Here is a 72,089-nt window from a genome sequence, read left to right on the forward strand (position 1 = left end):
CTTTAATATGTGAATAACTGGAAAAGGAATGGGATCTACTGGAGATACAGACAGGGTGTGTAAAGAAGGGAGATTTATCAAAGCATGTTTGAAGACAATGGTGAAAGGGGGAAGAAACATTTTCTATTCTAACCCTTACCAATTAAACCTGGTTTACCAAACTAGTTCCTTACAGACATATATATTAAGACCTAGAACAACTAATGCATCCTAAATAATACTATGTGTCTGGTCTTTTTGAAGCATTTTTATGTACTTTTTTCTTTTTCCCTAATCAGGTTAGTTACTACTGTTATTCCTAATTTACAAATGAGAAAACTAAGAAGGAGAAATTAAATAATTTACCCAAGGTCACAGAGCTAGTAAGTCACATTCTCTACGTAAATACCTCTAGTTTGTGCCTGTCTTAATCAGCTCAAGCTGCAGTAATAAAATAAATTACATGGGTTCTGAGACTAATTTTGGTGGCAGAAAGGGGGTTCCACACCAACAAGCAATTCAACGGACAACAGGGTGTCCAAGAACTCAATTCTACTTAATTGTGTCCAATTCCACAAGTTATAGGCGCAGTCCTCTAAGAGTGCTCCCCCAAACCCCCACTTCAGACACCAGTCATAAGCCCAAGTTGTTACGTGTACTTCTGCCCAAACGGCTACAGAAAGGAGGCTCCCAAAGCCTCCTCCTTGGTTTCAATTAATTTGTTAGAGCAGCTCACAGAACTCAGAGAAATATTTTACTTACTGGATGACCATCTTATTATAAAAGGATATAACTCAGGAACAGCCAAACAGAAGAGCTACATAGGGCAAGGAACAGGGAAAGGGCAGTCCGGAAATTCCCTGCCCTCTCCAGGGATGCCAGTTTCCCCACATTTTTACAGGCTCACCAGCCTGGAAGCTCTCCAAACCCAGTCCTTTGCGGACTATATGGAGGTTTCATTATGTAGGCCTGACTGATAAAATTATTGGTATTGTCATTTGATCCAACCTCCAGCTCCTCTCTGGAGGTCAAGTGTAGAACTGAAAAATTCCAACCTTCTAATTGCCAGGTTGGTTCCCTTGGCAAACAGACCCCATCCATAAGGTTACCAAATGGCCTTCCAAACATCACTTCATTATCATAACAAAATACACCGTTTTTTCTCTCATCAAATGAAATGCAAGGGTTTTGAGAGCTGTGAACCAGGAACTGTGGACGAAGACCAAATATATAAGAAATATATATATATGGTCATCTGAATGTCTGGATACATATTTTTTATAAATCACAATATTGCAACCATAGACAGGGTGGCTTATAAACAAAAGAAGTTTATTTCTCAGAGCTATGGAGGCTGGGAAGTTCAAGATCAAGGCACAGGCAAAGTCAGTGTCTAGTGAGAACCGGATTTCTGGTACATAGATGGCTGTCTTCTAGCTCTAACCTCACAAGGCAGGAGGGGACAGGGGAGAGGGGAGTTCTCTGGAGTCTCTTTTAGAAGAGCACTAATCCCCTCATAAAGGTTTCACCCATGTGACCTAAACATCCCCCCCTCAAAGGCTCCACTTCCAAATACCATCACACTGCGGATTAGGTTTCAACATTCGAATTTTGAAGGTAGTACAAACTTCCATTCTACAGCAATGCCCCAGTACATTTCATTTGGTTCAAACAGCATCTTTTATGTTTGTTTTAATGTGAATGACTTTAAAACTTGGTGCAACTCTTCAGGTCAGTCCCACCACTCCCTACATTTCCACCCACTTCATTAATTTACATCATCCACCTACCTCAGAGATATTTGAGTTTGCAACTTCTGCCAATCAACCTAATCTCATTCCTGTCCCTTACTGTTGTCCTTTACCCATCAGCTTATACTTATCCTTTTATTTTATTTTTTTTATTTTTTATTTTTTATTTTTTTTATTTTTTTAAAGATTGTTTTAATAAAGATTTATTATTTATTTATTTGACAGAGAGTGACAGCGAGAGAGGGAACACAAGCAGGGGGAATGGAAGAGGGAGAAGCAGGCTTCCCACCAAGTGGGAAGCCCAATCTGGAGCTTGATCCCAGGACCCTGAGCCAAAGGCAGATGCTCAACAACTAAGCCACCCAGGGGCCCCTATCCTTCTTTAAATTAAAAAAAAAAAAAAAATGCTATTTATTTGAGTGAGAGCCAGAAAGAGAGCACAAGCCAGGGGAGAAGCAGAAGCAGGCCCCCCAAGGAGTAGGGAGCCTGATGTGGGGCTCAATCCCACGACCCAGGGATCAAGACCTAGCTTGAAGGATTCCCAGATTAATTTCAGTAAACAATAAGCTTTCAAATTCTCCTAATTCCAACAGCACTTGTAGCTGTGAATTATCCTCTTGGTCAGTTGCCTCATCAATATGTAACTTATCTACCCTCACATCGAAGTTTAAAAGTACTGTGATTACTTTTTTAATGTGTCAACTTTATTAGGCTGCAGTCCCCAGTTATCCAAATGCTAATCTGAGTTGCTGTAAAGGGATTCTGCCAATGAATTTGGAGTCCCTAATCACTTCAGTTTAAGTAAAAGAAGGTGTCCTGGATGACAGAGATGAGCTGGAGTTAAATCAGCTGGAAGGCCTTAAAAGAGGAACTAAAGATTGAGAGAAAGACTGAGAGAGACTGGGCCTGTGGACATCGGCTCTGGCCTGTGCCCAGAAAAGGGAGTTCTATCCTGCCGTCCTGACTGCCTGCCCTGCAGATTTTGAACTTGCTTAAGCCAAACCTCACAATTATGTCAGCCAATTCCTTGTTTACACACATACAAACTTATGAACACACATATATCCATCCTACTGATTGTACTTCCCTGGTTGAACCTGACCAATTCACACATGAAATAGAAGGAACTATCTCTTCTTCCTGAAACTAGATCACATAGAACATATACACACATACATATAAACTCATGTTTGGAATATATAAGGCACATTTGGGTGCCTAGCAAATATCAGTGAATAAACAGAATAGATTAAAATTGTGACAAACTATTATATGCACAGAATATGCAGGACTAAAAAAAGAAAAATATGCAGGATAAGCAGGAAAAATAAATGCTTAAGAATGGAAAAAAAATTGTAAAAGTAAGCCAGTATAAGTCATGAACCTTGTGGAAAGCAAAAGAATTGCTTGAAATGAAGTCACTAGGTAAGTTTTATATGAAGACTGACACTGATAGCAATGCAAAATAAAATGAGAAAAATACTTCTGAAACAATGACAGGACAAGTAAATAGTGAAATATATGTATATCCACATATCTCTGAACAGAGTTCCAAATAATTAAAATGCTACAAAACATGTATTTTATTTGTCTAGGTTCCCAATTTTTTAGTTCACTCTTGCAAGCTGTCATAGTGATAGCAATAATTGATGTTTACCATTTTAATATTAAAGTTTCCTCACTAATGGTATTAGATATAAATGACTTTGATTTGTGATTTTCCCCCAACACTATGCTTTTAGAATGCATGACATGATTATGTATGAAATGGGAATTGAAAATTCCCTTAATATCCATGAGCATGTATTTATGCAGTCTTTAAAATTTAGAATTATGTAGGTTTCCTAAGCACTAGATTCAAACATTAAAATATAAACGATTACATATATATGGTAATCATCCTATATGAAAGAACTGCAAGGAGCAGGGAAGAAAACAGTTGAGTACAGAAGTTCAAGGTTATAACTCTCTGGACATTCCACTATCTACAGAGCATGTACATTTTTAAAAATATTCTAAAGCTTCTGATTAGCTATGCAATGACTCAGAATTGGCACACAACATTACTAAAACCAAAGGATATGCTTTTGGTTTGAAAATTGGTTTCTTGTGTCAGTTAAAATTCAGAAACACATTTTCTACTCCATGCCAACGTCCTTCTACCCCCCCATACACTATTATGTAAAATTATTTTAATCAAATGAAACTATGTGGATCAAGTTTAACTTTTCACCAAATTATAAATCCTGAATTATGGAATGGAAATATTGATATTCCACCAGGGAAAGTGGAAGAAGGAGTTTTTTTTTATTATATTATTTTAACGAGATAGAAAGAACTCATGCCCCCAAAATATTAAATTTAGTTCAAATTCAATTTAGCAAACATACATGAAGTACCTACTACTTACCAGGTGCTGAGTTGACAAATGTGAATAAAACACAGTTATTGCCCTCAAGATGATCACTATGTAATGGAAACAACAGCTATGAAACAACGTGGTAAGTACCAGTAATAGAGTTCTATATAGAACATTATAGGACCAGAAGAAAGGGTTTCCTAAGCTTCTAGAAAGGACAGGAGTGTCAGGGGTTATTTCCTAAAATGGTTATTCTTCAGCTAAGTCTCTCTCTCTCTCTCTCTCTCTTTTTTTTTTTTTTTAAGATTTATTTATTTACTGGGGGTTGGGGGGGCAGAGGAAGAGGACCAGGAGAATCCCAACAAATTCTCCGCTGAATGCAGAGCCAACACAGGGCTTGATCCCAGGACCCTAAGATCATGACTTGAGCCAAAATCAAGAGTCAGTCAACCAACTGTGCCACCCAGGCAACCCCCCCCCACCCCGGTGAGCTAAGTCTCAAAGGTTGAGCAGAAAACAACCAAGCAAAGAAGAGGGAAGACAGGCTTAAAAAAGGGGCCTTGTGAGTAAAGCAAAAAGCAGAGCCACCATCCTGTATTTAGGCTACTGTAGAGAACTCGGGATTGTTGGAGAGTGAGGAGACAAAGGCAATGAAGAGTAGCACCAATACACTGATTTAAGTCCATACTGAACTATACATATGATGGATAACAAAACCTTTCTTGATAGGATAGATGAACTTGGCATCTCAGAGTATGGAGAAAGGAAAAACCAGTACCCAAAAAGAAGCTGAAGACATTAAGGAGAAACATTGCTCCTTTGTAATTTTGGTTAGGCAGGGTCCTAAACAGTTGTAGAGACAGATAAACAACTTCCCCACTAACATCAAAAAATACCATCCGTAGATGATTAAGCTTGCCTACAACATAAACAACGAAGCCACAAACACATGCAGGCAAACTCAAAAATATCAGCAACATTATGATTAATCAAAATACTATTTTGACAACTTTATTTGTTCTAATTACCAAAAAAACACAAAGGTGAGTAATATCAAATACTCTTAAATTTTTATAATGACACATATAATACCTAAGCATTAGATTCCCTAGTTGTTTTCAAAAGTAAGCAAACAAAAACAATGACAATGTGCTTAACAAGTAATGCCTTCTTTCAAGAGACTTTCACTGTCAAATCTGATGTCTACTAGTCTAGGAGTGACCAGTGGCAGGAAAATCCATTTTTTATCACCTTAAATTCTGGTAACAGTCTAATGAGGGACAGAACTGAAGGGACAGTGATATAACAATCTTTACAAAAAGTTCCACTGGAGATCAAACCTATGTCTGATAACCAAGAACGGGTGATAATTTTGCTTTCACCCATCTTCTTCTGTTTCTAGATTGGTAGTTCTGAATAGGCACGATAGTATCACCAGACAAATATGCAAATCAGGCAGGCATTATATCCTGGTAGTTAAGTAGAAGGCCTTGGGAATCACACAGCCCTGGATTGAAATCCATATTTTGCCATTTATTTACACTTCTTACCTAAGGAGATGTACGTAACTTTCCTAAGCCTAAGGAACAATGAAGCAGACATATTTCACACATTTCAAAAGATCCTCAAAAGACCCAGCAGGACTCTGGAAAACAGCATGGAGGTTCCTCAAAAAGTTGAAAATAGAGCCACCTTACGACCCAGCAATTGCACTACTGGGTATTTACCTTAAAGATACAAACGTAGTGATCTGAAGGGGCACGTGCGCCCGAATGTTTATAGCAGCAATGTCCACAATAGCCAAACTATGGAAAGAACCTAGATGTCCATCAACAGATGAATGGATCAAGAAGATGTGGTATATATACACAATGGAATACTATGCAGCCATCAGAAGAAATTAAATCTTGCCATTTGCGACTACGTGGATGGAACTAGAGGGTATTACGCTTAGCGAAATAAGTCAATCGGAGAAAGACAACTATCATATGACCTCCCTGATATGAGGAAGTGGGGATACAATGTGGGGGGTTTGGGAGTAGAAAAAAAATAACTGAAACAAGATGGGACCGGGAGGAGAAAAACCATAAGAGACTCTTAATGTCACAAAACAAAGTGAGGGTTGCCGGAGGGAAGGGGTGGGAGAAGGTGGTTGGGTTATGGACATTGGGGAGGGTATGTGCTATGGTGAGTGCTGTGAAGTGTGTAAACCTGGTGATTCACAGACCTGTACCCCTGGAGCTAATAATACATTATATGTTTCTAAAAAAAATTTTTTTTAATTATTTAAAAAAAAAAAAAAAGACCTGGAAGGATCAATCCAAACACACACTCCCACCCCCACCTAATGTGACCAAACATTACTGCATCCTATTGCATCTTTTGAATTGGCTCTCCGGTTCCCTGTATCCCGTTCGTTCCCTTCTCTTGAATTCCAGCTCGCAGAGATGAAAACCTCAAACTAACTCTCCAAACTGTCACAGGCTCTTCTTTCAACGGACCCCAGCGAAGACGGTGCCCGAAAGTAGCTGAAGCCTGTGGACGCCAACTACAGAGTGAGGTAAAAAGTTTCCGGTTTCTCACCAAAGCAACAGGTCCCCAAGGAACCGAGGTCCTTCTTCAATAGAATGGAAGGGAAAGTGCGCTTCTGGATTTGATACTGCTCATAACTTCTGGGACATTTTGTGTCCTCCCGAGGCGCCCCCAGGGAGGCAGCAGCACGTGCCCTATTCCCTTTCGGTGGCAGATCCAGGTCCTGCGTGCCCCGGAAGCACGCAGCCGCGCGGACGCATGCGCACAGCGCGAGGGGCAAGGCGATGGCGCAACTCGGGACCGGTGGGGGGGGGGGGGGGGGGGTCGGGGGTCCGGAGCTGGAGGATGCACACTTCCCTTATCTCTCCATGGTGCGTACTTAGTGATCATTCTGTAACAAACTTCCTGATTGCCTTCCCTCTTTCCTCGTTTGGCACCAGCCAGTCACTCCTTTCTCTCGGGTTCGCTTCCCAAGTTATATGACCCATACCAAGCCGTTTTCTCAGCCTCTTTCAGGGGGGTCTAGGCTAAGAAAACGCCTGTCAGTAGATGAGACTACAACAAACACCCTGCGAGAAGATCGTGGCCTCGGACTGTCCCAGAGAGTTGGCCTGTTAGACAACTGGATGGAGCCCTAAAAGGGCCAAGCCCATCAAGCGTCACAGTTACTGTTAAAAATACAGTAAAATGCCAAACACAGCAAAAATCACACATAACATTTCAAGCACGGCATTAGTGACATACTCAAACGCTTTCTTTTTAAAATCGAGTTACATAAGCCAGATTTATCCTAAAGGCCTCCGGCAAATCTGTGGACCAAAGTGAAAAGTCTCATGGTAAGTGGCATTATTTTGGATGATCCCCAGCCTCAGTGAGATGTCATCCTCCCCACCTATTATCAACTCACATCCCTACCCGGGGACCCATGTTTAAATGGAGTAAACAAGATATACAACTAAAAAAAAAATTTGATTCCAATATGATTCTATAGATTTTATAGTTTTTGTACAGTTATAGTTAGTATCAAAATTGTATAAGACTAATAAAATGTTAAATGAGTTAGACAACGGGGTGAAATAGTAACGTTGAAATTTACATACAGAAAAAGTACAAAAAAGGAAATGGTTTAGCAGGTAGTGGGTTCTATGTTACCTCTGAACCACCAATGGAAAGCCCCTCCAAAAAAGTAGTCCATGTTTATTTACAAGCCATAAACAACAGAGTTGAATGAGTTTACACTCCTCAGTCAGAGATCAGTGGTCCTTTGGGAGGAAGGAAGCCACCTTTGGAAGCGACCAAATCTTGGTTTCAGCTCAGGTTGTGATCTCAGGGTAGTGAGTTTGAACCCTATGTTGGGGCTCCCAACTCAGTGTGGGGTCTGCTTGAGATTCTATTTTCCTCTCCCTCTAACCCTCCCACTTATGCTCACACTCTCTTCCCTCTCACCATCTCTCCAATAAATAAATAAATCTTTAAAAAAAAAAAAAAAAAAGAATAGAAAAAGGTGGAAGCTGTTAGAAGTTCTGCCTACCAACATGGAAAATGTACTTGACACATACATTTAGAAAAGTAGCTGTGTGTCTGAATTGAATTGAATTACATAGAGACTGACTGGAAGAGGCCTGACTTACCAATTTTTGAATATATAGAATTTGGAATTAAAGAATTAAAACTTTTAATTTTATAAATTGAAGAAATTCTTTGAAGAGGATATAATAGACAGGGTTGATATGTATCCTTAAAAAAAGAAAAAGCAAACACAAAAAGAAAGGCACCATTTCCAGAGACTGAGCAGGGAATTAAATTTAAGCTCAAGGTCTTCAGTGATTCTAACTGTAAGACCACTCTCCAGAGAATGATCTGGAGGGCTCTCCACTCTGAGCAAATCCTTTGGAGACAGCTCTGCATCTTCCTGCTCAGCTTCTTCCCTTTCTAAAAATGTCTCAGCTTGTCTTTGAAATATCTGTGACATTAAAATGTAATTCTATCTTTCCTCTTTCCTTTTCTCTGAACAGTAGTCCATAATTACTCCCTCCACCACCACCCAGAAACCCCTAGAATGTCTGCATGTATAATGAATCATGCATGTGCTCAACAGAATATGTTTTTTCTGTATAGAGAAAGCCTTGAAAATCTGACAGTCTTCAAGTTTCTATAACAGAATTTTAAGCACAGAATCTTTTTTTCTGCATTTAATATTGACCCCAGGCATCTTCTGTGGCTTTAATGTCTACAAAATTATTATTCAATTTACATTCTTAGGGTTACATGAATGCCAGTTCTTCTCAGGCATTGTGGTTGGCTTGTGCTGGGATACTTGAGTTGCCTTATGCCCATTCCTCTTGCAAAGTTAGTCAAGACTTTTGTGATTTTTATTAACCTCTTGGATGTTATGTTTCACAGTGTACCTCATCCCTGCCCTAGAGCTCTAGAGTTACATAGTCACCTGCATCATTGGCAGAAGAAACTTTGCTTAGGATGTTATGCCACTTGGGAAAACTCCAGATAGAGAAGAATTTATCACAATAATAATAGCTGTGAAGTTATTTGCAAAGAAATATATTACCAGATAAATACCCAGCATGGATATCAGGGTGGATTAATCCTGCATGCCATTTAAAGAAAGAAAACTACTTTGTAATAAGAAAATTATTTTTATATCTCTGATCTCACCTCCTGCATTTCCCTTCCATTCTGCTGATAATTTCATACACTTTTATGAAGAGCAATTCCAGACTCCATTATTGTTCCAAGCTCTGACATTCTCATAGAAAATGAAAAACTGCCATAACCTTCCCTCCTGCTCATAAAGTCCTAGAAAAGGTGGATCAGACCAGAGAATCTTCTGACTTAGGGTAATTTTTTTATTCTTTTACATAAATCCCCCAGGCAGGAATAAGGAAGAAGTATTTCAAACCCAATTCCAAATATTTCCCTTGGAATCGCTCCCTGAGAAGAATGGAGCAGCTGCCAATTAGCATATCTGTAGATCTCCTGAACAAACTCAGTAATATTTTCATTAATAAGTTGACTGAACAGAGCCCCAGCTGTCACCTGGGTACATACCCCAATAGGAGAATTTAAAAAATAAAAAGAAATAAAGAGGGGGAAAGGCTGAATGATTATTATTTCTTAAAATGCCTTTGTAAGGCATGGAGTCACTGAGCTGAAAAGGCCTATAAAGTCCAGTTGGTCTACCTATGTTTTCTCCTTTTACAGGTAAAGAAACTAAGGCCCAAGGACCTTAGGAGAGATGTACAAGGTCATGTGGCTACACAGTGACAGAACACAGCACTAGCGTTCACGTATCTTGACCACCGATCAAGGGTTGTTCTCACACCAAAAACAGTAATCTCTAATATGCTATTACATTATTTTCATAGTTTATAGATTTAACATAGTTGAATTCTTTTTTTTTCTTAAGAGCTTAGTTATGCCTGTTGATCAGATATCATTCTTTCAGATAGCCACTGAAAAACTGTAATGTCACTAAAATAGAAAGGCCGTGTCGCATTTCCTTTTTTATCTAAAATGTCTTTGTCAGGATGGTTTCCCACTCATCTCGCTACAGGTGCCTCTTAGTGCTGCTTCTGTATGAAGGAGTATCTTCCTCTAAGCTTTGCTTTTCCTTCTGTAGGCTGGCAGAGGATGGTGGGGCAGTCCACACACAAAAGTGCTAGTGGGCATGGCTCCTCACATCCACCCAGTAGGAACTGGTGTACTACACTAAGCACTTCTTCTCATGTTACCTCTTCTCCTGTTCTGGAGTGGGAGGAGTGTAGGAGATCCTCTGTGAGAGGGATATTCTCTCAAGGAAGTCATGACTGCCAGAAAGAGAGGAGTCTCCTTTCCTTGATGAGGAAGTGCTGACATCACAGTCGTAAGGCTTCGTCTGTACTCTCTCCCAAATTCACCCATGAAGGAAATGAAATGACATGTTGGACATAACAGCACTAGTGTTCATTGCTTTTTATTGCTCTCTGGTTATCTCACGGAAGCAGCATGTTTCCTCTTTTATCATGTCTTCATTTTTGCGCATTATCCTTGACCTGTAACAGGCATTCTTTTCCTATTAAAATAAATTAAATTCTTATACAAGACTTCCTTGCTGAGCAACAAAAAAAAGTAAAGGCTCGTATTCAAGAATGTTTGAACATCTCTTGAATGTATGAACATCAGAATAGATAGGAAGGGACAGACACAGTGCCACGAAAGTCTTCAGAATCACCACGAAACTTCAGCAGCCTCTCCAGCAAATCTTACAGCAGCCCAATTTGGGGAGCCCATTTCAGATGAACCAGGAAAAAAACAAAATGAAGATGGCTCAATGAAAGAAAAGCTAGTAATTGAGACAAGTTTCATTGCTTTGCACTACCACTAAAAGCCTTTGCAAGGAAAAGGAAAAGGCTGGCAGCAAAAATGTATGATGCACCCCAACGTAAGTCAAAAAGAACATTTTATCCTAGGTGTGTTCCCTACCCAGGGTTGTCCAGGGCACGCTTAGTGGCCACTGCTCCCTACCTGCAGAGAGCCTGTGAGAAGAGGGAAAAGCCGACTAACCGCGGTACTCTCCTGACTCTGTCAAGTGCCCTCCAAAATAGTAGCTTTAAATTCCGGTATTCTGGGGCACCTGGGTGGCTCATTTGATTAAACGACTGCCTTTGACTAGGGTCATGATCCTAGAGTCCCAGGATCAAGTGCTACATCAGGCTCCCTGCTCAGCCTGCTTTTCCCTCTGACCCTTGGCCATCTCACTCTCTCTCTCTCTCTCTCTTTCATTCTATATCTCTTAAATAAATAAATATTTAAAATTAATTAATTAGTTAATTAATTAATTCCAGTATTCCTAGAACATCTGAAACTAGATTGGGATCAAAATAGGCCACTACCAGAGGTGGCTTTGTTGGAGGAGCATACAACTCTTGATCTCAGGGGTGTAAGTTCAAGACCCATGTTGGGCGTAGAAATCATTTAAAAATAAAAATCTTAAAATTGGGAGAAGGGGGGTGGGGCTATGGACATTGGGGAGGGTATGTGCTATGATGAGTGCTGTGAAGCGTGTAAACCTGGCGATTCACAGACCTGTACCCCTGGGGATAAAAAGATATTATATGTTTATAAAAAATGAAAAAAAAAATCTTAAAAGAAAAAACAACCCCCAAAACTCTTTAAATAAACAAATATGCTCATATTATAGGAAACCATTAATTTGGTCTCCAGATTTAAAAATAAAGGAGGTTGGGGCACCTGGGCATCTCAGTTGTTTGAACGTCCAACTCTTAGCTCAGTCTAGTAGTTATGCCTTGCATGGGGGGGCATGGGTGCAGGATCATAGGGTCAGACCCTGTGTGGGGCTCTGCACTTAGCAGAGCCTGGTGGAGATTATTTTCCCCTCCTTCTCCCACCACTCCTCTCCCACCTATCCCGCTTTTGTGGGCTTACCCTCTCTCTCTAAAATAAATGATTAAATAAAATCTTATTTAAAAAAGTAAAGGAAGTTATCTCAGGGAGTATCTTAGCTCAGCCTGCTATAACAAAAATAGCTCGGACTGTGGGGAAACAACAGAAATTCGTTTCTCGAAGTCCTGGAACCTAGAAGTCCAAGATCATGATGCCAGCATGGGTCGGGTTCCGATGAAATTCTTCCAGGATACAGACAGCTAACTTATCCTTATATCCCCACATAGCCGAGAGCAGAAAGGGGAAGCAATGACTCTTGTAAGGGTGCTAATCCCTGTTCATAAGGGCCCCACTCTTGTGACCTCCTTGAATCCTAATTATCTCCCAAATTCTCTACCTCCTGATACTATCATATAGGGAGGGGGGTACTCTTTCAACATTTGAATTTAGAGGGAGTGTTCACTCAATTATGCCTATGTAATATGAAGTTCAAATACTTCAAATGAACTTAACCTTCTTAGTCACTTGAGTTCTTTGGGTAAGAGGGAAATCTCAAGAGATAAATTATAACTCTTTGGGAAGAAAATATACCATTTAATACTTCTTTGGATTTCATTATGTTTCTGTCCATGCTGTTTACTTCAGTTTTAAAGCATGGCCAGATACATCTTTATTAGCCACTTCAATCTTGTGAGACTTCAAATGTTGCCGATCATCGGCTCTAATTTGAAATGCCCTTACTAGTACTTGTCAGTATATCAATAAAAGTCTATCAATATAAGTTATTCATTCTTTTTTTTAATGCATTTGCCCCTCTAGGATAGAAACTCTATTCTATGAGTACCACAGAAAAATAATAAAATTAAAATATGATATGGCTAATATCATATTACCAAAACCTAGAAGAAGGAAATATGTTGTACCACATGTCAACCATTTTACCATGATCTGTATTTAAATTTAAAAAATGATATCTGTGAATTCTAATAGTTTCCAAATTACCCTTTGATGACAGACTTCAGAGACTGAATCAATTGGGAGATTTTAGTAGCGGTAGGGAGTGCGACGCTGTGTTAATAGGAACAGTAAAGTGGTCCCTTCCTTTAACAACATCCTCTCCTTTTAACTTAGTGCCAAATAAACACAACTCCTGGAATGAAGATTTAATAGGAAAAAAAGGGAAAATTTCCCAACAAATAATAACAGCAGCACTTAAAGCACATGAGGACTTAAGATACATCTCTGCCACCAGATTAATAATGAATAAATAGGGCCCAGTAATTTTTACTGTGCTTGCAGTAAAACAGACCACACAGGACTTCTCCTGTGGAATCTGGAAGTAGTACTTTAAAATCCTTACATGGCTTTAGCACCTGTAATGACTTAGGATGTTCAGGGATGTCTAAAGGAAAAGGTACTCGGCATTTTCTTATACCTATAGTTAAAAATAATTTCTTGAATATTAGCTGCTGTGACCCAGAGGACAGCTTCAGGCCCAAACACCAGGGGTATTATTCTCTACTCACTTATTATCTACATTAGCTTTTTTTTTTAATGTGACTCATCAATTACCCCTATATAAATTCATCCTCCAGCCCTGATGATTGATATAAATGTTCCCCATTCATGATAACCTAATTTACAGTACTAACTTCCTTTCATCTACAATTCTGCATAGGTTTTTTGACTCATACTAAGATCCCACATCACTTTAATTTTTCATATTGAATTCATTTCAAGAGCTGCACCCCGGGATCCCCTCTCATGACATCTCATTTTCAGGACAATCTGTAAACACTATGGCAATCTGTAAGCCAACCTGATAGGAGGTTACATTTCCGGAGACCCCAAGGAACAGCCAGTGCTGAAGGGAGAATCTTAGCATGTTACTGCCCCCACATTTGTGACAGCTCCTGCTAATAGCTGTGTTCTGATGGATGCTGGTAGAGAGCTAACTCAGATTCACAGAAATCACTCTTGGGTAGAGGACTGGATAGTTGTAGACAGGGATCAGGGTGGTTATACAGAAGTAGAAACACCCCCGTTTCTCCCTCCCCAACCCCCAGATCCCCAGTGGCATTGTACTAGACTGTGTCCTGTGCTATGATGGAAATTTGACAGCAAAGAATTTATGGTGAGAGACCCACAGATTCTGTGCATTTGCCCCTTCCTTTTTTCTAGAGTTTCACTCAAAACCTGCTAGTTTTAAAAACAGCCATGTCTTTACAGATTGTAATCTGGATCCAGAACCTATGGCGTGGGAAACCCTACTGAAATCGCTGGGAAGCATGTATATGTGACATATTTAAGTGGCCATGAAACAGTTAAACAGCAAAAGCCTGTCAAGGCAGCCAGTGAACAGCTTTTAACCAAAGGCTGCTGATGTCATGGGGGTGTCGTTGATGGCAAAACACAGGAAGCAACAATAAAGTAAATGACTTCTTAGTAGTGGGGGAGACCATCTTTTAACTAGTGCTCAGCCTGAAGTTTGCTCTATTTCCCACCCCTAAAAGCCAATAGAATCTTCAAAACTTCTTCATCGCTACTACAAAGGAGAGATATTTTTATCTAGGCAGCTATGGAAGGACTATACAATTACCGAATGGGAAGTTCATCACATTTTCAGCATTTACATGAACCCACATAGTAAAAGATAGGAAGTAAATAGCTAAAGCCATGAAAATCAGCATATAAGTTTGCACTTCAAATACTAAAAAAAAAAAATACTAATACAACACTTGGTTGTGGCAGATTGAGAGACTAAGAATTCTCCAGAATTGATACATCACCCTGACATAAGTAGATTGTGCATACACTGGCCACTGTAAAATGGAATGCGTCCACATGGGCATGCATGGATCAATGGGACACCAGGTGATAACAAACAAACAAACGAAAAAAAAAACTAATGGCTGGACCTGCCCCAGGGCAGAAATGTTTTCCTACCCCTATCTGCTGCTTCTCCTGGATTTGGTGAGAAGAAACAGAGAGATAACATAAAACTATAATATCATTATTTCCAAATATAACTTAGAATTTGTTTCATCTATAGCTGTGCTTACATTCACATCTAATTCACATCTAATTCATTCCATCATGAGCATTTAATTGTCCTTAATTATTGTGATCTTTCTAAAGAATCTTTATAAAGACTTTAAGTAACTGCATTTGATCATTTTTAAGGAGAGTAAACTCTACTAAAATGTCCCAAATTGGGTTTTCAATCAAGATCTTTATCTCCAGAGAAGCATGTTAAACAAAATGATGTCTGTTCTAGGTCTAGCCCTGTGGGAATATATCTTCTATTATATCTTTAGGTGGAGGACATAACTATTATTTAACATATCGCAAATGGAGGAGCTATGTTATCTGACCAATGGGCATCTTCAAAATGGACTGTTTGAACCTAAAGAAATATGACATAATCTAAACCTGTTGCTCTTTCTCACCAATGAGAGCTGCTAAGTTACCAGTTGCAGAAACACAGCCCAAATGCATAATTCGATTTCCTCTCCAACAGAAGGAAATCTTCTTTGAAAAGAAAATGCTTTCTCTACTTTTTTTTTTTTATCATGAAAAAACTGTATTTATATTTAGCCAGCTGGACTCAGTTTAGATGATCCCAATTTTGTTGGCAACATCCAAAGCATCATAGTCAGGGGCCAGCCGAACGTATGCCTTCTTCTCTCCATCAGGCCTGATTAAGGTGTTGACCTTGGCTACATCAATGTCATAAAGCTTCTTCACAGCCTGTTTGATCTGGTGCTTGTTGGCCTTGACATCCACAATGAACACAAGTGTGTTGTTGTCTTCTATTTTCTTCCTGGCTGACTCAGTAGTCAGGGGGAACTTGATGATGGCATAGTGATCAAGCTTGTTTCTCCTGGGGGCGCTCTTTCGAGGGTATTTGGGCTGCCTTGGGAAACGCCGAGTCTTGGGTCGTCGGAATGTAGGTGATGTGCGGATCTTCTTTTTTTTGTGCCTGTGGACGTCTTTTAGCACCGCTTTCTTGGCTTTCAAAGCCTTTGCTTTGGCTTCGGCTTTGGGAGGGGCAGGGACTTCCTTCTTAGCTTTCAGCGCCATCTTCGTAAAAGGGTGCTTTCTCTACTTTTTAAAAACTTTTTATGTAGAAAGATTATCAAACTTACGCAAGTATTACAAAAATAGAACCAGGAACTTCTGTATTCACCTAGATTCAGTTCTACTACATTTGTTACCTTCCTCCCTCTCTCCTTCTCTCTTTCTGTCCTGAACTATTTGACAAGGAGTTGCCCATACCACACCCTTATATCACAGTATAATTGCAAAATCACAAAACCTAACATTGATGCAATACTATTTTCTAACATGGTATTCATATTTAAATTTCATCAATTTCCTCAATAAATCCTTATAGCAATTTTTTCTTTGGTCCACATCCTATTATGGGATCCTAATTTGCATTTGGTTGCATGTCTCTTTAGTCTTCTCTAATCTGAAAGAGTTCCTTGGCCATTCTTCATCTTCCCTAACACAAACTGATACTTTTGAAGACCACATACCAGTTGCTGCATATATGGTCCCTACATTCAGATCTATAGGATGTGTCCTTGTGATCAAATTCAGATGATGCCCTCCCCCCTTTTTTTTTTTTTTTTTTTGCAAGAAATCAAAGTGCATAGTGACAACACAAGTGACATTTTCTTCTCAGTATATTACGTCAGGAGGCGCACAGCACTGGTTAAGACGCTGCTAACCAGATTTCTCCACTGATAAGTTAAAAGTCTCCCCTGATGTCCTCCATTCATATTCAGTTCAATAACAACTCCATTCCATTCTCCAAGGCTCAAAGAACACATTAGTAGAAATACTTCTCCTATATCCAAACAGTAAATAAGTTGAAATCATTCTTTATACTTTGATAAAAAAAAAATCATTCATGCTATGGACTATTTTACCAGTGTATTTGTTTTAAAATCTTAAATTTACAATAGAGAATTGAAAGCTTTACCTGGTGTTAAGAAAATTTCTGGCATCAAAAAGCAAGTAGAAGAGTTATTTAGGAGGGAGGAAGCCTTCTCTTGCCTCAGTCTTATTAAATGTCTGCCTAACTGTAATGTAAACATAATACTTTAGGGTCCTAAATATCAGGCTTTAGGTGAGAAAGAAAAATGCCATTACTTGCCATTTTATTTGCTCATTCCTTAATTCATTCTTTATTTCTTCTTTCTGTCTTTCTATCTTACTTTCCTTTCTATTCTTGTATTCCCATCACTCATTCCTTCCTTAGATAATCATTCAACTTACTTTTTGTCTTCCTGTGCTCCAAACTCCTCATGGTTAGATGCCAACAAGCAGAAATATTTCTCAGAAATCAGTGCCCTCCTTTCCTCTCTTGCTTCTACCTTTGACCTGACACATAACCCCTCCTTAGGAACAAGGTAATTGGACACACACACACACATACACTTACAAGTCATCTAATTCATTATTTCACTATTGAGCTAAATTTTTATAGTCAAATTGATAAGTGTGTATTTTCTGTTACAATTTTGAGAACTCTAGCATAGTAGGATGTCTGCTGGCCTCTAGAAGATTTCCAGAGAATCAGCTGAGAATCTCTTCATTCCTTGTTACGGGGCAAGCCTATTAACTTTCAAATCTCCCTTTATTTAACCAACCCTATGAGGTCCATAATTTTCCAGAGAACTTGGAAGAGATTGAATGAAACAGAATATGTGAAGGCACACTATACAATGTAAAAAACTAGAAGCTATTGTTTTCATGATCCTTTTCAACAAAAGAATTTACTTGGAATTGGCTTAAAGCTCCAATCTAATACTCATGTTTATGCACTGGTTCTGGAGATATTAATTAAAGGAGAAAAGGTATCTCAGTTGGAATGATAAAATTTCAAGATACTAAAAGGACATTGGATTTCCTCTATGTATATCCTGGGAGCCCTACAACCGAAAATGAAGATTTGGTTAGCTCAGTGATTTATTTAACAGAGGAGAAGAGGAAGAAGGAAATGGAGAAGAGCAATTTATATATCTGTGTGTTTATCTATCTTCATTTATATCTATACCTATATCTACCCTGCTCTTTATGTGTATATATAATATATGTGTATATACATATATAAACATATACATGTATATATATGTATGAAGTGGGGGAGCAAGGGAGAGAGAGAGAGCAACTTGGTTTTATTTACTAAATCCCTCTCAAAGAAGGAGGAGGAGGAGAGGGAAAAAAGAGAAGAAAGAGAAAGAATAAGAAAAACTTTAAGAATATCCCTCTGTCACACAGTTCTGACTAAAAGCTCTGAGGAGTTGTCATATAATGGACTCAACTCTACCACTACTTCAATAGTATATGTGATGGCCCAGTGTCTTTTGATGAATGTTAAGCATTAAGTTGTTTGTTTTTCTTCCCTAAAGAAAGAACCAAATGCATTGCTGGTGCTTTGCTTTCCTTAATGCCACTATTGTGCAGGGATTCGCTCAGCAAGCTAGGGGAATAGCATGTGGATATTGAATACAAAGAGGCAGCAGGTTCCAAACACAGCCTCGAAAAGAGGAGGTTGTCCCTGTACCCTGCATGGGATAGAATGAAACTGTGTTTTGTCCAAAGTTAAAAAGCCTGACCTGCGGGTCCTTCGAGGAGAAAAAGATTTCCTACGAAGGTGACATCTGGATTCTCTCCCTGCTTCTGCTACTGCTACTGTTTTTACCACCATTTTCTATATTCCTATTTTCTCACTGCAACTGTCAAAATTTAAGTTTGAAAATATTTTATCCAGCCCTCTTGTACTAAATAGTTGGGATGAGGGAGAAGTTTATGATTTCCCAAGCAGATATATTTTAAAACGGCTAAAAGGCCCCACTACTTCTTCCAGAAATTTTAATAAGCATATAGAAATAGCCAGCTGGCTAATCCTGGGAATGTCCCCCCTCCCTGCTCATTTTATAGAAAGATCCTGTGGTCAGGAAATATAAAGCTTTCAACACATTGACCACAGCTAGGATTATAGCCTCATATGGTAGAGCTTTTTCCCACTGTCTTTTTCTGGGTGTTGGCAACCTCCTGCCATCCTCTCACGGGTGTCCAAGTCACCTTCACCCTTCACTCACCGGGGAGAACTTCAGGATTGACTGCACTAATGAGGGAGTCTGGAATTGAGACAGTACATGGAAATCCATCAGTGTGATTAAACTTAGCATGCACACTGTGTGTGTTGGTACTTTCAAAGAGCCTGGCTATTAAATGGCTTCATATTTTTATACCTTTTGGCACCCTCATAAAAGGACTTAAGGAAACAGAATTTTTCCTCCACTGCTACAGATGGACTAAGGCAAATCTATACTAAGAAGCTATAAAATAATTTGAAACCTCTCAGGTTCATTGATAAATCAAGTCATTAGCTCTGCAGAGTATTTTTAAATGTATGAAAACATATATTAATAAGGTTATATGTGCATGTAAAGGCAGACATGTGGTGGGAAACCTATTACATTGCAAATAAAGTAAAACCTCATTAATTCAGAGTCACTTAAATCAGAATTTCTGATCTAACAAAGATCTGGCTGAGCGAAGTTTGCCTTTACCATATCAATGGAGAAAAGACTTGCTGAACAAATTGCTAGTGTAAATAAAGATTACAGGGAGAGTATATAAACTGTTTAAGAGAAGACACTGTTTTCAGTATCCTCCAGCACTTGGGGAGCACCCATTTACATACAAATAATTGAGAGTATAATTACAAGGCAATCTTATGTATTAATCAAAGTTAGTACTCTAAGGGTTTCTAAAAGGAAGATTTAATTATTGCAGGTCCACTTCTATATACTCAAAAGAGGTGATACTGCATCCTTTTAAAATACTCTATGGTTCAGACTTCTCACAAACGTATCACACCTTAGTTCAGTTGATGCACATTAGTACACTATTAAAATATATATCATGCTATTATACATTCATATTCTAGCTTTATTATTTTGCATTTTAAGGACTATAAAAAAGTATGTGTGCATTTCTGTGGCATGGATGGATACATACTTGGATTAAGTATGGCTATGGAATGATCTAGATAAGAGCATCAAACTTATGTGTTCTGCCACTTTCCTGCAAGAGGAACTTGGTTTCTCAACCTGAGCCTAGGTTTCCTACCCGCAAAACCAAGAAAGGTGTTTTAATACCTATCTTACATCTCAGATAGATGTCTGAGGATCATATGCAAGGATCAAATTAAATGTTGTTACTTAAGTTGATGAAAATACTTCAAAAAGTGAAATGCAAACATTTTATCTACATGACAGATACTTATCTTTGATTTAGAAGGAAATGTTGATGAGGCACAGCATATTAAAATGCCCGGAAACAAATTTCAAATTCATTATTACCTGAAAAAAATACTATGTCCTGGCTTGGGGTGAAACTATAGTAGAGAAAATTGAACCAAACACCTACTCATTCTTTTTGCCACCTACAGTGCAGTATTAGGGATCAAAATCATAGGTATTTTAGCAATTTGTAGAAATCTTTTAGGTTTTAAAAATCTGAGATTCCTTACATGGGTAAGTGAAAATCTCACAAGTGGACAGAGTTTGGGACACACAGGATGGGTCAATTCAAAGAGCAGATAAAACAGTATGCCCTAACCGATAGCCTTTGCAGCCCAGTTCATCTACTGTAATGTAGCCAAGACTAGCGTAATAACTAGGACATAGGAAGCCCTCAACAATAACCTGTTGTACAATGATGTCTCTTGGCCAGCTATCAGCTAATCCTAGAGAGATTCGCAAATACTTGCCTTCAAGAACAAAATACTGCGAATTTTACAAGGTAAAAGACCAGATCAATCTTGTTACTGATGTATCACCAAATCCTCCAACTTAATAACTGCTTAATAAGAATCTACTGGATGAATTAGCAACTACTATATGCCATATTTTATGTAAGTTGATTGAAACATTCCGTTTACCCTTAAAGTTTATGATATAAGATGGCCAGAAAGAGATTTTTATAATGAGACAATGAGGCAAGTGCCATATTTTGAAGAAAGTACTCTGAGAGCATAAAGCACTGATTTGTTATCTTGTGCACATTAGGATCGTCTGGGGATCTTGTGAAGCCGTACCACTGTCTCAGAGTAAATACATCAGAGGATGGAGCTTGGACATCAGTATCTTTAAAAACTGTCTCTAGGTCACTTTAATGTGCAGCCAGGGTTGAGAACCATGGGAAGAGAAGTTAAAGAGTATAACAGTAGGTAAAGGAGTCAGGAAAGTAATTTTTCTCAGATGAGGTCATGTTTATACCAGGCCTATTCGTCCCTATGACCCATCAAGATCAGAAAAATGCTAAGATAGCTTCTGCTTCCAAATTTCCAGCAGTGTCTCCTCTCCAGAGAGACCCTGTGAAGTTCTAAATCCCAAGGACTTAAAGGGATAACAGAGGATCTTAAGAGTCCTAAATAGAGTTCACAAGAGAGTAAGATTCAGTATCTCAATCTGCAACAAGCCTGAAAGAAAAGAGAGGACAAGGAACTTGTGATTCTCAAATAGATGAATTGCCTGATGTTGCCTAATTTCTTCATTTGGGGAGTTCTTTATATGTGGTCATATGCAAGGAAATGTGTTTTATGATTTATTGAGGACTGGTATGATCTGAGAAGTCAAGGTATTAACTTTGTCATAAGTTTCAGTCATGTTCAAACTTAATGTTAACTTACATTTGCTTTTATTTAAAAGTGAACAAACTGGTCCACCACATTAGGAAGGAAAACAATGGAGTCCTTTATCTTACTATCTTGACCCTCCAATCCCAATTAAGTTGGAGGAACGATTTTGACCCTCTTCTTATAATTAATGCCCAAAATTTCAATGCCAAAAGAACAACCATTATAAGAGATGTGTTTTTCAAAATACTGTACTTTAGTCATAGGAGATCTGTATTTTTGTTTTAAAGCCTCTTCTTCAAAACTACTAAAGTATATGTAGGAAAAAAAAATCCAACAATCTTATCAAGAATAAAAACCAAAGCCCAGGGTGCCTAGGTGGCTCAGTCCTTAAGCATCTGCCTTCGGCTCAGGTCATGATCCCAGGGTTCTGGAATCAAACCCCTCATCAGGCTCTCTGCTCGGCAGGAAGCCTGCTTCTCTCTCTCCTACTCTTGTGTTCCCTCTCTTGCTGTGTCTCTTTCTGTCAAATAAATAAATAATCTCTTATAAATACATACACACATACATATATACATGTATACATACCAAAGCCCTAAGACCTTCTATAGAGGAAAAAGCATTCGGAACTAATTGTGGTTCTACCAGGAGCTACACGCATAAGGTTGGATAAGTCATTCTCTAAGTATCTGTAAAATAAAGCGTTGAGGTTGGTGATGATAGGAGAATCGTTTCCATGCTACCCTCCTGTTCTACTTTAAATTTAACATATTAACAACAATTCCCAAATGCATCCAAGGCAGGCAAGAGAATATCCAGAGGAAAGAAAAGGACAAGTCTCCCTCTAGTGTTTTCAACCTTTGTTTATTGATTTGAACATATAAAAAAAAAAAAAATCACTCCAAGTTTGACCCACCAAAACATCTTTGGATGACACATCTTTCATGTGTCATTCTAAGTATCTTAGCACCAAGGCAATGCTGTCCTGACCTGGTCATGGAAAATTTTGGAAGATTATAACTTTTGATGAGTATAGACAGCCCAAATGGACTTTATTGGTTGCAAGAAATTTATTTCTACATAGCTATTATTCATCTAAATGAAGAGTCACAGCCCCTGAGCCCTATTTCTCTGCATAAGTCCGGTTGGGTATGGATAAAGTGAAGGGGCTGTTAGGTAAGTAAAAAGCAACATACAAAAGGTACTGTTATTATTACTGTTTTAGGTTTCATCATGCTTATTCAAAGACTGTAAATCAATGAGTAAAATGGTTACATGAGTGGAATGACAGGACAGGTCGTCTGAAAGGCAGTCACACTTTCAAGCCCACCACCACCAATGGATCCAACAAGTGTGTTCAACTCATCTGTACATTTACAGACCTAACAAAGCCTGAAAGAACTCATGACCACTATTGCTTCTGTAAACTCAAAAAAGGTGTTTCAGGAACATAAACCCCTCCCTTCATCACTATATATTTCATAGGTCCTTCCCCCATGTTAATGAGATTTTAGATATTACCTACAGGATCCCAAAAGCCCTAGCTATGTGAGCTTTGTAGCCAGGGGCTCATGGACCCAAAGTCTTATCCAGGAACCAGTTGGACAGAAAAGGAATTTAACATGTGTTTGATCAGCATCGTGAATTATATTATTAAACTAACCCAGGGTATGAATCATGGCAGGTCCAAAGGAGAATTAAAATCACCCAAATCTTCCCCATAGCTGGGTAGGGCCACAAAGGACCTAACTGATTATAAGGTTAGAAATGACATTTTCAAGTTCCCATCTGGAGGCATGTTTGTTTCTTGCTGTGTCAGTTTGCTCCTGAGTTCTTCAATGGTCTGTTTTGAAATGGTGAGACTGACTGAAGCAAATGCCTCTGTCTTAAGGACTTAAAAAAAAAAAAAAATCACTGAAAACAATGTAGGGATATAAACGTCTGTGCCCACAGCCAAGATAAAAAATGCAAAGTCTGGGCCACCTTGCCTTTAATTTTCTAACTGCTGTTTTGTAAGGCTGTGTCATGCTTCTCAGTTCAAACACGCTTTGGCTCTTTATTATTCATGGACCTTTTTCTCAGTCAGTGGTGTTGAATAATAAAACAGCCCAGGATCAAATGGGCCAATTCTCCACGCCTGACACCAACTGCTACTGTTCGCTGGGCTCTGCCAAGCGTTGCCTCTGATAATGAGTGGGATTTGGTTAAACAGTAAATTAATGAATAATGAAATATCCAGGTTGATCAGTTAGAGAGCACGCTTGCTTTGCCCTGGGCTAAATGCTTGGGGCAGAAATTACTCTCAACCGGCACTTGCCTGGCTGCTGGTCTGGATAACTATTTTATAGCCTATTGCTTGACAGAATGCTGGGGAGGGGTGAAACCAGTGGGGGAGAGAAAAGGAAGAAGGGCAGAGTTATTAACAACAAAAAAAAAAAGAGAGAGAGAGAGAGAGAGAGAGAGAGAGAGAGAGGAAGAATAACCTAGTTATCACCTTGTAGGTTTCTAAACTGCATGTGTAAGAACAAAGTCACAAATATGATCTGGAAAAGTCAGTTTCCAAAATTCCCAACACGTGTTTAACATCAAGGAGAAATGGTGAATGAAAACAGTCTTCTGTGTGTGCCTATGCACATATGCGATTAAATGTAGAACAATTCCACTACAAATTCATGTTTCCGTGTGTACATTAGAGTGATGACACGCACAGAAGCCATCCAGTGTCCAGTGGACGGGAAAACTCTAGCCTCATTTTAAAGTTTCATGCTCTAGTTCTTAAACACACACCCTTCTACAAATTTGAGAACATTAAAAATGTTTCTAAATGACCTCCATTTAAAAAAGTGTCACTGCAGAGGTGCCTGGGTAGCTAAGTTGGTTAAGTGTTTGCCTTTGGCTCAGGTCATGATCCCAGGGTTCTGGGATCCCAGAGTTCTGGGATCAAGCCCCTCATCGGGCTTCTTACTTGTTGGGGTCCTACTACTCCTTCTCCCCCTGCCCACTTGTGCTCTCTCTCTGGCTCTGCTCTCTCTCTCTCTCAAATAAATAAAATCTTAAAAGAAGAATAAAAAAAATTTCACTGCAACTGAGATTCCAGGACACACATATATTACATACAATATATAATAGTCTATATGTAATATAGTCTATCACACAGTCATTCACCGAAGAGTTTTAAACTGTTATGTAGCAGGGCACCTGGATGGCTCAGTCGGTTGAGCATCTGACTATTGGTTTCACTTTAGGTCATGATCTCATGGATTGTGGGATCAAGTCCCACATTGAGCTCCTCGCTCAATAAGTAGTCTGCTTGAAAGATCCTCTCCCTCTGCCCCCTTTCTTCAACCCCCCTCCCTGCTCACACTGTCTCTTTCAAAATAAATAAATAGCTATGTAGTTTCATGCATGGATATATATATATATATATATATATATATATATATATATATCCTATTTGCTCATTCATACGAGGAAATTCATATGTCCTTTACAAGAAACCACTTTGCATCATCAAAAACCCACAGCAGTGTCAAGAGGACAATACATACTAAGAAAACATCTTCTTTCACCCCGACATCTGTTTGGGAAATAAATTTCTCTAATTGATTATCCCTAGAATATCTTATTCTTTCAAAACTTTGACCCTTTCAAATGGTCTCAAGATTGGTGGGTTTCACAGTTTTACACACCAAAAGCTAAAATACTTTTCAGTCAAATAACATGTCAAGTTGTTTGGCTTTGGCTTGGTGATGGTTTGTTCTCAGGTGGAAGAGAGAGAAGAACCTTCACAAAAGTGGTGGGAGAAGGAGTATGTCTTCAGGAACCTAATTTAACAGTCTTTACAATTGGAAGAAAACTCAGAACAAGACTGGAGGGAGGTGAACATTATTTTCTTTTTGTGGTAGAGTTGACAAATTATAAGATTGTTTTAAAAAATTTTACACAGGCTAACAACCAGAGGGGCAATATGAATTACCTATAACTTCAATGTTCATATTACTATGCTCAATTTCTTAGGTAGGTCCTATGAAACAACAGGCCTAGTGGCTAATATTCCCCTAGTTTCATCCTGTAAAACAGTGTCATAGCCAAAATTTTTACCTCTCCACACCAGCAACCAAACCTCTCTCCCCCAAGAAAAAAATAAAATGCTCTAATTGTCTTTATTACTTTCAGACACTGGCCACCAAACACAGATGTTCACTATTGAGAATTAAAGGAAGGGTAAAAGGTCAGAGGGACCCGGATCAGCTAGATCATTCTTTGGATTATTTGGCCCCATTGTCTTGAATGGCTCTCATTTTTTTGAAGAAGAAAAGAATATTTAGATTGAACATAAAAGTGAATGAATCACTCATGTGGGCCCATTTTGTTGGTAGGGCTCTTGCCTGTGCTCCCTGCTTCTTAAAGACAGCAGAAGGGAAAGTGTGTGAATTCATTAAAAAGAGTAAAGAGTGCTTCTGCTTCAACTCTTAGAAGCTTCCTATCTATAGGAATCTCTGGTCAAAAGAATTTGGTCCTAAAAAGAAGATCCCTAGAACAAACTTTCCAACACATGGGGCTTTCATGGCAAAGAAAATTCACACTGGTAACTGTTTCACTGTCGCTGTTTTTTGTTTAGTCCAATTCTTGGGGACTTCTCACACTGTGAAATGTGTGGGGGGGGTGTGGGTGTGGGCGTGCACACGTAAATAGCCCTAACGATAATGCCCCCCCCCAAAAAAGGTGTCTCATCTAGTTTCCTGGTAGAATGATTTATAAAGTAGGATAACATATACACAAAATTCATCCTGGTCCAGGATTAATACATTGCTCTCAAAGTTAGTGCTGGCACCTTTTCTCCCCCTCCTTTTTTTTTTTTTTTCTTTTGTGAGGGCTGAGGGGGACACTGAGGTTTGATTTGGTTTTATATTGTTTTATTTGTCTTGACTGTGATTTTCCCAGGCATTTTGTACAATCCCTCACTGCCTCTTTCCAAACCTAGAACTGTCGACATTTCAACAGTAAAAAAAAAGATTTCTGTGTAGAAGCTGTCTAAAATCCTATTTCTTTAGAAACTCAGATTATGGTCGCACTCACTTTTGCCACTTGAACAGCCACGGGCCCTTCTGTACTCAGGTGTTTCCTAGCTGCCCAGCTTCTAATTGCGCATCCAGATGCCAGGTTCTATCCGCTCAGGACCCAGTGGTTCACCCTGTGAGCAATAAAACTCACTGGGTTCACTCGATCCTCCTTCCCTTCCATCTGCCGCAGTATGGGTCTGACCTGGGTCAGGTTTCCACTCCAGAAAAGACTCACACCACCAGTATCAGTCCCAAGGAAGCTCCCCTTCCCACAATATCCCACTGTTCTTGTGCTAGCTTCTTTTCTCTGGTCACTTGATAAATGTCCGTACAGGAAGGGACATTTGTTACAGAGGGCGGACTCTGGCCTCCCCCAAATATTCGCATATATGCCCTGCCCATGCCCGCCCTTCAGTGAAGTGTGTTGGCTAATGACATTCGACAGCCACATCCTAGAAACGTTGGCTAATATCCCCACTAACAGGCACGTCCAGGACGTTAACTGGTGGGCGAGTTACAGATGACTGCCAGAGTTGCCCTTCTTGCGGTCTGGGCAAGTCACGCTTTGCTAAGTCCATTGGCTATTGTACTGCTTTTTAAATTTTTTTTTAAAGCATTTTTATGCAGAGGCCTCTCCCGGCAGCAGGTGTGACCTCTACTTGGGTCTGGACGCCTCCCTGCTTGAGTCAGTTCCAGAAGGCCGCAGACCTTCGGAGGGAAGAGAGAAAGCCAGAAGAAGCAGGGTGGGCAGAACGAATAAGGTTTCGAACAAGTGGGCAAAAACCACCGCCTGACCTGGCTAGCTTGTGACCTGTGTGGCACGTATTGAACTTGTGTGACAAAACTGCTCCCTCAGTCTGAACACACACACACTCACACACACACAGCCCACACTACAGCCGTTTTTTTTTGTTTTTTTGTTTTTTGTTTTTTTTTTGCAAACTCGGAGCCTCAGTCCCGAAGACGCACAGCAAAAACCCCTGCAAGCGTGTGCGCGTCCCGGGCAGTAGCCGGGGCTGGAGTCGCGCCCCCGAAGCGCGGTGGCGCGTGTGTCCGCGCGTGCGTGATTCTTGACACCCGACCCTGCGTCGGGGAGAGGGTGCCTACACCCGGGCAGCGGCGCGGGATGCGTGGGCTCGGCGGAGGCAGGGGCGGCGCACGCGTGCTACGTGCGTGCGCACGCAGACACCTTGCCTGGGTGTCAGTGTCACCCGCTTGGTGCCCCGGCTGAGCGCTGCTGCTCCAGACTGCGTTCTGGAAACATGCGGGAAGGGCGGTGCCAACTAGTGACCTGAGGGAGGGCAGGGAATCGGGATCCAAGCAAGAAAGTGGACCCCAGGAGACGTTTGAGCGACCTCATCCAAAAGAAGCGACGGGGTTATTTATGAGCCCTGATTTAAAACTAGTGGCTGCTAGGGAAGTGAAAAAGGAGCTCACCCCAAGCTATGAGAGAAGCCATAGTCTCACGAATGCTGTTTATGACGATATAAATCAACGTGGAGCTTGTGATGGAAAATACGGAGAGAGTGAGTTTGGGGTAGAAACGAGGGAACAAAGTCAAAAAGGAAAAATGAGTTTTCGCCCTCTTTTTCCACCCCACCTCCTCTCCCTCTGCCTCTGTGCCTTTCCTTCCTTCCCCAGGAGCTTAGGATTCCAACCAGGAAGCTAGGGAGGGTGAGCACACCCCATCCCGGGTGGAGTCGGCTCGAATCTTCCCCAAGTTTAAAGGAGGCTCGTTACAGGACGAGGGAATACATGTAAATAAACAACTTGGAAGATTTATGGGAAGGAGTTCAATTTTATAGGACTGTATTTATAGAGCCAGCGCTGGCTCACTTATAAATAGATTAATGGAGAGCTAAAATTAATGGACTTGTGAGCTGCGCGTTTAATTTCTGTGGCTTCTACGTAACAGACAACCGCCCTTTCGAAGTTCAAGCATGGAAGGCAGCTTGCTGTCAGGGAGCCCCGATCTCCCTCAGGAAGGGACACATCCCTTTAGGCCAGCACCCCTCTAGGGGCTCTAGGCTCTGGTTGCCCTAGGTTTTATTTGCAAATGAAGGAAAAGAATGTGGCCTCATTAAAAAAAAAAAAAAAAAAAAAAAAAACAAGTCTTCCTCCTAGCATTATTTTTAATCAGGGCCCTTAAGCCGCTAATACCGGTGGGCAGGCGGGCTTAAGGGGGCACTGTAAGGCTCTCAATGTGGCTGGCTGCCTCCTGGCAGAGGGCAGGCAGGGACACTTCCTCCAACATTACCTAGGGTCCCTGTGCAGGCCTTGTGGCCAGGGACCCTGGCCCTGCGGTTCCAGCTGTGGCTTTCCTTACTCCCTCCACAGCCTGGTAAAACAGTAACAAAGGGATTGGGGAACTGTGAGAAGGCCATTTTGTTAGGCAAGTCTGTCTCAGGCTCCCTAACCCCTTTCCTTCTCTTTCTAGTTCTTCCTTCCACGTCTTTCACAGTTCTTTTCTCACATTTGGGCCCCTCAGGATTCTGGCTTTTACCTAGGAAAGATGATTGTCTCAGATACTCTCCTTGTCAAATAGTGGTGGCAAGGGCGGGGTGGTCTGGAATTCACCAATGGGATGATAGATGACAGGTCTGTTTCACCAGAGTTGGAGCTGATGCTTCCGCAGGAGAATTTGCCATAGGAAATGGCTATTACTCACCACTCCTTTTGTATAATCCCAGTGGTACCAAGCCCTCTCTCCCCAAAAAGTAAATGAAAAGGGAACTCAATGCAATACAGCTGAGCCAGAGGTAAATACAAATACGTATATCTATTTTCATTATAGATAAATGGATTGCATGCCCTCTTAATCACATTTCCCTTGCAATTCTTCCCTTGCTTCTACCTCCCTTCCTTTTTGCAGGGAGGAGAGGAGGGTTCTTGATTTGGTCATTTATAGTTCTAGCCATGATACCCTCCCCCACCTTTCTTTAGTTAATAAGGAAACGAAGAAGTGGAAGATCTCACATAAAGCAGATTCCATTGTCCCTTCTGTCTTTCCCTATAGGGAAGTCCAACTGGGAATGATTCACCTGAAAAACAGAAAATTGATAATGGGAGGCATATTATTAATTAACTGAGCACCAACTACATGCTAAGTACTCTCCTAATCTGGAGTTATCAAGATTTGACTTTGCTGGTTATCCTTAAATGTATATACATGTTACTGTTTCTGCTTTTTATAATTAAACCAGGCAGTATTTCAATGTTGGAAAGGACCCTAAGAGGCCCACATTTTACAGATAAAGACCTTGAGGTCCAAAGAGAAACAGTGACTTGTCCAAACAAACTGTGTAACATCTTGGATGACTTTACTTTCCTTGCCTCAGGGAAGACACCCAAGCCTTGGGATGAAACACAGATTGAGAAGATCACTGCAGCCCATTAGGGCTGGGCTGCAGCCCATTAACCCAAATGAGAAAAGCTCTGGCTTCTCTAGGCAGCCCCTGAGCCTAAGGTAAGATCCAGCCTCCTAAGACAACTATGTCTTTTTCCTCCTCTGGGTCAAAGGAGCTGTTGCTCATTTGTTTATGGAGGGCCTTGCACAGCTGGTGAGGTCAGGGTTGGTTTCAATCCTGAAATAAGCCAGTTAACTCCTCCAGATCCCCAGGTGTAGGGTGCAGGAGCCCATACCTGGCCCTGTGGGCATCTCCTGCACCATTTCCTCGAAGGAATACCATGCCAGAATGGAATCCTATTAGCAGTGGGAGGGGAGCATCATCTTTGACTTGGACCCAGAGCCCTTTAGTTACTGAGACACAGAGCCTTTAGTTACCTGGAAAGTGAATTTGACACCTCATTTTTTTATTTTTTAAAGGGCAAAAATAAACCAAGAGATGCAGTGAACATGAGCTTTTATTACAAATCTAGTTAGAAATAGGAGAGAAGAGTGTCAACTTGGAATTAAGAAAATAAAAAAAACACCTCCTAGTGAAAACAAAAGTATCTTTTCTTCTAAGAAACAAAATTTATTGTGTTTATGCTGTAATGAAAACATTGCCTGCGTTTCGGGGAGAGAAGACAAAAAGAAAAAAAATTCTTGGCTATACTTTTTTTCTGTCTGTGGAATTAAACAATGTCCATATTCAAGAAACTGAAGATGAAAACACAACAAAAACACAACAGTCTTTTTATTTGTGTAAATCAGATCAACACTGGACAATAAACCAATTTCTACCCATTACCATAACAGCTTGTCTATAAAGAACAGAAAAATTCAGATAGGATTCTACCTAAGGTCAAGCGTTGTTTTTTTTTTTTTTTCTCATTTTTTTTTTTAACCACCCATTCACAGAGGTATAGATTCACAGATAAATAATCCCAAACTACTTGCCATATTTACACATTCCCATTAAATTAAGCATAAATAAATATATACAAACTTAACATGGATACCCTCCAGAACTCTTCTTCAGAAGAGTCAATAGATTGATACTTCTCGATTGTGTGGCAAAAACAATATTAGTGGATTAGAGACAAACTCAACAGTGGCGTCAATTTTGGCATTTAAAGAATAGTGTTCATTCCACTTTTTGAAAGAAAAGAAAAATGAATTTTGATATTTTGATATCTCTTCTTACTCTTCTTTCTTTCTTTTCCTTTCTTTTTTTCTTTCTCTTTTTAACCCCGATAATTTAACATATATTGGCACAGGAGGGGAAACACTATTTGGGCTCTTGAGGCAACATCAGATGGTTTAAGGTTATTATTTCCTTTCCACATAATGTATTACGCATACAGGAGATCAGATGTGATGACAAATTCTCTATAAACACTCTAAGTAGGAAGGAGTTGCCCTTTTAAGTAAGGCTTTGTACCAGAGGAACAGTGTGTAGATAAGTCCGGGACTTCAGGTTTTCCAAAGTTTTCATAGGATATGAAATAATTGCTTGAGAGAAAGCGGTTCCCTTGGCCAAAGAAAATAAAACAGCCAGGTCTTTGAAAGCCTCCTCGGTTCTTTATGGGGGTGTGGAGAAAGCTAAGGATGTGGAGCCAGAGAGAAGGAAAGAAAAATGCAAGATAATTTTTGTGCTGGGAGTGGTGAGAGAAAGTTAGTTTCCCAGTTTGGGGGAGAAATTAAAAGATCATTTTGATGGTGGAAACTTCTCCCCCGAGATCTGCTCCGTCTTCCCCACCCTCCCCACGCCCATAATACCTGTAGGAGGAGTCAGGGTTGGACAGAGAATGGTCAGGAGACCTTTGGAACCTCCAAAGGGAACTTGGAAAGTGGAAAGTGTGAAGGCAGCGTTGCCACATCCTGACTCCGTTTTTCTATCTTTAGCTCTTTTCGTTTGGGAGTGCGCATTCGGGACGGGGCACGCGGCACGGATAAAATGTCTGCAGAGTGCAGGGAGGAGGAAAAGCCGCAACTCACCTGTTTGGTTTGAAAACAAAACTCAAAAGGGCTTGTTTTAAACGTTTCCCTTGACTTAAAAGGCAAACTCTTGCGTTAATCCTACTGTTTATTGATTTATGGGCCCAAGGAAACCAAATCTTTTAATAACTCAATTATCAGATAAACGTAGCGGGCCTGGCTAACGAAAGCAAAGGGGGTGGGGGTCGTACAGAGAAGGAGAAGTGAGGGAGAGGGGAGGCAGTGGGCTCTCTCCACGCGGGGTTGGGGGTAGGCAGGGGAAACGCGCAAGGGGCTCTACTTAACGGGGGCGCGGGAGGCACGCTCGAATCAGGGCGAAGGACGGTGAAGAGAGCCTGCATAGCCACATAGGGCAATTCGTACCCCATCACCCACCTTTAGGAACGTGAGGAGGGAGCGTTTTCGCCCTGCCAAAGGCTGGGGAAGCTTCCGATTCCACCGGACATTTCTAGGCTACTTGCCCTCCGGGAGCAGGCGCCCGGAGTGGCCGCTGGTGGTAAAGGGCACGGGCAGCGCAGAGACCCCTCCCCGCCTGCAGCCCGCGTGGCGCCACCCCATTACCTACTGGAGAATGGGGCTTTCTCGTTCGCCTTAGCCCTTAGGGTGAGACCTAGTGCGAGAAGGGCCCGCGCGGCCCGAGGCCCCTGCAGCGGCTGATGCTATGTCCTCAACACGACTGGGCGCGAGTGGCCCACACGCTCTCAGGACCTGCACAGTAAGAGCAAGGCGCGTCCATCGCGTCTCTCGAACGTCACACGCGTGGGGCGCGTTGCCCTGCAAGGAAAGGAGACGATGGTTTTCAATGTGGTTTCTCCTGGCCTTGTGCAATCAGAATACATACAATGCAAGCGGTCAGGCCCTCCGACAAAGGCGCAGGCTTCTGAGCTGGGGAGAAATGGAGTGTGTACACTCTCCATAAGGTTTAGTTCCCAACCTTTGTATTTAACCTCGTCTTGGGCTGAGCCCTGCACACCCAGATGTTCCCAAAGGAGCTAGCGGTAGATGGGCTGGGATGTGACATAAACTGTTGCTTGGACCTTCCTGGTGACCTGAAACCAGCTCCCTAACTCCCTCCCCCATAAAAGTGTCAGCGCAAAGCTCCCAGCAGGTGCCTAAACCCCAATCCTCCAACCTCCCCCCAAAGCCAAAGCCCATGGGGCAGCAGAACTGAGAGTCCCCGTGGTTCCTGGTTCCTACGTGTAAATCCTGCAGAACAGACATCTGGATCTTTATCTTTCAGGGGTGTTGCAAAGATCCTAAGGTCTAGTTTGTATAAAGAGGCGCATGTATCAACACTAAGTTTAGAGACCACTGAGGGTGGATTTCCCCACTGCTTTGGGGAGGGTGGCGACAACAGGTTCCAGATCTTATTTCATAATAATGCTCAGATGAAGCCCAAGAAAGGAGTAGAGCTGCCAGAATGAGAGACATTAAATGCAGGAAACTTTATCCACTGGGAATAGTCTCAGTGTATACAGACGGCAAAATTCAAAGCTGAAATACATCTCCTTTCACTCTGCATTCATTATTTTGCCATTATATGCCAAAAGTACGCATCCGGGAGGGGGGAGTGTCTCATTCATAAAGCATCTTGAAAGAAAGCAATTGTGGCTGAAACAGGAAAGCTTGCAGCACCCTCCTACCCACAACCACTGGAAAAGCTGCTTCTTTATGCGCTTGAATAGCAATCACCAAAGAGCCCAAGGAAATGGAATCTATTTCAAAAGCAGGGCAATATTGCTAAAATATTGGGCTCCAAGAACCCTTACTCTTCTCCCCTAAAATTCATTTTTTCAACTCCCCCTCCCCTGGAATTCCGTGTTGAGGTATCTGTTAGCAACTAGACTCAAAGCAACTTCAATCTCTTATTGGCCACTTTCTAAATTATTCCCTTTGAGCTTCTTTAAAGAAGTGCACCTGCAGAATTCTGACACACAGGCTTTGATTAAAAAGGGATCGGATTTTTTTTTCTCTGTACCTTATAGATTGTGTAGGAAGCCCAAGTCCTCTTTGAAGAAGCTCATAAACCATGCGGGCAAAGCTTTGGAAAACAGAAGAGAATGAAATGGTACATACCCCTTCGAAGGAATTACATACTAATCAACGTATTCATATTGTGCTTTTTTTTTTTTTTACTATGGTTCTTAAAATTGGTAGATGACACAAATAAAACAAATGCAAGATTCTCTGTATGCAGATGCTGGCCAGGCTGGGAATTAGTAACATTTCTGAAAGGAACTGATGATGAGTCTGAATCAACTTAATCTGGATTTTCCTCAGCCGCAGAAGCCTCTGCTCCGCTGGCTGGAGCCCCGCCGGCACCACCGCGGGCCTCCCTCCCCGCCCGCCCTCACCCTCCCAAGGGTGCCAACAGCCCGGGAGCTGGGCGCCGGTGAGTTAAGAACGCAGGGTGGGGTGGGGGCGGGGTACCAAGGGGACTGAAACACAAGGCAAAGGGGCTAACCACACTCATTTTCATCCCGGAAAATTCCTGTGACAGCTTGAGGGAGGGAGGGCGGGCAACGTAGAAAAGAGTGGCTGGGAGAGGGGTGAGGTGAGGTGAAAGGGTGGGGACTGCGAGTTTCCTAAAAAAATATTAAAAATTAAAAAGTTCGTGCGTCTCAGTCAACCAACTCTCAAAGCACTGACACCAACGTTTCTCCGATTTTCTTCCAATAAGTTAGCGTTTTCTCATGTTTAGTCTTATGTTTATTTTCCAAAGGGGGAAAATCATGGTTTTCTTTTATTATCAGTATTACTAAGCTTGAAAGAACTGAAGTGGAAAATCCAGACGTTTGTCTCCAAGTGTATCTTGAAATAGACACTGAGAACCGATATTGTTGCTCCGTTGTACGCCTCAGTTTTTTTTTAAGTTATTTAGCTCTTTTTTTAAAAATTTGATTGTATGTGTATTCTACCTAATATAATTCTTCCAAGCCAATCCAACATTTTAAAGCTAAAGTTAAATTTTTTGTTTTCCTTTTGTATTTAAAACATTTTTCTTTCTTTCTTTTTTTTTTTTTTTAATTTTTCATTTCCTGTGTTTCTCCTCCTTGTCGCCAGTTTTACTACCTGGGCCTTCCCCAGACGTGTGCCTGTTAGTGGTGGTGTTGTTCAAGAACATCTTGTCCATGCCTTTGAGCGCCTCGGTGAGATAGTTCTGCAGGGCCGTGAGTGCGGCGCAAATGGCCGGGGCGCCGAAGCCGTGCGTGATGAGGCTGAAGTGCGTGAGGCAGCTCTGGATCCCGGGCTCCAGGATGGGGCTAGGCCTGCTGTTCCCGATTGGCGTCCGGTCCTGCGCCAGCAGATCCGTAAATTCTTTACAGAGTTGCCTGCGAAGAAGGGAAAGGAATGGGGGGGGGGGCGGGAATCACTCAGTGTCGTTGTCATTGGCATTAGAAAGGAGACACTCATACAAGCCCAGAGGCTCCCGGTCACCATAGAGCCGGAGAGCGAGGCTAATGTGGACGATTCCGCTCTGTTTCCCTTCCCAGCGCTCTCCCTTCTGGAGCAGCTGGGACTAGAAGGAAAGCGGGGGTGGGGAAGTTATGCACCCCTTCTATCCCAAAGCCTTGCCTTTTTTTTTCCCCTCAAATCCAATCTTTCCCCCCATCGTTCCAGGACCCCTTAAAGTCTGCATGGGAAATTCGCTAGGCTTTAGCATTTGGTTTTGAATATTCAGTAATTTTTGGCTCTTACCTGGCAGTTTTGTAAAAAAAACAAAAACAAAACCAAAACCCTTCCCCCTTCTCTCCTCTGCCTCGCTAACCTCTTGGTGATCAGACTCAAAAAGCCCTGAAAGATTTAAGCCCCTGAGCCACAAGCCTGTCCCTGGCACAGAAGCAGATTGCCGGAGACTTGCATGGCCCAGGGCATGCAACTGTTTATTCCAGGAGAGAATGCTGATTCCATAAAGCAAAAATCTGTTTACCTGTAGTATTTGGGGAGGAAGATATGTTTACCCCCTTCTTCCCCTTTTCACCCTTTCTTTTAAGCACAGGCTACTGAAAATCATTGTACAACAGGATTGTTGTCAATATAAAAGGATCCCTACATTGTTTTAAAAAAGAAAACAAAAAGCCTTAACCATCTACAAGTAGATGGTTAAGACATGGGAAGGTAGATATTTATTTGTTGAAGGTTTTTAGTTCCTCAAGGCAACTACAATTTAGAGGAATCTTTCAGCCTTAGAAATCCTGCGTGCCTAAGTATGAATTGAGTTTATTTGAGAAATTTTTAATATAGGAGGTGGACAAGAGGGTTAATATAGGAGGGTTTTAGCTCAGAAGGTCCAATGGCTTGGCTCTGCTACCAGTCAGAGGAATGACATCCTAAAGGCCATAGCCTTTCACAGACTGGCAGACATCTCCTGTCAGTCTGTTTCCACTGGTGGTGGTGGGGGGGGGGGCAGGGGGGTGGTGAGAAAGAAAAACTACAGAGTTCCAGTCCCAACCCCTCCACTCTCTTCATGGCCTGACATTTGGGGACATGTGGAGCCTGGACAACAGGTAAACAAGGCAGGTAACTACAGGCCCATATGAGTGACCCTGGGGCATCCTTTGCCAGGGAGATTACTCCCAGGAAGAGTAATGGCTGAAGGAGACAGAGAATACATCCCCCACTCCCACCTGCAGCAAGAGAAAGGGTTTTGGTTTTAAGACTGGCGGGTAGAGAATCCTAACAGACACCCTCTCTCTACCCTCTGTCGACCTCTCTACTGGTTTCTCAACTTGAAATGCACACCTACATCCTTACAACCAGGAAAAGATAGGTAAGGGTTCTATCTATCTAAATAGGGCAGCTCTTAAGCCAGGGGTACTTCGGAATCACCTGCAGGGCTCAAATGCACATATCCATGCCTCTGCCCCCTGATTCCAATTCAGGGAGCTTGGGGCTAGGTCCACAAATAAATACCTTGGAAAAGCTCCCCAGATGATTCTGATACTCACCCCAGGTTAAGAATTGGTGTTCTAAGTGAAGTTACAGGATTTCAAGAGGTGATGAGGTGGGGGAAGTTACAAGCATTCCTTAGGGAAATCCTATTACCTGATTTATACACTTTAGTTTTATTTTTTCCCCAAAGTACATTTACTCTTTTATGAAGCACCAACAGTTCCCTGACCATCAGAGAGAGAGGCAAGGGGCAGAAGGGCAATAGATCTATTACACTGCTAGTTGGTGCATCAGAAGGAAACCTTCCAAAAAAGAGGATGGGTGCCAAGTTTTGATCGTTGGAAGAGATGGTTAAGGAAGTCTTTCTTAAGTTTGTACTCATTACCAAAGTGCCAAAAAGGAAATTCTGAACTGGGGAGAACAAATGCTTGGAGTCAAACATTCTAAATCTTCAAAGCCCAAAGCAGGGTCTGTAAGCAATTAAAGTTCTGGGACATTAATATTTTTTGACCCTGCGGAAAGGGGCAATCAAATTCCAATCACGTCTCAAAAACATCTGGACAAATTTGAGCAAATGATTTTTCAGCCTTCCATATATTTCTTTAAATTACGCTGTCAACGGAACAAACCGCGTCCTCCAGCACTAAATAAATGAGCGCTGCTGTTTGGGCCGAGCCTTCGAGAGAAACGTGCGGGTGCACGCAGCGCCGCCCACTGCAGGCCTGAGCCGGCCATAAAACACCAACAATATGACACCGAAGCCAAAGACAGGAGTAAATCAAATAAATAGAAAACCCACTGTAAAAGTTCAAATGAGCTCTAGACCTAAATTTAGCCAGAGATTTACTGTTTTCCCCTCTGGAGTTGTAGTAAATTTTGCGTCTGTGGAAGATGCCAAACAGCAACGTTGGAAAGAGAATAATTAGAGCTGTGGGTAGAGATGGGTACACATGGGTGACATAAAGACACCCGGAGCATGCATACAACAGAGAGAGGTGAAACCTGGCAGAAACGGGCACCTAGGGATCCGGGGAAGAACTCGAACAAGGACCAACCCAGAGAAAGTCTGCCTGGTCTCCCCAGGGTTGGGGAGAACTGTAAAAAGCCTGGATTCATATTAATAAAGCCATTCTCCCCCCAAAACTTGGTAATAGAGCAGACCCAGACAAACCCATAGCCCATAATCAAGCTGGGTGGGGTAGAGGGAGGAGAGAGGAGAGAGAGGACAGCAGGGTGGAGCCCGGAGAGCTCCTTGCCAGCAATCCACAGGCTGCAAAAGCTACTTCTACCACTAAGCTGCTTCCCAGCTCCACCAGTGGGGGCTGCATTGCCTCCCAAGCACTGCCCCCCTCCTCCCGGCCATGGCCCCCTGCCCCAGGAGTTGATTATGTGATGCAACAGGATGGGAGGGCTCAGGGTTTGGGACACTCACTTGGTAGCCAGCAGCATATTCTTTCGGGAATGCAGGTCACTGGGGTCGGTGTGCTGCCGGTTCAAATACTCTGAAACAGCTTTAGCAGGAAACTCCGTTTCACAAATATACCCAAAATCCCGAGCTAAGTGAACAGCTTCTCCTGAAAAGACAGCAGCAGAGGTAATAATCAGTTCCTATTTCCTAATCATCCCAGGCCAAGAGATCCTTCCTGGTCCACTGCTGGTATTTACAAAAGAGACCAGCTGTTGGGGGCAAAAGCAAAGGTGAGACTGAAGTCCAAATAAAAATGACTCTCAGGCCATAAAGTTGATGGAAGAAACTTTGCTCCTGCTGCTCCATCAGCCTCTCCTTGATGATCTTTTCAGCCAAGTCCTAGCTAGACATCCCTGGAATAGCTTGGGGCTTCCTACACCCCATGCTTTCTCTTAAGGGAAAGATGGGCAGATATGTTCAGGAGTCACCTTACAATTGCATCTAGACAGTTGGCTGGATATTGGAGCCAGATTTTCCTCCTCCTTTTAAAAGCACCTGTTACACCTGCTTTAAATAAAATTTAAAGGTATTCCTATGTTTTGTATTATCTTTCATATCTTCCTATAACTGCACTAGGACAAAACCCCCCTCTTGTTAATAATTAATATACATATAACCATAATTCCTGTGTTTACATGCCCACATATATTAAAGAACATATGTAAAACATATATGGAATAAGTGTTTCTGTCCAGCAATGAAGTATTCATTCTTTGTCAGTTCCCTGATAGGTTTCAGGTTTCTCCTTAGAGGGTCCTGTCATCGTTTTCCTACTTAAGGACTTCCCACTGCACAAGATGACACAGCAGCTACAGAAAACCTGGACACCTGAAAGATTCCTCAGCTAATGTGGAAGTCCCTTTCAAATAAAGCATTATTACCCTTTAACGCACAGCCTTAGGTGTTCAAGGGATGATACCAAACATGAAAAGGAGATATGTTGAATTATCCTATAGTTACCATATTTTTAAGGGGCATGGTTTACTTTTAATCATCATCATTATAGTAACAAAAAAAAAAAAAAAAAGACTTCACGCATGATGCTTACAATGATCCAAATCCATAAAACTGAAAACTGCCAAATGAATATTGGAATTTCAGTAGTTTTCCTGTCTTGTCCCTTCTCCACCCAAATTCACATCTTGGATAGAGATCACCTTGACTGCTTTTACAAAATAAGGACAGTGATATTAGTAATTCCCTGAAGGGCAAAAAAAACGACCTCCCACCCCACCCCACCCCACCGCCAGGGGCTGAGTCAACTGCTAATAAGTGTGATAAGGAAATTTGGTGACTGCTGCCCCTGGAGGGTAAGTTTGGGCCAGACAATTTTGCCTTAAAGATGGCAAAGTGCAACGCCTATGAATGTGATGACTTTATGGTTGTTACTTGCATGTTCTAAGATCTCCGAAAATCAGTTCCCCATAGGAGTGTCATAATATCACATCCATAAAAACAGAAAGAAAAAAAAAAAAAAAAAAACAAGACCAACATGTTAGACTCTAGAGAAAATTCTACTTCCTTCATTAGGACCATCTGGCTGTATTTCCTATCCCTTCCCCATCCTGCAAATTAACTGCAGATCCTCTTGTTCTCAACTGTGTAGAAGATCCTATTTATTATATACCATAAATATCATCCCCAACCCCAAAATGATGAGCAAATTAGAATGTGCTTGTTATAATTATGGGCCTTTAATTCACAATCAATGAATCTACACAGTAGGTCCTATGTGATTTCCCTCCTTGTTTCCTCACCACCACCCTCGATCCCATTTTTTTCCTAGGCCTCATTGGCTTCACTAAGCCAATTTCATCAATAACAAGTCCCAGGTAATCAGTAGGAGATAGGACCCTGGGAGTGGCATGAGATGGAAAATAACCATAGGGGTCATGAATGCAATAATAGTTTGATAAACTGACAATGTGTTTTCTACTACTGACGATTCAGAGGTAGAACCTGGGAAGGAGAGAGGTCTAGAATGCATTGCTGCTTCCAGAGTTACCTTGCAAGAGTTCATGCAGAGGGGTTTCACACACTGCATCCTGCACCTGATGGCAGAGGTGACCCCTGCACTGCTTTAGCGCCTGGACCTGAGCACTCTTCAGAGCTTAGGGACCCTCACACATGTCCCTTGGCCTCTCTGCAATTGCCAGCTCCCTCTAAGTAAAAGGACCTTTGAACTTCTCTCAGGCAGCCGCTTGACATCCAACTCATAAGGGCACAACAATCGCAATGATTTCCAGTTAATCATGAAACGTGTAAAATGTCAGCCTTCAGCCAACAGTTAAACTCAGCCACTTCGTGAAATGGCCACACGTCTTGCTTACCTTCCACCAGGGAGGTCAGTAACGTGACATTTGCTGCTTTGCGCCTGCCCGCGGGTAAATTCAAACCGATTTTTTCTAGCCTTTCTCGCAAAGATCTCCCCCCATTTTTCGATTTGGCTCTGAAATTGCAAGAATTAACATTCTGATTAACCTCAGAGTGTTCCTGAAACAAAGTTTAGATTTAGCAATCTAAAGCCCAGTGGAGCTTGAAGAGGTTTTAACTCGAGGTTAGCACATTTTCCCCCTTTCCTTTTGGTTATTTGCTGATAGTTTGCTGAGGTTTGCTTAATTTCTGCAATACAGAGCATAAAAAAAAAAAAATGAGTTGTTTTCTTTTCTTTTTTTATCTCGTGAGAAAAAAAAAAAAAAAAAAGATACCAGATGGGAATAATCAGGGTTTAGGTTGTGGGTCCAGAAAAGGTAGAAGTTGCATAGGCAACACACAAGCTCTTTTCCTTGTAATAGAGCCAGTTAGGTGAACATAAACTGGGCAAGCACAACCTTGCTGAAAAGAAGGAAAGAACTGGGTGGTTCAGAGAGAAGGCACTAACTAGCTGAAACAGGTGGGGTTTTCCAGGAAGGAAGGGGTCAAGAGTCAATATAAAATGGATTTGGGTTAAAAGGGGAAGGAAGACTGAAACATGAAACCAACACGATGATGATAATCGCAGTAAGTGTTAAACTAACACTTTAGGGAGTTTAGTTATGCGATAAGCACTGTATATTGATTATCTCACTTAATCTCATAGCAAGTTTTATACACACATGCTCAATGCCCAGGGGTGATTGAAAGAAACTTCCACACTCTGGGGCTCAAAGGGCTCACTTCAAGAGAGCAGAGCAAGAGGATTCAAAGTGAGAAAAATCCATGAGTCACACATTTACTTCTTTCCCAAATTCTCCCTCTATGTGTTAAATGCTGGGCAAAAATACAAGAAAAATACCAGTTACTCTGACCTCTCTCGTGGTACTCTTCACACAGCCACTTTCAGGAAAGAAAGGGACTTTCAACTCCCCAAAGAGGCTAACTTGAAAAGTTCATCTCCCACAGTGTTACCTTCATATTAGAGACATTACCAAATTGCCCTTCGACCAGGCACAGGCAGAAATTCCGGGGGAAAGGCTGTAAATCTGAAGATAAAAGCCATCTCTTCCCGCATTTTCCCAAAGGAGTCTATGGAGTGTCTTCTTCCCATATTAAGGAGCACTTGAATGCCCCCAAGAAATAACTATTCCTATTTCATTGTTATTATTGGTGGTGGTCTTACTGAAGACAGGAGGTCGCAAATCTAGCATGGAATTTTTCAAACTGCAGGGAACAATGCCTCAGTGGGCAGTGACCAATTTAGTCGGCGGCCAACCGTATTTTAAAACAAAACAGTATATTACTGGTACAAAGCAGGTTACTCCATGAAACGTCTGTTTTAGATAAGTGTGTAGGTTCTGAGTCTCACTCAGGCTACAGAATGCCCTCCAAGTGTCCCGGGGAGAAAAAGAGCCCGGCGCCAGGCACAGGGCAGGGAGAGAGGGAGGTTCCCAGCACCGACAACAGCGGGAGAGCGAGCGGCGCGTGCTTGCGGCGCGTGGGTCCCAGGGCGGCGGCGTCTGCGCGCGCGGCCCCCAGCACGTGGCGGCCGTGGCTCTCCGCACGCGCAGCGCCGGGGCCGCGCGCTGGACGCCCGGTTGCTAGGCAACTGCGTGCGGCTATCTGCTGGTTTCCGGGAGAGCCCTCTCCCTTCACCCCGTAATAACCGGTTTGGGGGTTTTACCTTCTGAGGACGCCGCCGAGGAGAGACGCGTTGAGGCATTCGGGGGGCGAAAGCCGTCTCTGAACTTCCCCCACAGTTACTTTGTACTTTGAAGTTGAACTGAGCAGAGACAGACGGCCGGGGACCGAGCAAAAGACCTCGCCGGTATTGACGGACATGCCTCCCAGGAAGCCATCTTTATTCATCATCAGAGAAGTCACAGATTTGGGAGGAACCGGAACTAGAAAGAGAGAAAAAAAATGCCATAAAGGTGACCGGGTTTCGATCCTGGTGACCGGCTGATAGAATGTGTCGGTGCGTGCGCAGGGGCGAGGCCACCGGACAGGCGCCAAGTGGAAAGCTGGAGGAGGAAGTGTTTGTTCCAGTGGGGCTGCCGTGCGTTCAGAGCACTGTGTACAAACAAATGGAAAAGCCATCACTCCTCTGGAAACTTACCCCATGTGTGTAGACCTCTGCGTGTCGCTTGCCACAGTCCCGCTCACTATATAAATCAAGAAAACTCACGGCCTAGAGTTTGGATTGCGCTGCGAAACCCGGCGAATCCTATTCCATCCTGTGCTAGCTTGTGACCTGAGACATCTCAGTGAACCTTTCTGACTCTCAGATTCCTCCAGGGTCTCCTAAGGCTAATAACCACATTTGGTGCTGAAGTCTGAAAGTGATTATACTATAAGTGATATAAAATGGTAATATCGGTGTTCTTTATGGGAACCCCTCCCTCCCTTCCTATTGGACCCATTTATGTGGTCATCACTGGAGAGCACTGGAGAGTGGGCCCTATCAGAGACACTGTGCTCAAGAACAGCCACGTAATAATACCATTACGCTTGGGCTCAAAGGAGATGCTCATTGCTCCAAAGTGGATCTCATTCTTCCCTACATCTTAACAATACATCCATTTAGAAGTGAACCCAAATGCTCCTCTCCAGTGAAAGCAATTCCACAGTGACATGAATTTTGTTTACAAATTAACTAAAGCACCGGCTGGTGATTGGAGCAGTTATGATTTACAACAGGTGCCCTGATCAATCAACCAATCACTCTAATTCATGTGAGCGGAGGTCTTGCCTTGCCCCAGTTGTTTCATTTCGGCAAGTAATTGATAAACCGCACTCAAGGTATGTTTTATGCAGAAGTTAATAAGAGCTGACAGCTGGTTGCCACTGCTACCCAGGCTCATTCAGTCTCTCCAGCCTGTATGTCTGTTTAATTGTGTTTCAGTGTCATCTGTACCTCAGGAAGAGGCGGGGCTCAGTAGAACCAGAAGGCTGGGAATGAGGAACAATGAATGGTCAGTGTCCCAGTTCTTGCTGGCCATCTTACTCCGTCAGAGTTCTACACAGCTGAAGCCCATTTTCTTTCTGCAGGTTCTAGAAGCCACAGGGCAGGTGACTTTTCCTGACTTGCCCTGCCATACACCTGAGCTACTTCCAGTGGGATGTGAAGCTCCCAGATCTTCAAACAGTATTTGTTGAACATGCATCTGGCATGAAAAACGTTTCCACTCCTTCTTTTTAATAAACACAATGTCTCATCCTATAATCCTGGTAGGGGAAAGATAAGCTCTTTCCACCATCTCAAGCCTAGAATACTATATATCAAACAAATTGTACAACCTCCCTTGTACAGAACAGAATAACCAACATTTCTGAATATTTTTGTGACAGCTTATTCTCTTTACTCAAATTCTGCCAATCAGACCTCTATGATTGTCTAGAGACTGCTGAAAACCAGGTAGGTCCCAAATTTCTTATTTATTAGGAATTGCATTTGGCCCTTTAGAAACATTTTGTGGAAAAGGATTTTCCTAGGAGAATGGATGGGGGTCCTGGAACATTCCCCTTTGCTACTACTTAGTACACATTTTGGTAAATCTGGATCTGTCTACAGAGTCCAAAGCCTTGTCTCAGGGCAGGTGAATGATGTTAGGTAACAGAGTGGATCTTCTGCACAGCTGTGATGGTGGTGGGGTGCTACAGAGGGTGCTTTCTTCTTTCTGATTCCCCTCATCATATTCTCATCAGTGAAGCTGTTTCCCATTTGAGAGTGAGCCAATGAAAAGTCCAAGAGCAAGTATTAATTAAATTTGAATAAAATATGGAGTTAAAGTTATTTAAAAGCGAGTGATTTGGGTGGGAACACCCTGTTATTTAATTCTCTTACACAACATCTACATCTGTTTTGATCTGTCTTATTCTTTGCAATACTCTCAATTTTCATCTTTCAGATTCATATTCAAAAACTCTAAGCAAATAATTTATGATCACAGGAATTAACATCAGATAATCTTGGAGAAACTTTTCCCCAAAATACAGATGATGGCCTTTTGTAATTTTAACATGGTTAGAACTATAGAAATAAATTGCACAAAAATCTACCTTCGACACTCAGCAATGTTTTTATATTTAATATTTAATTCTATTAAATATTTTTTAGAAAGAATATTTTAACAATAAAGAACCTCGCTAAGCTGAACATAGTAAGTTCAGTTCTGATTTCCCATATTGAACAACCAAATATCTCCTTAGGTTTGTAATTTATCTGCTTCTGAGAGTCCCAGTTGTCAAATCTCTTGAAGAACCAGGCCTTTAGAGACACTTTATAACCTGCCCTCTAATTTCACTATTGTTAATTGCCTGATTTACCTGACAAGAGCCATTTCCTATGGGGAATGTATATTGTTCCCTCCTGTGGGCTGTACCTTTCACAAATGCATTATCACTTAAATATCACAAATCCAGTTAGCTTCTGTCAGCACACCACTGTCTTCTTTTGTTGTTGTTGTTTTCCCCCCAAAGAGGCAAAGTGTTGGAGCAGACATGCTTCAGGTTATATTTCCATTTTCTTAATTTAAGTATAAATCATGTTCCTACCCTCTACCCTCTCATCTTCAGGTTCTAACCCTCTTCTACTCTGGCCTTAAACCTAGACCCTAGACTAGGTCTAGGTAGAATAGATCCTACCCATTTCTTGTCCTAACTTTCCTTAAAATCCCTAGCACTATTATCTACCTTCCCTTCCACTCTCACACCTGCTTAGCTCAGCTGATTAACCCCATATTTTATTCTCTTTGTCTTTTCCCTTCTGCTTTCCTCCAGCTTATCAATAAACCCAGAAAGCAACAGGGCCCGGTTGATTTGTTAGTAATTATGAGCACACTGTTCCTGCTCAGGGAACCCAGAGATGACTAAGATAGGTTTAAAGCGACAGCAGGAAATGGTAAGGAAATGGAGCATAGCAAAACTCAGCGTGAAGCTTTCAGTTCTTTACATGTTTACAATTTTCTGTGCATATATTAAAACCGGTGGTTTTTTTTCCCCCCTGTTTGGTTCTCCATTGCATATTATGACCAACTCCTGGATGTTACATCCACAAAACTTGCTCCCCTCTTTTTTTTTTTTTCCTTGCATTATATTGGGGAGAAGAAGAAAGGTTTAAAACTGATCAATGTTTCATTACAGTGACTGGAATTTTATATAAGAGAGAAGAAGAAAGACTGATTAGAGAAAGTATTATTCATTAGTGGACTACAGAGAGCCAAATGGTTAATAGACCAGCACTTAATCTGTATTCTTTAAACAAGTATGAAATTGGAGCCTTGATATCTTTGTATTTGATTGCAAACAGACCTCCTATGGCGCTGATTTGCTGGTGTCGAGGAAGGGAAGAAATGAACCCATTTAATAGATTCAAGGATAAGTCCCCCCCCCCCAAAGATACTCAGACTTAAATATATCTGCTACACCAGGAAGCTACCAAGAGGTTGAACATTGCTTGAAATAATTACTTCTTACCAGCAGAACATCCCCTTCCTTTATACTTGCATTGTTTCTAATCTACCTGAGGGCTAAATGTTATTTCAAATAAAACATGGATATATAGCACATCTATAAATGTGAGCACCAAATTCCTGGAAAGAAAAATAAGAGGATTCTTACAAAGAAAGCTAGAATATAAAGAACTACAAACATCCAGCGTTAACATCCCTCTAGGGACAAAGTCTAAGAGTCTAGAAACTGAATTGGGTCCCATCACTTACTCTGTGTGTGGGACCTTGAGAAAGTCATTTATCTTCTCTCTGTCTCAGTTTTTTCACTGGGAGTGGAAGGGGGTGGGATTTGGAGAAGAGTGACTAACCTTTCCAACTTTGAAATTCTGTGAACTCTGATTACTCCCTGGGTGGCTGGAATGTATCTTAGAATCTCCAGTTGAATAAATACCTGTTGGGATCCAAGTCAGCCCTGGAAATGCGAACCTCTTCCTTTGAGGGGAAACTCATACCTTTTCAGAGGCTCTGACACACTCTTGGTGCTTTTTACCTTCTAGGTCAGAAGGAAGAATCCTAACATTGCAATGAAATTGGCAATTTCTTCATAACCCCTTACCCGCCCCAAAGAAAATCCACACTAACCAAAGTGTTTATATGGGGAAGGGGCCAGAACTAACGGGAAAAAAGTGGGAGAGAACTGAGGTTGAACTGAAACTAACCAAACAGGATATCCCTAAGACCAATCAAAATGCCCCACAGTCACATTTGAACCTTGGATTCCAGCCATGCAAGCCTTTCCAAGAAATCCCAGTGTATTTTCTGCTCTCTAAGGTGTCAAGCCGATTGCATATTAGCCTCTGATTTGCACCGAAAACTTTTTCTTAAAGCCTAGGTGAGCCTTTTTTAAATTTAAGCTATAGGATGGTGGCAGTGATCATTTGTATCAGTTGGGCACTAACCTGCCCCCTCCCCAGCCCAGATTCCTAATCTTAATGGAACTGAGAGTTAAGAATGATTTTTTAATGTCTCGTTGGATTTTTAGACTGTTAATGTACCGAATCCTTCTCATTATTACTTTATTGATTGCTCATTGACCAGCCCCCTTCAAATCGTATTAACCACCCTCTGCCGGTTTAGATTAGGAGAGTTTAAAAAGCACCTTTCATTACTCCCTCCATTCCTGCCTTGGAGTTGAGACTCGGCATCTTAATGGGAGCTCTAATGGGGCAGCTAAGAGGAGAGGGGCCACGGTCCCTGCCGATTGCATTAATAGCTCAAAGGGGGCCAATACAGAAAATTAGCCATAAACGAGCTCTGGAGATCTTCAAATGAAAGAGCCATTTATCACGCTGGCTACCTTCACTCCACTCGTTTGCTCTCTCTACTGGGAACAACTCATTTCCTCTTAACTAAATTACTTCAGAAATGTCAGCTAAGCCCAGATAGCAAACATAACAAGAGAGCTAGCTTATAATCTATGGGGTGATATCAACACGGGTGAAAAATTGGACTGGTTAAATTTTAGGAGGGGGCCCTTCAATATTTAGAGTGAGAGACATAAAGATAGATATCCTTTATGCCCAAGTCTTCTGGCTTCAGTATACATAATGGCAGAGACATCCGAACCTGGATCAGTGGCTGCACTTTTATTAACGAGGCAGACTTTTAAAAATCTCTCTACAAAACATAATTTTTAAAAAAAATCGCTCTAAAAGCCCAGTAGAACATAAATAAAGTAACCAAGTCCCTTGCTAGTTGTTGAAATTAAGAAAATTTAGTTCAGAAACTTAATTACCTCCTATTTTTATGAAAGTAATCTCTGGGAGAGATCCCTTAAAGGGGAGGGGAGGGGACAAAGATGAGAGACCAGAGGGCCAGGAAGCAAGTGAATCCATACCCTTAAGTGGTTCATAGTTATCTAGAACAGTAAATCAACCACTTATTCCTATTTTACCTATGCCTCTCTAAATATAAACATATATTAGGATCTTTTCTTCATGTAATAAAGCAAATACCTGAAATATTAAATAATGGAGTTAACCTAACACTTCATATTCATACCTTGCCCTCTAACTCAATAAAGTGACTGGGATGCCACTTAGTTGTTTAAAGCTGCACAAAGTCTTTTTTTAAAAGGCTTTCAGAGCCAGAAAAAGTACTCCATGTCTTCAAAATAGAACCAGCAACTTCAGTCAATATTCTCCTTTTCTTATTACCGTAGATACTCTTCTACATAGGTAATCACATTTTGCTGACAAACATTTACAAGCCCTGAAACCCAAGCATCCCACATCTAAGAACATTTTCAGCTCCGTTTTGTTAAGCAAGCTAAGTTCCAAATATTTTTATTGGCCTGCCTATTAATAACATTTCTGATTGGTCATCTGTTGGGCATGCCCCACTGACAGCCCAAATGTTGTTTCTAGGATACAGAACCCTAAGATAAGGGGTTCAAGTCTTCCGTGAAAAGGGAGGGGGAGCTGAAACAAAAAAGCCAATGGAGAAGTGCCTCCCCACCCTCCCCTACTCACCCCCATCAACCAGCAATTAACCAAAAGAGAAGGACCCCAGAGGAAATGGTGAAAGTGAGTTGTCAGCACAGTTGCAAATCTAAGCACCAAGACTGGGTGTCTGAGCAAACCCAAAAGCTGGCATTAAAAACTGGAGTGATACTATCTAAAATAATAATAATAATAATAAATAAAATAAAAAATGAAATGATACTATCTAAAGAAGAGAGGGAGGGATGTTTGGAGCAACACTTAAAATAAATAGTTTTGCCCCAAAGCTTACTATTTCTTTTTCAGGATATTACATTCCAAAGCCAAATGGCATTATTCCAAGTACAGCTCTCCCCCTCCCATCCTCCACCTCTTAAAGCCACTTTTTCTGTCTGTAGAAAAGAAGATAATTTAGAATACCTAACCCTGTTTGGAATTCTGACTTCACAGCGCTCCTACTGTAACAGCTTGACTTTGGGTTACTTTCCAAAGCACTTTTTCTTCAATTATTTTTGTGAGTGTTATGTGGCTCAAATTAATCATAAATGACTGAAACTAGAGATTGTTGACACCAAATATAAGGACGGGCCTTTTTCCAGAATCGATAAGCAAGGGTTACAGTAGTTAAAATTTTATCTCCAAATACCAGTTCTTGTGATAATTAAAGATTGCACTGTTTACACATTCAGGCTCCTAAATAGTGGCATGTGAGTGACATTCGGGCCTTTCGGCAGCCACACTAATCACCAGGCATTCTCTCAGTGACTGTCAGAAGAGAGGGGGAAAAATTAAGCAGCTGCAATACGCCCGAAATGAGTTATTGTAATTACATTTAATTAGTTTAATTAGTTAATTATTTTGCTTACAGCTGTACAAGAGACTGCAAACATTTGTTAATATCACATGCCCTTTAACAGTATGGGGTGATTCCACAGTCACACTAAATCATGAATGCATATGTAGAAAGATTTAGGAATGGGCATAGGCTGTCTCAACGTCTTAGGATGTGCATATTTAGCAACACATTTGGCACAATTTTTAAAAACATAATAAGAAACAACTCCTAAAACACAGGGAACTGGAAACAGAATTACCACACACACACACCCCAAATACAAAAACAAGAAGAGGAACTATCTCAACAACTTTGGGTTTAGCCCAGCAAATTCCAGTTATCAATGAAATAATTATAGCACATTTTTGAAAGCAGTGTTTCCTAGTCAATTTCATACATGATGGTAGTTCAGTTATTTAAGATACATCTAGAATTGCTACCAAATGTACCCTGAGAAAAATACCAATAGTCTCTGTCCCTCTGTGTCTTATCTGGGCTTCTGCCTTTGGTTGCCCCCACCCCCAAATTTCCTTCTTCCAGACATGCCTTTTTCATCTGGACAGTCCCTGTCCTATGACTGTGAACAAACATTTCTGTCTTCTAAAATAACTAACCCCCCCAAAGTGAAAACACATAAAGACATGACTGCACAGGAAAACTTTGCTTACTTTTGGGAGGGATAATCCATACCTTTTTTTATGACAGACTGGTCCAATAGATTCATGCCGCTGTTATTGGCATCTTCAACTGACTGTGAATATAAAAACATCACTATTCAAATTGACTGGATATTAAAGAATTGCACACATAAATCATGTCATTCCAAACTGGAGTTTCTGTTATTTCCATTTATATTAATTCACAAAGGGAGGTTTTATTATTATCATTATTACCTCCAAATCAACATGGAAATGAAATTCACCCAAATTATAAATTCTTCCAATGGAAGCAGAGGAAAAAGGAAACTGGGAGAGACATCTGGGATGCAGTATTGGTTTAGTTATTATATTAAACATAGATGTTACACAGACATATAAAATTTTATATTATTTGCTCTTATGAATTGTGAAAATTTGGCAATAGCTGAAAGATTTTCACCAATATTAGTAAGAATAATTTCTGTTTTCAATTTTATCCCAGCACATCTTAACCCTAGAGTCATTTTACAAATACATAATAGTTTACATTATGGGATTTTAATTAAAGTCTGAGCAATTTGGAATGGAATGCAAACAGCAACACATAGGAACACGTTTGCAAGCTGGCAGGACCGCACACCCATGCAGTCCATACACGTCCTTGTGTGCTATGAATTTCCTGCTGCATGATAATCCCTGAGAGGAACCTGCACAATTTGTTCCCCACCCCCATCCTGCTGCTGCTATTTCCCAGCAAGAAACACACCTGTTAGGAGGGAAGTAACTACAGGCACACAGATACAGAGACTCAGATCCTCCCAGGCAGCACTTAGGTAATAATGGCAAAGAGCATTCGTCTTCTGTGCCACAGTCTTATCCTAAAAAAGGGAAGTTTCAACCCTGGGTGTTGGCAGCACTTCTGAGGGGAAACAGCTGTTGGAATGAGTTTCTTTTCTTTCTCCCTTTTTCTCTTTCTCTCTTTCTTTCTTTGGAATGAGTTTCTTACTGTCAGGATGCACAAGAACAGAGTTCTGGCTGTGTATCCCAGAGCATCCAAAACTCCCTCCTCCAATTCCCAAAGAAAAATAAATACTAGGTCTTTCTAAAATGTACTGCTGCTTTCCCTGATTCTTAGAAACCTAAGTTTGGACCAGTTTGTCACCCACTCTACAGAGAAGTAAAAAGCAAAGGGCTTGAGAGTGAAGCTATGTTTTCACAGCACCTTCCACCCACTCACGCTGCATCCCCAGACAGGGCGTGTGTTCATCACAAGGAGGAGACTGTCTACCCCAAACAAGCAGCACATTAGAAATGAGATGATCTAATCGCGAAGGGAGCATGTTAATTTGTTTCTTTTCGTTTTTAATAGTCACTCTTCAGTTGTCGGAAAGGTGAGGAAAATTGTTATTCTCTGTAAGAACCGTTTTCCATGTTGCAACATGCCATGTACATATTAAGAAATAGTAAAAACTTCTTTAAAAAATACTTCATATAACTTGTTTGAAACTCCTCAGGAGACCCTGCCCCCCCCCCCCCACACACACGTGCGCGCGCGCGTGGGCACACATACAAACGATTCACACCTTGCTATGCTCACGTGTCTACAATGCGAGGTATCCACTCAAGACAAAAATAATCGCCTGTGTCTGGGGGCGGGCTGACCAGGGATCTCAGAGGCCAGGACCCAGGCGCCCCCACACCTCACCCTCACATCGATACGTAAATATGTATATACGCCTCATCAGCGACGTGGGGTAGTTGTGGTAGTTAATGAGAAGGCTCTTGTCTGATTTTCTATCTAATTACGGCCGCCTGCTGGGTTTTTGTACAGGATATTCACGCAGCATGCTGGCGCTTAATCGTCACAGGGAGGATCGTAAAGATTTAATTAGGACTGCATGCGGAAGCGCAGAAAAACAACTCAGACTCGTAATTACTAGACTTCTTTAGTTAAAAGTGATACCAGGGGTTGCTTTAAGACACTAGAGTGTGTTTGAGAGAGAGAGAGTGTGTATGTGTGTGGTGGATTTGACAACATCCTGATATGTTTATACTCAGGGGTAGTAGAGGTGAGGGAGGTTAGAGAGCAAAGACCGGAGAGAAGAGGCGTTCACGACAACTGAACTCCAAGCTAGGTGTCATCTCACTCCACCTTCCTTTCTGATGCTGTTTTTCTGAGTTTTTAACACTGCACCCCCTAACATACATACACACAATGGGTGAAATGTAGCATACCCAGAATCCAAACAGCGATTTGCTAGTTTAATAGCCCCTGTGAGTAAATTGAAATAGAAATTGACAGGGTTTTATAGTTTCGTTTAAAAAATATTAGAAGCATTTGGTTAATTATCTCCCGTCCTTCTCTTCTCTCACGGTCGGGGCGGTGGCCCTCTGCGTGTGTGTCCGGGTCACCCAACACACCCCCACACCAAGCCTCGGCCAGGTGAGTACCCCTCGCTGTGAAGCCCAATGGCCCAGCAGCGCCCTGGGGATCTGTCTGGTCTGCGGCTGGGGGCAGGGGTGGTGGGGGGGGGGATGGTGGTGGGGGGTTGGATCCGGAACACAGAGCAGGTTCTTGAGATCCAACAGTGACTGAAGTCCAGGCCGAGGCATTCTCTGGTCCCTTCTTAAAGACTGGTCGGGCGCAGCCAACCCAATCTGTTGCTGCAGGAAACGGCGAGATCCCCACAGACTCTTGTAACTTCAGCTCCCCCCACCTTGTCCCCGTGCGCTCCAGATCCCTAATTCGGAAGTGGGTCCTCCAAGATGGAGCAGATGGGGCACAGCCTCTGCACTCGGGGCTCTGGTCCTAGGTACATCTTCTACCCTTTCTTCGTCACCTGTCCCGTGTCACGTCAAGCACACCCAGGCCTCGGAAGGCCTGTCATGGCCATGGAAGCAGAGATCGTCCCCGCTGCCTGGGACAGGCGTGGGGGTGTCCCCCCCCCCAAGCCCCCTGCACTGAGGGTCGTCCAGATAAAGTCCGGCGAACCACCCCACCTCGCTAGAGGAGCAGCTGCGAAGCTTCTGCTGGAGGAACCCGGCAGAGGTGTGTAGGTGGGGAGCACGCGTGGGCCAGGGCCTGCGCCTTCTCTCCTCCCTGCTCTTTGCACCTCGCAGTCCGAGTTCCGACGCAACAACTCTGCCTGCCGCGCGACGCCTGGACGAGGCTGTTCTCCCCAACACACACTGAACTGCTCTTGTTCTCTCGTCCTCTGCATTTGGCCAAACACTCAAAACCCCTCACTATTATGTCTTTAAAAACTAATCTAAACTTAAACTAAACTAAAACTAAAGAACTGTATTCCCTCTTTTAGGGCAATTCCTGGGTTCAGTTGACTAAGTCACTCAGCTGCGGGGTGATGGTGACGCGGCTAGTGTGTTGGCATTGCCAACAGCATTGGTGATGAGTTGATCCACTTTTACTATCTGGCACTTTGAGCGCACCCAGGAAGGTTAATTTAAGAACTTACCCCCCCCCCCCCCCGCGAAAACACACTCATTACCCCAGTACATTTTTTTAAAAAGCTATTCAATATTTCTTTCTTGTATGGTATTCCAAAAAAAGCAATCCCTCCAGACGGGGATAATAAAGCTTGATTAAAACAACAGAACTATCATTCTTATTACTATGGGCAAATCCAACCACAAATCAGGTGATTCCATCATTTTTGGAAATAATAACTGAATTTCCTCTAAAACAATAAACCATCATTAACTACACACAGGCAACATTTGATGCTGTCACCACATTTTAACTGTTCGAAATACATTCTTTTTCAAGTAAGGTAAAAAAGGACTCAAGTACTCTTTTTTCTTCCCCATTTCATTTTTCTTTGCTTTAGAGGTATGTCTAAAATGATGCATAATATACACAACTATGCCAATGAGACCGAAGTGTCAAATACCTCTCAACCATATTTATCTTTTTTGCAGACTATTTAAATTAGGGAGCAAAGAGAGACCTGCTCAGAATCATCCAGACACTTTTTAGAAATCATTTCTTTGATGTTTCTTTGTTTAGTTTAACCAAGTATTCTCAACCAAATCAAGCTCCATTGTGTAGGTTGCAGATGGGTTAGGGAGTGGGTGGGGGGAGTGTTTTGAGCCTTTTGTTTTAAGAAACAAACACGTGATGCCTCTTTAACTGGGATAGTGGCTTTGGGGAGAGGAGAATATTAACAGAGGGGGAGGACTGGGGAGGGATGTGAAGAATATTGCTCCACAGTCATTTAATGGCTCAAAAGGTGAAAACAATCTCCAAAACGGTATGTGCCCTCTTGGACTCCCAAGCAGAATTATGGCTTTCTGGGTCTCTCCCCACAATTATTCCATTTCTCAGGAGATGACTCTGGAACTCAGTTATCTTGAAAAAGGGCTCAGCAGCTTATGAGACATTCAAAATAGGACCGAGTTTGGACAATCATAGCACATGTTTTTCTTCCCATGTGCTTTGTCATGCTTAACATCCAGCAGGAACCTCTGGAGCCGGAGAGGACCCTGTGCCTCTCTGCTGAAGCTCCAGACTCCAGGCAGCCCAGTCTGTCACCTGCCTTGTCAGGAGGCCAGGCCCCTAAGGGACATGCATGGGGAGTTGGTTGGGAAGGGTACCCAGCTGGGTGGCACCAAGTACAAGGGAGTAGGAAATAGCTAAGGCAAGACAAAAAACATCTAACCTTAACTCTAATGATGCTAAACTACCAACACACACACACAAATATTCTTCTCCTTCCTGATTTCAAGTGGTTCCAGCTTTCATAATCGGACCTCCAGAAATCGCTGCTACAGGGCCATACCAGTACAACACAGAAACAGTTATATATATGGTGTCCAGCTATTCCTGTTCTAAAGAGGGAAGCTACCTCCCCCAGAAGATACGGAGCTGCCCCTCCCCCACCCCTCCCATCTCCCAGGGGCATTCGCTATTTATTTATTTATTGTCCTTTTCATTTGTTTGTTTGTGGTTACCTGGACGTCTTCCATTCCGGGGTGGCCGAGGCCATGCAGCGAGAGGCTGTCACCCATGCCCGCGTCCAGGCCGTGGTGCGCCGAATGCAGCAGCACGTCTGGCCGGCGGACCGAGTGGTAGTCCCTCCGGGGGTCGAGGCCCGAGAGCTGGGGCAAAGCTGCCCGAGGCTGGGGCAGGAGAGAGCCGGCTTCCGAACCCACTTCTTGCCGCTGCCGTTGTCCCCAGGGATGCTGCTGGGGCTGGTGCAGTGGGTTCAGGGAGTAGGGGTCGTTGACGTGGGAGTAGGGATCCTGGCTCTGGTGGTAGGGAAGCGGTTGGTAGGGAGGCGGGAAGTAGGGCGGCTGGAAGTCCGACGACGGGGTGTGGGACAGCGGCGGGGCGCTGGAGTAAGGTCCTTGGGATACCGAGCCCAGCTGGGAGAGCCTGGAGCTGTGGCTCGGGACGCCATCGTGCCGGTCCTGGGAGCGGAGAGAAGAGAGAGAGAAACAGAGTGACAGAGAGAGACAGAAAGAGGGAGAGAGAAAGAGAGAGCGAGAGAGACAGAGAAAGAGAGAGAGAGAGAAAGAAAAAAAAAAATACAAGCGACTAATGGAGAAGCCCGGCTTCCGTATATTCTTCCCAGGACAGGGAAAGCAAGAGTCTGAAACTTATACTCCCAAGTTGACTCAGAGGGCACATGATTTCAACAATTCCAAATGCCAGGCTTTGGGGGGAAAATGGGGAGAATCACCACCCACTTAACCAATATCTGAGCCTTGTGTTGGGAGTGTAAACGGGCAAAAGGAGTGAGGGTAAAGTAACTATGTATGGGGAGAGATTCTAAATTCCTTGGTTAAAAATACAGTAGCCTTATACATAGCATTTCCTCTTCTGGGTATTTTAAACTATTTTTTTTCTAACTCTTTCAGAGTTAGAAAAGCATAACAAATGAAACTCCATACTTTTGCTGTGCTGCTGCTCCTGTTCAAAACCAACTTCTGCCCTCCCTGGCAACCCAGCCGGCTGACCAAAGAGCTCCGCACAGGAACCTGATAATTCCAGGAGCTCTGAGGAATCTGCCTGCTCTGAGTTCCCAGTCACCCCTCCCTCCCCACGAGGAATTAAATAATTTAAATAGTATTTGATTGGAATGACTCTCATTTGAAATCATATCCTGAACCCACGTTAAATTAAGTTGAATTGTGGTCCTGAGGAGTTGTTTCTAAGGTTGCCTTTCTGTATTTAATGCTATTAAACTCCAGGGTGTGAAAATGAAGGACTTGGGGTTGGGAGAGAAAAACAAGAAAAACCCAGACAACTTACTGTTGGGTCTCTCTGGAGTGGCAAACTAGGTGGAAGGAGAAGGGGGGGGAGGTGTGTGTGTGAGGAATGTGTAAGTTTCTCCCTCTCCTCTGTGGAAATGCCTTGGTAAAGTCCCTGTGGTTCTTTTTGGAGAAACAGTCACCTAAATTTCCAAACTGCAATGGCAAATAAAAAGTTTTTCTCTGAGGCCTCCCCCTTTCCCAGCTGACTCATGGAGCTCAGACGGAGAACACACAATGCAGAGAGAAGCAGCTGCAGCCTCCTCCAATTATGGTGCTAAATTACCAAGCCAAAGGCGCTCAAAGGAAGACAGAGACAGAGAGAGTGAGACACACGCACAGAGACGGAGAGACAGAGAGACAGAGAGAGGAGGGAGCATGCAATTCTGGTACAACGTGAATCCAAACTCACCATGGATGAATAGGTGTGGACTAACATCTGGAAAAAAAAGCCTGGTTACTGCTCAAAATCAAACAATGATTAAAAAAAAAAAATCAAGGAGTCCAGCAGAGAAACGAGCTGGACACAGGAGCCGAGCTTGAGGGGTTTCCAGGACAAGCCATCCAAAAAAAAAAAAAAAAAAAAAACCCCCCCACCACCCCCAAACAAGATTGGCGATGCCTGTCACACACAGACAGAACTGTTCATCGGTCTCTTGCTGTCTTTTTGGCCTCTTTTCTTCTGCCACTTTTCGGGGGCTCCAGATGCAGTCCTCTTCCACCCGAAGCTGGGCTCAGACTGCTCGGGCGCCCCTTCCTCCCTCCGCTTGCCTACACCGCCTCATAATAATTGATATTCATGACTATTAATATTACACGAGTACTTTAAAGGGAGAATGGAGGACAAATGGAGCGTGAAGCAGCAGCGAGCGCAGAGCTCCCCTACTATTGTAAATGACGTTCATTCAGTGGAGAATTACTAGATGTAATCAGACGAGGGGGCTGGCAAAGGCAGACTGGGGAAAAAGTTTAGCAGGAAAGAGGCAGAACTTCAATTAACTGAGCCGGGGACACGCGTAAAGCAGCCCCTGCTCCTTTGGACAAGGCAGTGAGGGAGAGCATCGCTGGGGGCTTCTACAGAACGTAGGTGTCCTTGTTCCTGGAGAGGGACTTTCCTAATGGGAAGAACTGATCGCCCTAGGTGCTTTGTGTGCAGATTAAAAAACAAAATAAAAAGGCGTTGCCTCATCATTTGGAGGGGAGAGGAAAGTAAACCGGTGGGCCTGGTTGTTTACAGTGACGTTTAAAGACTTGTAATGAATACTGGAGATTATGCTTACTTTCTAAAGGACCAGGGGCGAGATGGGGGCTTTTCATCCCTTGTGTAGACTTTCCCTCCTTATACTGCTCCTACGACCCGTGATTTTTACCTCAGTTTAAAATATATGCAATCAATCTTCAAGTACACTAAACTTATCCTTTCCAGGCAAAGCCAGGGGCAACAGAAAACCTTTTTGGATGTTTCAGGAACCCGTTCAACTGGCCTGACTGCCATTTCTGTTAAAGTTCAACCTTCCTCCCGACTTAAAAAGGTTCCTTCCACAGGGTTACGGGTTCTCCTATATTATTGAGCAGAAAATTTAGGCAAATAGGGATACCTGCGATATTCTCTCTCTTCTCCCTCCCCCTCCTCTGTCTTCTCTCCTTCTCTTCCCCCTCCCTCCCATTTTATCCTCCTGTCTCTACCCCTCTTCTACTCCACCCCTCCCTCTTCCTCTCTTCCTCTGTCAGTCCTTTCTGCTCTCCCTCCCGCCTTCCCCATTTAGCCATTTACTTTTTCATCAACTAAGAACAAGTTTCATCCTGCTCCCTTTTGGGAACCCACTGAAATCCCTGTATGCATATTCCGAGCTATTTACACACCGTGCCCCCGTCTCCGCCCGTCTCCTGCCCACTTCGGGCGCTCACATTCTTTAGGGTAGTTCTAGCGACTTCGACTTGACCATTATCCCGCCTGTTAGAGAAAGAAAAGGAGGCCGAACCGAAACAAGCCCCACCAGGCGGAGGCGCGGCTCTTCGTTACAGTCAATACCCAGCCACAAAAGAGGAAAGAAGGACCCTAATCATCGTTCCGCAGAAAGACGAGTCTCCTCAACCTCCCTTTCTGTCTCCGTATCTCTGTCACTCACACACACACACACACGCACACACGCACACACACTTAGGAGCTGGCCGAGCTGGGGGCGGCGGGCTGCCTGCGGGACGCGGCGGCCAGGCGGCGGCGGGCCTCGGAGCCCGGGTCCGCCGGCTGAGACCCGGCCGGCGGCGTCAGTCGGAGCTTCCCGGCCGCTGCAGTGCGCGGCCCATTATCCGCCAGGCGGCTCCCCGCCGGGCTTTCCGGAGTGGTCCCGGCGCGGAGGGGTCGCATTTTCTCCCCCACCCCACTGGTTTGGGGGCGCCTCTGTGCGTCCCGCCGCGGCCGCTGGGGACGGCCGACCGAGCGCTCCTGGCCCTCCCAGCCCGGGACTTGGCTTTCCCGTCCTCCCTCCTCGCTCCAACTTTTCCGCTTTACGGTCTCCGTCGCCCGGCTCTCCAGCTTCGACCTCCCCCCGCCTGGACTCGGCGGCGCCCGTCCTGGAAGCTTTTCTGTCTGTCCTGCCTCCCTCGACGTCTCCTCCAGCCTTCGCTTCCCTCTTGCCCTGGCACCTAAGTCCGGGTCTGCGAGGCCATTCCGCTCCGAGCGAAGTTCCGCGGGTCTCCGCCGACGTGCCCTCCCCGTCCCGCCGCGTGCCCCGCCCGGACGCCCGCCTCGCCCGCGAGCCCCGGAGCTGCCCCGCCGCCGCAGCGGTCGGCGCCCCGGACCGGGAAGGGCAGAGGCGGGCGCGGCCACGGCCCCGCCGGGCGGCACGCGCCCACCCAGCGGCGGGCAACCTCCCCAGCCCGAGGAGAGTTGCGCAAACCCAGCGCCGGAGAGCCGGGCGCGCAGAACAAGGGCAGAACATTGAGTTAAAAATGCCCAGACGCTGGGTGGTTGGACGCACTGGCCCTCAAGAAAGCAAAACACAACAAAAAATAAAAATAGACATAAAAGATCTGTTAGGGCTCCTTGGCTTGGGCTTTGTCTGCACCCGTCTAGCCGTCTATCTACCTCCCTCTTTCTAATTTTCCGTCCTCTACTTGGATCCGTTGGTTATTGGTTTCAGAAATATTATTGAAAATAAAAATTAAAAGCCCGAGTCTGTTACGAATGAGGCTTGAAAATCTAATGCTCTCCCACACTCAAAACGACGAGAGCCTCTGCCTTTATCAGCCCCTATTTCCTCTGCCCACATTCAGTAGCACCGCATTCCCCATCGGAACCTTAAAGTGGGGGTGGGAGGGCGAGGAAGAGAGAAAGAAAAATAAAAGAAAAAGAGAGAGCGCGCGAGAGAAATCTCCTCTAACTTCAAGTAGCCAGATTTCAACCTTAAAGTTCTTTTTCCGAATAGCGAAGTCTCCCCTCTGCCCCTTTTCTAAAAGTTAGAGAAAGCTGAGAAAACCGGCCGGAAATCTACGACTAAACGCCGAAAAATATATATCAGTTGGGGTGTCAAGAAGCTCAAATTCTCTATCTGCAAAGCTCTAAGATGCATCCGGGGGTGTCGGCTCACCTCATAGATATCTTCGTACTTGACATTCTCCACGAGCTTCCAGAGCATGATGGCAGCCTGGTCTCTAGGAGGTGAGTGCATTCATGTGAGGAGCAGATGTCTGGCTTCTCAGGACTCCGCTGTCTGTAATGATCCATCTATAATTGGAAATGGGGGATACACACCAAATCCGACGCTCCTCTCCCATCGCAACTTATATCTGTTGTCTCAAACAATAGGCTGGAGAAGTAAGCCTCAGCAGAGAGAAAAACATTATTACACACACAGGAGTTAGATGCAACCCACAGACATATATATTATAAAAATCATAAACACGTATTTACACCCAGACACCCACATTGAGTTATATAAGCACCCCTGGGTCACGCAGAGTCTACAAGCTCCGAACATGCATTTAAAGGAGAGATAGTCGTTCATTGTGATTAATATAAATATACAGATTTAAAAACCTCTAGATGGAAAATGATGAATCATTGTAGCCACTGACTGAAGTCTTTACAATTCATAATGAGAAACCAGGGGGCCACGAGTCCCCCATTTTCTATGTAGATTTTAAAAGCGGGGCCATTTCTGAGATTTTTATACACAAAAGCTCCTATTCATGTGTGTTTAGCAGGAGGGTATTTTGGAAGCTGGATTTGGGGATTTTTTAGGGCAATCTCTCTGTATTGATGTCTACAAACTTTTTTTTTTTTTTTTTTAAGCTGTACCTCTGTCAGTCTAGAACAACAACAACAAAAGCCAGCTCATGATGGTGACCATGTCTAATATTTTTTGGCCATTTTGCCCTACACATTTGGAAACTTAAATACTGTATGAACACCTCGGTCTGTCTTGTTTGTCGTTTCAAGGGTTGTTTGTGTGCATTTTCAACGAATTCCTTGTGCCTTGGCTAAAGTCTCCATATTATGATGTGGGTTTTTTTTTTCAGATGTTGGGAGCAACACATGCACACATTCACACACTGTTAATTCTAAGCCTTCTTTGCAGAGGCATAGGACATTGTATTTGCACAGTTGCCTATAACTTTTAAGTGGTTTTAATCATGGACAGTCAAGAAATGTTCACCTGAAGCCGTAGAAGATTTAAGCAGAATGTTCTTCAAAGAGATAGTGAAGATATTTAATATGTACAAATTTTGTTTTTGTTTAGAATGTATTTTTCCCCCCTTAGGTGAATTGTGTATTTTTTTTTTTTCAAAAAGGAACAGATAAACAACAATAACAAAGTTAACCAAACCTTGCAAATGGGTGCCCTTTAAAGGACAAGGTTTCCGAATTTCATCACGAAGGGAATACTCACTTCATTCCTCTTTTTCCCACCCCCTCTATTTTTCTACTCCCTTTCAGGGTACGGAAGGATTCCCACAGCCAGAAGGGAAATCCAGTGGAGGATCTCTGCCCATGGGGCAGAAAATAAATGACAGGAGGGAATGAGGAGGGATGGGACAATTTGGGGTGGAAGTTATTAAACCTGATAAGAGTGAATCTGCAAAGGGCGATTGTCTGTAAATCTCACGACTGCTGAGCGCTGCCTCGTGCGCGCAAGGACAGACGCTCTTCAGGACAGGGCTCCGGACAACCGCGGTGGACTCGATAAAAACCAAGGAGAAGCTTCATATAATGCAGAACTGCGGAATTCTGCAGGTTTTTTATTTGATTTCTTAACGATAAGAACACCAAAAAATGTGCTTCAGAATGAACTTCAGGAATCAACCCTATTTTTTCTTCATTTCCAGTTGTAATTTTCATGGCACGCCTCTCCTTTTCTCCCTCCCTCCAACCCTGCCTCTCTCCCTCCTTTCTTTCTTCCTTCCATCCTGTTATCCTTCTTCTTTTCCCCTACTTTAAATATAACACCCTAAATCCTACAAAATCTATAGAGATTTCCCACTGGGAGCGCGAGCAAAGATTTCTTCTTTGCCCCCAGAGCTGGTTTGGACATGGGAAAGCATTCTATCTAATTTCATTGTGTGGTGGGACTTGGAACGGGTTTTACCATTCTTTCCCACCTTTTCCAGAATTAAAATCAGTCCCAGATCAATATTTTGCAAGACAGTTATTACAGACTTGGAAATTCAGATGCTTTGGACACAAATTTATTAATGAGAATAATTGTCTTTTTCCTTTCAAGTCAATAACTCCATTATCTTTTTAAATCTAAAGATCATTCCAACCCAAATAAAAAGCATTTGAAAAAATTTTAATTTTTTCCCTCTAAAATCCCCTCAATCTTTCTGGTATGTCATTGATTAGTTTAAAATAAACAAACTCTAGAGCTTAAAACAAGAAAAAAACCCATGAAGATACTTTTATCTGTAAAGCTATTTAAATTATATCACTAGCATAACTATTTTATAGTCTTGTACATGTATAATTTCAAATTTTGTATATGTAATTTTACTTTTTGCTAATAGTAGGTATTTTTTAAGATTAGAAACATCTTGAAATGTTTGGTTAAAATTTATATACATTCTTTAGGAAAACTGAAAAAAAAAAAAGAAAACTCCAAATCTAGTTTTATTAAGAACAAAGTATAAATTTAAAAATATACACACATGTATAAAGAGATATGCAAAGAAATACACAAGAATAATTAAAACCCGCGTCAATTTTTCCACATGGGCATTATTCAAAAAAAATCCTAGAAATTGCAAGAGAAATCTTCCTTGGGAGGCTGACGCTCAGTCATCGAACGGGCAACAGCGCCCTCTGTCGGGATTTTAAACAAGCAAATCCTGCAGGACCGCTGATTTTTTTCTAGCTGTCCAGTTCCATTCTTGAAAACCTGTTTTCGTTAAAAGCGTTTTAAAAGTTCAGTTCTTATTACATGTACTAATTTTTAAACGATTGTTTCAAGATCTAAAATGTTCATACGTCTCAAAAAATGTACACTTAAAAACTCAATCTCTACTGAGAAAATTTTCCTCCCTTGAGCCTGCTTTTTGCTCTTCACTTTCTGCTGCTTTTCGCCTTAACCTCCAGGAGGACTTAATAGATGTCAAACAAAGCAAACGTAAAGCCGCAACAAATCCTGGTTAGAAAAGGAGGATAAACGGGTAAAATATGCATTTTCATCATTTCACTTTTCCATTCATCCTGCCTTATGCCTGTATTTCTTTTTCAGGGCACGCACACAATCGTCTAGGTTAAAAGCTTACTGGAGACATTCGAGATAGTTATATCATTATTTTCCCTTTTCACTTATATTTATTTCCATTTATAAGAACGGAAAGGAGAGTTAATAATGCCCTCGTTTTCTCAGTTTCAGATGGAGGGCGTATTTTCTGATAAATGTAGGCGACAGCACCCAGGATAGAGCCCTCTGCTGGTGGTTTTCGGAGTAGGATTATAACTTTTCATTTAAAAATGTTACTGAAAAATGCCATTATATATTTTTAAAAGATTTTATTTATTTATTTGACAGAGAGACACAGTGAAAGAGGGAACACAAGCAGGGGGAGTGGGAGAGGGAGAAGCAGGCTTCCTGCTGAGCCCAAGGTGGGGCTCAATCTCAGGACCCCGGGATCATGACCTGAACTGAAGGCAGACACTTAATGACTGAGACACCCAGGCATCCCTGAAAAATACCATTATATTAAATCAAGATCAACTGCTAGCACTGTCACATCTCCTTTTTTCTAAGAATCTAATTACGAATTAACTAATTTTCTCAGACTTCCTTCCTTCCGCTCTTGGCACCTATGATTTCAGGTCATAAACTAGCTCCCTTTGCGGCTGCCTGATGGACTACCTTTTCTTTAAGACATTACGTGAGGCGCCTAGGTTTCCTTTTTATTTTTATTTTTATCATCCACAAACACAGGAATTATAAAATGGGAAGAGCCAAGATTTAGAATTAGGATTATTGTGCCAAGTCAAGACCTTGATCTTCCTCAGTCTGGGTGCAGGAGCTCGAATAAGCTCCTGCTTGGAAAGTGAGATGGAAATTCCAGTTTAGGTCTTCCATGTACTGAGCACTTTCTTCACAGCACCATGATGCTGTCTTCCTTCGTTCCTCCCTTCCTTCTGAAATTAAGATGATAGCATTTTTGGATTAAGTTTTTCCATAGTTGTTTTTGTTCTGGATTTATAAACAGGCAAAGGAGAAGGCAAAGGGAGCACTGACTTACTCTGACATGTACAGATTCCACTCCTACCTTTCACCCGTCAGAACTATAAATTCTCTACCAAGTTGATTAATAAGACATGACAGTTGCCCTTTTTATTGGTGACAGCCTGACTCTTCTTTTCTAACATGGTTCTATCTTGAAGCTTTCTCGTAATCACATTTTTAAAAGAATCTTGATCATATATATATATATATATATATATATATACACACATATATATATATACAAAGATTTTATCTATTTATTTGGTAGAGAGAGAACACAAACAAGAGGACCAGCAGGCAGAGAGAGAAGGAGAAGTTGACTCCCCACTGAGCAGGGAGCCAGCCATGGGGCTCGATCCCACCTCAACCAATGGCAGATACTTAACTGACTTAGCTACCCAGGAGCCCCCTGATCATATACTTTTAACAATGACTTGGAAAAATTACTGTCAAATGTGTAAAAACACAATTCAAGTACCTATCCTTGGCTATAGAAGACCTTGCTACTACATAGGTTTCAGTGGTCTGGGTCTGAGGAAACAAAAGAGGAGGGGCTAATTACACAGGAGTGTTTACAAAAACTAAACAAAGATGAAATGATCTCTTCGTGACTATACAGAGTGACTATTGAGTCTTTGTGATTATATAGAGTGAGACAAACACTGGAAAGAAAATAGCATTTATTATTTTGACCGCAATCTTCAAACAGTTGGGCACTTGTGAACTTGTAAAGCGATATTTAGTTGAAATCACTTGTAAGAATGAAAATCGCTGTGCCTGTAGAAACTACTTTCTCTTGGACTTTTGAGGAGCAGTAGTAATTTTATTACATATTTTAGATGTTCTGATGTCCTTAGGCTTTTCTGTTTAATTGCAGGGGTATGAAGTTGCCCAGGGGACAATTTTCAAATTTCTATCTCCTGGAGATAAAGAGGTTAAGAAATGGAAGATGGGGGGTTGGAGTAAATGATGCAAACAGCCACAGCGCAGTTGTTCCCAACACCAAGGGATATTTCATACACAAAATGTGAGAGGTGCGCGCTTTCCCTGGCGTGACTAATGCGGGAAGACAGGTATTTCCATCATTGTGGACATTTTCCATATTATTGCTTTAAGAAGGAGCAATCTCAAAGGGTGAGAACACTAAACAATTTGGTTTCAAAATGCAAGCAATAGACCAATACATATCTGTGAGTAAAAATTTGCAAATAAAGACGTGGAAAGATGTAGAGCAGAAATATAACCTTTAAAGCATGAATAAACACATACAATGTATAACATCAGGGCTGAAATGTCTCTTAAGTACAAGGGACATTTGGGAGAAATTAACATTACCATGGAACTACTTGCTAAAATTCACATTTATGCATTTTGATAAAAACAGAAAGTGATATTCATTTTATGACTTTTTATTCCCTTAACAAAATATGTTTATTCCACTTGTCAGGTATGTCACCATGCGCATGTCCTTTGACCTTTGCAGATCTCAATTTTCTTATCTATAAAATGAAGCAAATTTACTGGGTGATAGCCAATTTTCTTCCTTAGAAACGGACTTTGTGAGATTTATGAAAGCAGCAAATAGGAATTAAAGAAAAGTTTAAAATGAAAGTATTCCTTTTTGAACACATTACAGCAAAAGCTCAACTCTCTGGGACTCTCTAGGGAAGAGTTTAAGAGAATTGACTCTGATCTTTTGATAAATACTAATCTCACACACACACATCCACATAGTTTTTAGGAGTATCATCTGAGAAGAAAGCAAAGAAAGAAAGGATAAGAATACAGCTCGAGGAAGAGGATGTAATCTTAACAGTACCTAATTGGCACTTTGAAGGAGGTCAAGTGTCTACGTCTAGAAGAATTATATCCTAATGTACTAAAAGAATTTGTGGTTGTGATCTTGAAATTATGGTCAATAACCTTTTGATAAAACATGCAAAAGGGAAGGAATGGCTAATAATAGAGGTTGGAAAACACTCCATTTTTCAGAAAGAGGGAAAAGCACAGGTAGGGACTCATGCTATTGTCTAGCCAGAAAAAATGATAGCTTAGGTTGTCAGAGTGGTTAGCCATGTACTCTGGAAGGGGAAGAGGAAATCCCTGGGAACCAACATAGATTCAGAAGAACAGATTGTTCTATACATTCCCATTCCCTTTTGCTATAGGTTTAGTAGACTGTATAGCAGGAACATAATCTATCTGGAGCTCACAGAGATGTCAAGAATTTCTCATTGGCTCCCCCATCTGAGTTCAGTGATGCCATGGTATATAGAAGCGGCTTCTTTTTTGACTACAGACATGAGCTTTTGGAGTGGGACAGATGTGTGTCAAGTTCAGATCTGCCGCTTACTCTCTGGATGGTAGGAAAATTACTTAACCTCCCTCAGCCTCCATTTCCTGATATGGAATATTTGAAATACATTTCCATGTGGGAGACTTACTAATTATATAAAACTTTCACAGAGCAATAATGATTGGATGAGGGTTGTGATGATGATTAAATGAGATAATACATATAAAATATGTATCTTGGCCTCCAGCTTAAGAAAACCACTTGGTATGTTCTATCTACTGTTACCATCATAGATTTATAGCTATTTGAATAATTCTCTCCTGAAGTGATTGATTGATTAATGAAAAACAATTTGAGGGCATTTTTTTTGATAGTTTCCATGGGAGGTTGTCTTTAGTCTTATTCTAATATATTTTTTTAAAAGATTTTATTTATTTATTTGACAGAGGGAGAGAGATCACAAGTAGGCAGAGAGGCAGGCAGAGAGCGAGGGGGAAGGCAGGGTCCCTGCTGAGCAGAGAGCCCAATGTGGGGCTCGATCCCAGCACCCTGGGATCATGACCTGAGCCGAAGGCAGAGGCTTTAACCGACTGAGCCACCCGGTGCCCCTTATTCTAATATTTTTTGAAAAATTGATGAATCAGAAGATGAAACAGGAGAAGAGTTTTGTATTGCTCAGGTATTAAACACTGGGGAGAACAGTCAATACACTGGATTATAGCATAAGGAATCAAAACATTTTAATGGGATGATACTCTGGAACAAATCACCCAAACTATAATTTTAACAAACACAAAAGTAACAAAAATGTAAGGGTGAAGGGGAGAATCAGAGACTGACAGAGGAAGATAATAAAATACCTACAGTTGGGACACCTGGGTGGCTCAGTAGGTTAAGTGCCCAACTCTCGATCCCAATTCGGGTCATGATCTCAGGGTTGTGAAATTGAGCCCTACATCAGGCTCCAGGCTGGATGCTGGGCAAGGAGACTTCTTGATATTCTCTCTCTTCCTGTTCCCTGCTCTTCCCCAACCTCAAAAACAAAACAAAAAAACCACCTATAGTTTTCCACTGCTCAGGGTCTTTATGGTATCTGAAACACAATAATCACATTGGCATTCTTTCCAACAGTGCACTGAGACTGGTAAGCACAGATAGTGAGTGACCTCTCAGGTGACGTTAGTCAAGGTCCTGTGTTCGGTTCTGGAGAATTTGCAAGCCCATAGTCCTATATAATGGCATTTTTAGGCACCGTGTTCCACTCAAGTAGCCTGCTTTGAGATTGTCCTTGATAAACTGAATGGTTTCTAAAAGAAAGCAATTCGATTTTTTTTTTTTTTTTATAAATTATCAGGAGCCACATCAAAGGACAAAGAGTTGAGAAACCTGGGCTAGTCATCGTAGACCAGAGGAAATGTAAGGATGTGAACTCCATCTTCCAATATCTGGGGCTGGTCTTGGGAAAGAAGGAATGGATGGAGGAAAAAAGTTGGTATTTGTTTTGTTCATTGCTCTATAGGCAGCGAAGTGGCTAGCCCCAAACGCATTTTAGGTGAAATAATTCTCTTCCTCTAAAGATGCAGAACAAAGATCAGTAGAGGGATGCTTCCCCAGGAGCTTGGTTTAACTTAGTGTAAGAAAAAAAGCATTTTTCTAAAAATTGGATGTACCGGACAAAGCAGTTTTGATTGTGGTGAACTGCCAGTCCGTCAAGGATTCGAACAGAGCCTGGGTGACCTCTGTCAGGGATGTGGTAGCGCTAGGCAGGAGGTCTGCGGGTGTGAGCCTGGCCATGAGGTCCTTTACGAGAGATACCATATTGTGATTCTATCCCACGTGCTCAGCTGGATGCTGCATTTTGAGTTTAGCAGATTAATAATTGTGAAGGACGGGCATTGAGAGGTGTTATGTGGAAGATCCCATTATTTCTGCATCTGTGTAAGTATTATCTGATTGGGGAATTGTGCACATTTACTGAACTCAGGTTTCCACATATTGCATATGTTATCTGATTTCTATTAGTAGAAATAACATCACAGTAATTATACTCAATAACCTTATTGGTCTGTCAGTCTCTGATTATTTTGCTTCTGTAATTATCACGCTCCCCCCATATGTAATAGAATTTCTGTGGGTGCTTTTATAGAATGGAAAAAAGGAGATTTATTTATTTGGAGTATGGATGAAAGGCGTTTTAGGCATTTGTTTGCCATCATTTTTGAGAAACAATTGTTTCATTCCGAAAAGAAATAAATCCTTTGGTAGAGGATTTATCCAATGATCACACTCCAAGCCAGACTCCCTTTGAGCAATTTTCCAAAATCTTTAAGCTATTATAAGTTTGCTTTTGTAAACAATGTACAGTAACTTTTATTTCTGGGTTCTTTTCTATAAGCAAATCTTTCTGCTCTCCGTATTATAGGAACACTGTGTCATCTTACCTCACAGAAAGGTATATTAAAAGAGTAAATAATTTAAAAAGTGACAATAAAAGCAAAAAAAAAAATCTTTAGGTGATTTAATAAGTGCACAACAAATAGAAAAGCAATCATTTCCAAGACTTTCTTCAACTGCAGAAGAATGCGAAGATTCTTCATAAAACTCCCATGGTTACTTATAAAGAAATCATGAAGCATGTTCTTCTCCTGTTGTATTGTAAATATTTTTATTAACTCCAGCATTATGATCTAAACAAAGAGTAAAAAAAATATTTAAACCTATTACTTTTATTTATTAATTTTTATTTATTTATACAATTTTTTAAAAAATATATTTATTTATTTATTTGACAGACAGAGATCACAAGTAGGCAGAGAGGCAGGCAGAGAGAGAGGGGGGAAGCGGGCTCCCTGGCGAGCAGAGAGCCCGATGTGGGGCTGGATCCCAGGACCCTGAGATCATGACCTGAGCTGAAGGTAGAGGCCTTAACCCACTGAGCCATCCAGGTGCCCCTTTATTTATTTATTTGAGAGAAGAGAAAGAGAGCACGACGGGGTGGGGGAGATGGTCAGAAGGAAAGGGAGAAGCAGACTCCCCGTGGATTGATGAGCCCGATGTAGGGCTCCATCCCAGGACCCTGAGATCATGACCTGAGTGAAGGCAGATGCTTAACTGACTGGGCCGCTCAGGCCTGCCAAGAATGAGCAGTTTTTAGTCCTTTTTCTCTGACTTCCTTCAGAATTTTGGTCAATATGTGAAATACGCATTTTCATTGTGAAAACTACCTAAAAACTTCAGGGAATTGAAATGGGGACTTGCGTGAGGTCATATTTGTAGCTTCTGAAGCCATTTGATGACTTTCTGGGGCTCATCCTTTCAAAAAATATGTATCCAGGGCGTATATTCTTTGCCATGTGTTAAGTACATATGAAGATAAATCGGAGAAGGAAATGGTTTGGAACGTTTTGCTGTCTTAGTAAAGAAAATGAAATATTATGGAGTGAGGAGCTTGTGATCTTTACTATGAAACTACATACATTTAGGGGTATTTTGTTTCTAAGTTTAAGTTTCTAAGTAACTTATAAATCTTTTTTGTTTTTTTTTTTTAAGATTTTGTTTATTTGACAGAGAGAGAGTACAAGCCGAGGGAGTGGCAGGGAGAGGGAGAAGCAGTCTCCTGCAGAGCAGGAAGCCAGATGTGGGGCTGCATCCCAGGACCCCAGGATCATGACCCAAGCCGGAGGCAGACACTTAACCAACTGAGCCACCCAGGTGCCTCTCTCCCATTTCTTAATAGGAGAACCTTCTAAATTCTGCCAGTCCTGACTTTGTCCATACACCCCGAGTGTCCCCAGGTCTTGATTTATGAGTCACCAGTGGAAGCCACGTCTCTATCACTTCATAGCTTTTAGCCCTTGACCCTTGGGCAACAAAAGCATTGGATTATGTACCTATAAGGGGGCAAGTCTTGGTCTGGACACCAATGTAGCCTGTGGCTTTGGCTGGTCTTCCTTCTTTCCTTGGGTCTCAGCATCCAGGAATGAGATTGTGTGAGTGAGTGCTCTGGCCTGTTGAATGACAGCTCATGGAAACAGCCGGATGAGGCAGCAACTAGTCAGATACTTAGAGATGCTAAAAAGGATCTGTTTCAGGACTTACTTACAGACACCTTAGCTCTACCTGGCAGGCATTCTTCTGATGTTCACGAATCTGTAGTGCAAGCCTGACCATTGTTTATTCTTAACCTGGCATCTTGGGGCAAGGGCTCTCTCTCTCTCTAAATCAGTGAGCTTGATGTTATTTTTTGCAAATACCTATCATTTCAGATCTAGTTACGAGGACAGTACCAGAAAATGAGAAACACAATTTTAGAGACTGTGATGATGATGCAAAGTGGCCTTTTGCTCAAGTGACTCCAAAGAACAAAGTGACTTTGGCTACAGAGGCAAGAGGTCTAAGGCTTTCCTAATCCCATTAGATCTATCTGAAGGGTAGAAGTATACTAGCTCTAGCCTTTCAGAATCAGGGTGTTTCAAAACTTTCTCTCAACATAATTTGGTGAGTTGAATTATTGTTTCCAGCCAATGGTTATTTTTTTCTTCAAAAGAAGAAGAGAGCCATAGCTTTTGGAAGGATTATTATGAATAAATTCTAGTACCACCAGCTTACATTTGAGGATAAATGCAGCTTTTCCTCTGCGAATTGGTCACATTACAGACACTTCAATTAAATTAGCAATTTGTGGATTTAACTGGGTAGAAAGACTCAAAGCATAACCATCATTAACTTTGCCCTTAACATTTATTTTCTTTAGATTGATTAGCTTCTATAGATTTGACGACTGACAATAATAATGCTTCATTTTCTATTACGAGCTCTTCCACTCTTAAATTTCTACACTGTGATCAAAGCACAGCCTCCCTCTTTCTAGTAGCCTAGTATGACTCAATAATAACTACCACTGGTTGAAATCTCACTGTGTCCCATGCTTTAAGCTAAGCATACTAAGCACTTGAGCTAACTTTATTTATTCTTTGCAAGCCCTATGAAAAAGGCATTATTAATTGCAGTTTTCAGATGATGAAACCAAAGTCCAAAGAGGTTTAGCAACCTTCCCAGATTGTCATAAAATGGGTCAATTACAGAAGCAGGATTGAGCCCTACTTTGACTTCAGAACTATCCCTTTAGCCTGACTGCTAATCTATTGCTGTTCATTGAGGTTCAGAGTCAGATTTTCTCTGGCTTCCAAGGGCCAGTGGTGTGCATGATGACAAAACCAGGTCTTACATATTAGAGACAAAAAAAGAGAAAAGGAGAACAAGAAAATGAGGAGTAAAAAGGAATCAAATGGAGGAAAGGAAAGAAAGATGAATGAAGAAAGAGAAAAAATGAACATAAAGGAAAGAAAATGGATACAGTGTGTGGTAGGCTGTTGGCTTTCTATCCAGGCAGTGAAACTAATGTGGGGGTAAACTTCACCCCCAGGAAACACTTGGAAACATCTAGAGACATTTTCTTCTTTTAAATATTTTATTTATTATTTATT

General features: G+C 42.0%; 2 protein-coding genes across 11 annotated transcripts; both read right to left on the reverse strand.

Moving 5' to 3' along the window:
• Positions 1–15,591: 15,591 nt before the first annotated feature.
• LOC132017252 (large ribosomal subunit protein uL23-like) lies at positions 15,592–16,109 on the reverse strand. The gene has a single exon (XM_059399044.1). It carries the CDS (start codon positions 16,102–16,104, stop codon positions 15,634–15,636), a length of 471 nt encoding a protein of 156 aa, XP_059255027.1. The 5' UTR covers positions 16,105–16,109; the 3' UTR covers positions 15,592–15,633.
• A 14,758-nt stretch (positions 16,110–30,867) lies between these two features.
• Positions 30,868–60,441, reverse strand: TFAP2B (transcription factor AP-2 beta). Of its 10 annotated transcripts, XM_059400273.1 has the most exons (10): positions 60,192–60,441; positions 57,014–57,040; positions 55,300–55,758; positions 50,384–50,444; positions 42,589–42,808; positions 40,820–40,938; positions 38,454–38,595; positions 35,201–35,460; positions 34,107–34,169; positions 30,868–32,902 (listed from the first exon to the last, which is right to left on the reverse strand). In XM_059400273.1, exons 1-9 carry the CDS (start codon positions 60,270–60,272, stop codon positions 34,108–34,110), a joined length of 1,431 nt encoding a protein of 476 aa, XP_059256256.1. In that variant the 5' UTR covers positions 60,273–60,441; the 3' UTR covers positions 30,868–32,902; position 34,107. The 10 variants fall into 10 exon arrangements, 9 of the variants coding, with proteins under 9 accessions (XP_059256256.1, XP_059256260.1, XP_059256264.1 ...); XM_059400277.1 differs by lacking the exon at positions 34,107–34,169 and having other exon boundaries at positions 60,192–60,440; XM_059400281.1 differs by lacking the exon at positions 60,192–60,441 and adding an exon at positions 59,248–59,335 and having other exon boundaries at positions 30,868–34,169.
• Between the last annotated feature and the right edge of the window lie 11,648 nt (positions 60,442–72,089).

The sequence above is a fragment of the Mustela nigripes genome, chromosome 5 (genome assembly GCF_022355385.1).
Source record: "Mustela nigripes isolate SB6536 chromosome 5, MUSNIG.SB6536, whole genome shotgun sequence".
NCBI lineage: Eukaryota > Metazoa > Chordata > Mammalia > Carnivora > Mustelidae > Mustela > Mustela nigripes.

What these genes read in the sequence shown, in the direction of transcription:
- TFAP2B (XM_059400273.1), bottom strand. Translation starts at nt 60,272, where the DNA reads ATGCACTCACCTCCTAGAGACCAGGCTGCCATCATGCTCTGGAAGCTC. An exon ending in AGTACGAAGATATCTATGAG is followed by an intron (nt 57,041 to 60,191) that starts GTGAGCCGACAC and finishes TTTTTTTTCCAG; the next exon opens with ATGTTAGTCCACACCTATTC. An exon ending in CCGGAATGGAAGACGTCCAG is followed by an intron (nt 50,445 to 55,299) that starts GTAACCACAAAC and finishes TTATATTCACAG; the next exon opens with TCAGTTGAAGATGCCAATAA.
- LOC132017252 (XM_059399044.1), bottom strand. Translation starts at nt 16,104, where the DNA reads ATGGCGCTGAAAGCTAAGAAGGAAGTCCCTGCCCCTCCCAAAGCCGAA.